This window comes from Pleurodeles waltl, chromosome 7 (assembly GCF_031143425.1).
Source record: "Pleurodeles waltl isolate 20211129_DDA chromosome 7, aPleWal1.hap1.20221129, whole genome shotgun sequence".
In the NCBI taxonomy this organism is placed as follows: domain Eukaryota; kingdom Metazoa; phylum Chordata; class Amphibia; order Caudata; family Salamandridae; genus Pleurodeles; species Pleurodeles waltl.
In genome coordinates, this window is record NC_090446.1 from 1,342,817,808 (window position 1) to 1,342,889,896 (window position 72,089).

At 46.4% G+C, this 72,089-nt stretch overlaps 1 protein-coding gene across 1 annotated transcript; it reads right to left on the reverse strand.

The window, feature by feature from the left end:
- Positions 1 to 3,872: 3,872 nt before the first annotated feature.
- On the reverse strand, positions 3,873 to 45,587 carry LOC138246280 (T-cell-interacting, activating receptor on myeloid cells protein 1-like). The gene is made up of 6 exons (XM_069200720.1): positions 45,530 to 45,587; positions 44,815 to 44,850; positions 37,279 to 37,569; positions 32,336 to 32,623; positions 19,541 to 19,855; positions 3,873 to 6,971 (listed from the first exon to the last, which is right to left on the reverse strand). Exons 1-6 carry the CDS (start codon positions 45,561 to 45,563, stop codon positions 6,856 to 6,858), a joined length of 1,080 nt encoding a protein of 359 aa, XP_069056821.1. The 5' UTR covers positions 45,564 to 45,587; the 3' UTR covers positions 3,873 to 6,855.
- Between the last annotated feature and the right edge of the window lie 26,502 nt (positions 45,588 to 72,089).

A 72,089-nucleotide genomic window follows, 5' to 3' on the forward strand; every position in this document is an offset into this window, starting at 1 on the left:
AGGCAAAAAGTCAGGGGGTAACCATGCCAAGGAGGCATTTCCTTACAGGGTGGCATGGGCGGTGGTGCCTGTTGGGGGAAATGGACAGGTCTGTTACAAATGCATGAGTGGATGGGGGGACAGGGCTGGGCTGTTTTGTGCTGGTGTAACTTTTTGGGACCATCCAGGGTGCCTTTGTGCGGTTTTCAGTGCATTTTGCTTAGGGTGTGGAGTTGGATTGTGGGTGGTGAAGTGACATTGTGAATCCTTGCAGGGGTAGGTGGCTGTGCACAGGGGGAGGGATGTGGGCCTGTTAGTGGGTTTGTGGTCATGCAGGGGGGGTGGATTCAGTGGCTGTGGCATGGGTGGGGTATTGGTCCTGGTGGGTGTGGGTGGGGTGGGGTGAGTAGCATGCATTCAAGGTATGATGTATATGGGGTAAATGTAGATGACTTACCCGAATCCACTCCTCGAATGAGTCCAGTAAGTCCCTCAGGGTGCAAGATGGCCAGTACCTTTTCCTCCCAGTCGGTGTATTTGGGTAGGGTTGGTGGGGGCCCTCCCCCAGTCTTCGGGACTGCAATGTGGTGCCTGGATTCCATGGCCCTGACCTTCCCCAGCAGGTCATTCCATCTCTTGTGGATGTCGTCCCTGGTGCGTGGATGGTGTCCCACTGCATTGACCCTGTTGACAATGGTCTGCCATAGCTCTATCTTCCTTGCAAGGGGTGTGTGCTGCACCTGAGCCCCAAATATTTGTGGCTCGACCTTCAGGATCTCGTCCACCATGGTCCTTAGCTCCCTTTCTATGAAGCGTGGATGTTTGGGGGGTGACATGGTGAATGGTGTCGGGGCTGGAAATGCGGTGAGGGTGCTCTTCTGTGGGTCGGTGTGTGTCTCGTGTATACTGGCGTTCAGGGTCTGCTTCTGGGGCTCTCCATCTTCTTTGGCCTAGTTTGGTTGCAAAGGATTGTGGGGGGTGTCTGTGAGTGTTTTATGGGGTTATGGATGTGTGGGTTTCAAGCTTATCCAATGTGTGCACTTCTTGCTGTTGAGTCCACTTGCCGCCCGTGGCGGTCGGCACCGCCAATGGTCATTCGGCTTCCACTGACCGCCAAGGTGATTTGTGCATCATTATTTGGAGAGTGGAATGTGGGTGAGCTCGGCGGTGGTGGGATGGAAGGTCCAGCATTTCCGCCAAGGTCCTGGCAGTGACTGGTGGTCTGGTGATATTTGGCGGGGTAGGGATTTTAGTTCATTACATGGCGGGTTTGTTTTCACCACCAACGGCGGTCTTCTGTTCACCGCCGCCACGGCCTTCGACAGAGTTTACCGCAGTGTTCATAATGACCGCCTTTGTCTCCAATACTCCATTCCTCAGAACATGATGTCCACCTGGTTCCATTTGATTTAGTCTTCTGGATGGTGCCTTTGGTCACACTGGTTGATGTGAGTGTTGGAAGTTTTCATTTATATATGGGAACACTTTTTCCATTTTAAATTTCTTTATATGCTTCTGTTATTTGTTTATCTTTTGTTGGGTTCGTTTGGTCTGGTATTCTGTCCGCTGGCAACCAAGCATTTACTCTCTCCTCTAACCAAAAAACTATGGGGGTCAGGTCGGCGGGAGCACCGCCGACAGGCCGGCGGTGCCCCGCAGGGCATTCTGACCGCGGCGGTTCGGCCGCGGTCAGAAGAGGCAAACCGGCGGTCTCCCGCCGGTTTACCGCTGCCCTTAGAATCCCCCATGGCGGCGCAGCTTGCTGCGCCGCCATGGGGGATTCTGACACCCCCTACCGCCATCCTGTTCCTGGCGGTTCGCCCGCCAGGAACAGGATGGCGGTAGGGGGTGCCGCGGGGCCCCTGGGGGCCCCTGCCGTGCCCATGCCAATGGCATGGGCACGGCAGGGGCCCCCGTAAGAGGGCCCCGAAAAGTATTTCAGTGTCTGCTAAGCAGACACTGAAATACGCGACGGGTGCAACTGCACCCGTCGCACCCCTGCAACTACGCCGGCTCAATTCTGAGCCGGCGTCCTCGTTGCAGGGGCATTTCCTCTGGGCCGGCGGGCGCTCTTTTGGAGAGCGCCCGCCGGCCCAGAGGAAATGTCTGAATGGCCGCCGCGGTCTTTTGACCGCGGTGCGGTCATTCAGCGGCGGTACCCTGGCAGACGGCCTCCGCCGTCCGCCAGGGTCAGAATGAGGCCCTATGTTTTCTCCTGCTTATTGGCTAGTTGCTAACGTGAGGGAAGCAGCTCCGAGGTACTCAGAGTGCCCCAATTTAAAGACACAATTGGTATATGCATGCCGTAATGAGCATTTTATTTATTATTTCACTATTGTTTTCTGTGATCAAGAGTGTTCATGCTGTTGGCTTCTATGACCTTTTATATGCAGTTTTGTCTTTTATATTCACAGGTCAGACAGAATCCTGATTGTGGAAATGGACTCTGGCTGATTTCTACTTTATTCCTGCCATCAAGGGCAATGGACGTGACTCCTGTGGAGTTGTGATTATCTTGAATTTTATTGTTACTGGGTTTTTGGCTCTGATTTCCTTATTTACATATTGTGTGTATGATAATTAGTGATGCTTGTTAGTGCTTATTTAAGTATTTATTTTGCACCGTGGTGCAATTTGGTTTGCAGCTGTAAGTTTGTCCTTATTTATACTGCTTTTGTGAAATAGAAGTTTTGTGATTTCTTCAAATTAGTTTCTTTTCATTCACTGGTTATATAGTGTATTCAGCTGGTAAAGGGTTTTTTGTTATATTCTGTTACCACTTTTGTTTGCATTTGTTTCAACATGTTACTTTTTGATGTACGATTACTGGCGTTTGTATATAAATCTTATATGTGTTATGTTTTTATTCTGTGTTGCTTGTTTTTGCGCTCTGGTGAAGCAATTCACTTTTTAAGATTTTTGCAGTTATTTTAATAGCGCTTCTGTGTGTTGTGAATCTGCTACGTGCCATCAGGACCATCCACCCACTTTCTGAACTTAACCCGACACCTAGCAACTCAGTTCATAATATGTGCTATAAAAGACACATTCATATGTTACATAAAAACAAAAGTGCAGAAATGCAAGATTTGGGAAAAGAAAAAACTTGTATGTAATAGGGACACACATCCCATGCAACATGAAGTGAAATGTAATACTGGATGCATAAGTGTTCTAGAACACATTGCTGATAAAGAAATCATAGTGCTTTATTGTAAAGGTGAGAACTTCAAAGTCTATTTTTCAAATACTGCAGGGGCTGAGCAATCATTCAAGATAAAAAGGACCCACTCACATTCAATCACACAAATGCTGTCTCTCTCTAACACACACACACACTTTCTATCTCTCTCTTCACAGACTCTTCACATTGTTTTTGTTTTTTGACCCCTTTCTAGGCGTTGTGTGTTTCATTTACAGTTATGGCTTCACGTATGATGATTGCTGTGATAGCACTGGAGCTGCTCAGAGAAGTCAAGTCACAAATGAACCAGAGCAGGATTCAGAATCTGACATGTCATCTGAGGCTGAAGGTGGAGAGGGTGCTGGCAGTATTTATCCTTTGTCTGGGGAATGTGAGGAACTGCTGTGATTTTACCGAAAGTTTGATGTTTGTATGGTCTTCAGTGTAAGAAAAGTGATAGGATCCATGCAATCCACATCAACTTGGATTCCCCCAGATGTTTTGTTTTCAGAATGTCTGAGGTTGGTAAGTTTATCATGCTGCCGGTTGATCCTGGGTCCAAATATGTCAGGTAGCCGCCAACACCAAAGTCTATCTTACCCATCTTTTATGGCACATGACCATGTTTTTGGTCCTTTCATATCTCTGCCATATACCCATCCACACATGTAGGGCATCATGTTTATCAGGAGAAATGTTGAAACACAGACTGGTAGGAAAACTGTTGATATATTTTGAATTTCATTTTAACTGTGGCTTCCAATTGTAACATCAACAATTTAGAGAGTGATCCTTTTACAAAGGCACAGGGGTTAGGGTTCAGCCAAAGCAATACAAATGTTTTTCCCTGAGACATTTTGTTAAAATCAAATCTTTTGCTTGATTATCAACAACAGGGATACATTCTATATCAAAAGAAACAATTGCGCTCCAATAACAATATTTAGAATCTCATAAATATTTAATAAAATACACATAAATTACTAATGACATTTGTTGATATAGTTCATTATCCATTGGAGTAGATACATCATTGAGCTAGCTTTCAAGGAAGAACAATCTCCAGGACTTCCACAGTTTCTAATCTTAAGGTCCTGGCTGCAGTAGCAGACTATCATGATTTCCTAGTTAGGACGCTGTGAAACAAAAAGACACTCTTGATCAATTAGTTCAAAATGTCCACCACCATTCTAACAGCATGAGAGTGCAGTGGACTCATGGGAAATGTAGTTTGTATTGGGGGTCGGGATGCACGGCCTTTCTCCAAGCAACGCGCTGCTCCGGGACCAATTCAAGCCTTTCATTTCCAGAACAAACGGCGCTTGTATGCTCCCCAAGCAGAGTAAGTCAGAGGTCATGACCCCACCATTTCATTTTTCAATAGAAATCAAGCCTGCAGATAAGGACTTTAACATCATGATTATGAGCAAAAAGGGTTAAATGTTGGAAATACAGTGGCAACTGAATGATGGTATATGCTATGAAAGAATGAAAACAACCCTACAAAGGTGATATAAAAGGGTGATATGAAAATAGAAACATAATGGAAAGATCAAGGTTGCAAATATTTAAAAGTTAGCCATCAAACTACACTTAAATTTGCTTTTTTCCCAAACATACACAGAAGAACCACTCAACCACTGGTATGACCCATAACACTGTCAACAGGATCGCTATATGAAAAGACATCAATATGTAAAATTTATTTTTTGATCTATTACTACATCTCAGTCATTTCCATTGCTACATCCTCGGTAACCAGAATAAGCACTGTAGTTATTGCTGGCGTTGGAGGTGCTTATCAGTTATCTTTCTTAAGATCTCTCACCTGGCTTTTAAAATTATCAATATAAATGATAATAAAGCTGATAAAAGTAAATGCACATATACCAGATAAAAATCCCTTTGGGGGACAAAAATTAACTGGAAAAACTGAAAACAGTTCCTACAGTGCTTATTCAAGATCCTACTACACTGAACGGTCCAAAGACATGCTATTAGCTGAATGTGCATTATGTAAGTGTCAAATAGCAATAACACTATATGAAATATTGGAAAAGATTAGGTACAGTAAATCGACAGCAACAGATCTCGTGACAGACAATGGTTCACTAACATCCTAAATAAATAGAAGAAAGAATGTCACAGTCTGTTGTTTGTTAGGTACAGAACACACATTCCTGTAACAGCACTCACATACTCACTTCAAATAACAAGAATGACATACCACAAAGCAACTTTCAAGTCTAAAAATGTATTCTTAAGAAAGGGTTCTAGAAACCAAATATAGCCCCATTAACTCTTCAAAGTGGTTCAAAGATTCAAAAAAGCCAAAATACCTCTGAAGCAATACTCAAAATATTGTAAAGTGGCTGAATCACTCAACCAGGGGTGTAGCTTCGGAAGAGTGTTCAGGGTATGACACCCCAAAAATAAATGCATTCTTGTCTTGGTAGCCTCCTAGTCTATTTTACGTCATCAATATACATTTTCAAAGCAGTCTATATAGAACAATGAATGGTGAATGATAACATTACAACATCCATTGCAAGTTTTCCACATGGCATTTCTGTAACTGCTTTAAAGAAAGAAGCAACGCCAATTCTAACATTCAGCTAGACTCATATTACTGGGAGCTGGTGGGCTGATCTGACCTGATCAAGTGCACTGATGATCTGATAGGCCATCACAGAACAGGATGTCTTGTCTCAGGTTCCTCCACATTACAACATCCAGTCTGGCTCTAAACATGAAGTCTGTCTTTGAATAGGAGATCATGCCTTATTCTTTGTATTTCCACCTCGTAACACAAAGTCCCACTTTTTTACAACAGTTTGTTCCTTATCGCAGGAAACCCCAGTTTGATGCAGGAATGCTTGCACTTCAGAAGAAAGTTGTGTCTTGTAGTAGGACAGCTTTCTTTATTTCAGGAATGAGTGTCTGGTAAAAGTTTAAACTTATAAAAGGAAGATCAGTCTTGTAGGATGTGGTTCTATCATGTAAAAAGAAAATCCAGACTGTGAAAACAAGGTTGGATTCATAACAGAAAGTCTTCAATTGTAGCTGGAAATCTTAGAAAATTATTGTACAAAGTGCCTGCGTTGATAAAGTGTGTCAATGTATACATATTCAAGAGTAAAAACTAAGTAGGGTTGTGGAGGCAGTTAAGATGAAAATTTAAATGACTTTATGGCAAATGTAGACTAAATAGGGATCTCTAAAAGTCACATATGTTTCATCAAAATATGCTTCCAGTAATTTGTATAACACAGTAAGAGCATACAAGACTAACCTTTCTCATCCATTGAAAATGGACTCTCATCAGCAAATGCCATGTTCTCACTTTCCTCTGAATACATTAGTGACCCAGCGACAAATATATAATTTATAGTGAAATAAATGTATCAATGTTTATGTGAATGCTGACATTTCAAGTAAAGGTATCTTTGATGGAACCAAAGACCTTCCTCTCGTTTAGAAAATAAGTCACTAAGTCATGTACCAGTGGTCGTTTCCAAACCTTCGTCCCATAGAGCAAAGTGTGCGGTGATGTATTATTTTATGAGATGAGGTGAAGACATCACTTACTACTAAACATTGTTATTTATCACATTTTTGACAGCTAGGTGTTTCCTTCGTTCAGGACGTCTTGTACATCAGAATTTGTAGGTCTACATTCCTACTCTCTTGACTCAATTTTCAAGGCAAGCTTGAATGACAAAGATCAACGCCACCAGCAGGATGAGAGCGGCCAGTCCAATACGTACTAAATTTTCTGTGCTGAGAGAGGTGTCCTCTGTTTTAGGGTCTTGGATAACAAAGGGGGGAAAACAAAAAGGATGAGTCAATGTTGATAGATCAAAATGTTATTAGCAGGACTTAATAATAATAAGCAGTTTGTGTTGCTAACATTGGAATAATCGATGTTGATGCACACAACGATACATTCATGCACACAAAGTTGCATCACCATTATTAGAATCCCCCGTCATGAACTTTCCATCAATCCTGACATGTAGTTATGTGGTCAAGCGGGTTCTGAGATCTAGGCCTGAGCTTACTGACTGACAGGTCACAGGTGGGGTGACACGTAGTCGGCAGACAAACGCGGAAACAGGAAACTTTGAGCAAATCCCACAGATTGGGGCAGTGACACCACAATGGTCCCAAGAGATTGGCTCCAGTAAAACATGGGCTAAAGGGTGCATGCATTCCCAAAAACACCATAAAGTTAGATGCGACATGTAGTTAGGAACACTTAGCCAATCAGAATACAGCACACACAGCACACGCAGTGACCACGGGCCCTCAGGCTGGACATCTGGACACATACTCTCTGGCCCACTTTGTATCCACACAAGGCCAGGGCTCACCTGCATTTGTTATCAGAACTTTTTTATGACTCCATGACAACTGTATGCATTCTTGACCAAGAAATGAATACTTTTAATTTCTTTATGGTACTCAGAGAAACGTATAAAGCCTCACTGCAAACGTATGTACATTGAGAGACAATTCCTGTTTTGCTAGATGCCTCTTATCTGGTTTTTTTTAAGATACATTCACATTCGAGCAACAGTGATAACCAGAGGTACATCAAGCTAAAGGGACTTCAGACTAGTGCTTTGGACAGCTCGGGAGGGCTGAAATTGAGCTGGTCACAGGTCACAGGTCACACACACATATATATATATATATATATATATATATATATATATATATATATGAAGGAGACAAGGATGTCACTTATTGGCTGCATGCTAGTTAGCACAGGAAAAAGCAACGATGATGGCAGCATTTTCTCTTATAGCAACCATGGAGTATATGTCGGATCCATGCAAAAGCACAGCCAGCTAAACTATCCTTCTAAAAAACATAGATCATTATTTAAAGTTTGGTGGAGAAGGTAACTCTGTAGCAATGGTGACAGGTTACCCTGTCTGGCAAACTGTTGGTCTGCATAACTTACTTAGAGGCTGCAGACTGAAAGTATGTCGGCAATGGAGCCTACTCCGTCTTTCTTGCTGACATACTCCTCTGAAAGCCCAACACAGTACAGGATGTTGCAGATTACCCCTATCAAACCACCCGTCATTTCTAGAGCCAGCAGTCGGATGGCTTTTTTGCTATCAGTCACTGCCAAAGGAACAGTAAAAAAAGAATAATGACCCTCACACCATGGGAAGAATCTCTCATAGTATGGGAGCTCTTAGTTTTACTCTTATAAATAACAAACTTTCACTTTAGGAGTTTGTTTTTAAAGAATGTAAAAAAGCAGTCCATCAAACTTTTATATCATGACATGAACTGTTGTGACAGTGGTTCTTGGCAGTGGTAAGAGATTTTCACAGTGGACTTTGGTGAGTGGCAACTGATCAGAGCGTTTAAGTATTTTCATCATTAAATCAGGCCTATGCACTCTAAAATGTAGGGTGTCAAAATCTTTACCTTTCATAAATATCTGCCTCAAAAAATAGAACAGGATTTAATTCATAAGAATATTCAATCTCACTTCCTCCATATATAAGCGATGGGTTTGGTTACTAGCTCAACTTAAACTCCATCCTTTACACGTCATCATTGAGCAACCATGCATTTATATATGACATTATTTTAATGTGTGCCTTAATAGTATTAACATGTGTTAAACATTTAAACGCATTCATAGAATGTAACTGCTGATAAACCGAAGATTTATAAACATGTGCACTAATGTTCATTTAAAATGCTTACATGTATTTATTATTCATGTTGTATATTTACACTTCAAGTTATACTTGCATATGTAAGTATGTATTATTTTACTCACATTTTGCATTTATTTGAAAAGTAAGACGTTTGCATGTATAATCATGTATAATCATGTATTCAAAATCCACATTAAATGCTTAGGTAAAGTTAGCTTGACTGGGGGACGTGGCCAAGCTGCTGGCCAACATGGCTGCGCATCTTTGAAACTCCTGCAGAGGCTCTCGAGAACCGAGCTGGAAAGCACACCAGGGACCCGGAGGCATCCCAATGCGGGTGACGGAGTGGTAAGGACTGTGGGGTGATCGCGGGAGAGTGGCTGCAGCTGCGGACATTGCGGTGCACGGGCGCTGCTGTTGCTGCGGCCCGCATCCAGAGGACCATGCGCCTCGGAGGCCCCAAGGTGGCAGGTGTCTAGGGTGAGCCTGAAAGGCTGGGCCACCTGGCGGTGCGGATCTGCCGGGGGCTGCCGTAACGGTTCTATTCCCCCTCCCCCCAAGTCTACAACGACGCTGGAGGAGTGTCCCCCATACTCCCCTTGGACACTTGCTGCAAAGGCCGCGTGGTGGTGAGGCCTAGATTGGCCCTCTCTGCCACCCCAGAGACACCCATGGGAACGGCCGGGGGCGTGTCCCACTGTGTAATGGCGCAGGCCTGGCTGGACCCGGGAAGATCCACAGCAAGGTGGGGGGTGGGCCCCACACCCCCCAACTCTCTATGATACTCAGTGAGGTAGCCGGCAGGGTCACACGCCGACCTATAAAGGGTCCCTAAGATACAAACTTCCTCCCTGGCAGAGTTCCCCGAGGGGGAGACTAACTCGGGGTCCCGCACTCCTGCAATGCATGCACTGGCCGCATGAGAGGCACAGCACAACGGACTAATCCCCATTAGTGTTGGTGCTTGGAGCTGCCTACCCGGTGGGTGGGATCTGTGGCGCCGTGGCAACTACTTGGATCCTACAGTACGTAGTGCAGGGTTTCCCCCGATGATTCCTGGTGCATTACTAGACCACCACTAGCTGGGGGTGTTTCTGGGGAGCCATGGGCTGCAGTGACCCAAGGCAGCGGAAACTTCCATTTGAGAGGAGGCCATAGGATGACATGGTTGCAGCTCCGGTGAGGGAGTCGGATGATGTCCGGAGTGAACAGATGCAAGATCAGATATTGGGTGAGGAGGAAATATTGACGGACCTGAGGCCAGAATTTGACGCTATTGATAATAGAATTGACTCAGTGACCGCCAGGCTTGACAACATGAGTAGCAGGTTGAACAAGCACCAATCGCACCTGGAGGGTCGAATCTCTACCATCGATGACGACACAGTGACGCTCAGAAAACACCTTAAGAAGGTCAGTTAAAGACTGAGGCCGTAAAGAATGAGGACTTGGAGGCCAAAGGGTTCTTTTTTCTCCAGAAAGCTCTTTTTCATACACCCCACTAATTTTGTGTCTGTTTCCTGTACATTACCACCCTGGAAATAGAGTTAGTCCTACTCTTCACAGACGTATGGGCCAGATGTACTAAGAATTGGTCACAAAATACTGGTTGAAATTGGGGCCCAGTATTTTTGTGACCAGTCTGGTAATTTGTGAACTGATCTATGTACTAATATATCAGTTGGAAAACTGCAGGTTCCTAATGGGTCGCTATTTGACCTAACTCATGAGTATAAATGTGGTACATAAAGCTTTTTTTTTTAAAAACGTAACCCGTTTTCCTTAAATGGAAATGGGATGCATAAAAAAAAAAATGAAAAGGGTACACTCATATTTTAAGGGTATGGATCACTGTCTACTCTTCATTAATGTTTTGGTCAACATTCATAAAGGGGAAGGGTCCCATGGTGACCCCTTCCTGTTTTCGAGTGGCTTACCACCTCCTTTGAGGAAGTAGTAAAAAATGAATGTTTTGTGAACGGACCTTGGTCACAGAACATGAATGCATACTATTGTGATTTGGTATTTGAAAGAGATGCCCTAAACACGCCCCTTCCAAATACCAAATCGGTACTGGGCCACAAACCCAAATTGTGATTTCAGTTTCAGTTTATTTTTTTATGATAAGGAACTCCCATGGAGTTCCACATAATACAAACATATAAAAAGAAAACATTTACATTGCACATAAAAGAAAGAATAGTTTATAAGATAAGTTAATACAAAGGTAAAAAACTGTTAAAAAAGTTAAAAATTCTATAACAAAATATTTCATTTGGGGGAGCAAAGAAGGCCTGTGATAGTTCTGAGACAGTGCATTGGGAGAGTTTGAGACAAATTGGGGGCAGACATCTACGGCAGTATAGCAACAAAGCCGGACAAATGAAAACAACATGATTCAGATCTTGAACTCCATTTTGACAAAGATTACAAATAGCTGAGGAACCATACCATCTAGCCCATGATATATTAAGAGGGAGCAGCCCCTGTCGCAACAGGAGCCAGAATCTTCTCACCCCATGAGGCAGGTTCCCACTAAGGTAGCGCTGCATTACCTTCAAGCATATAGTATCAGTAATAGATTGGAAACTCTGCCTGTGTGCACAAGCCTATTTATCCATGCGAAGGCTCGTGGGACCAAGTTACTTGCCTAATTACAGATTTAAACAGTGCAGGAATGTTCGTAGGATCGAACTGTAAGAAGTCTATAGCATATGTAAAATTCCTGCCAATAGTGTATTCCATTCTGTAGCCGGACAACATTTATTTTTTTAACAATGACCTCAGAGAGTCATCACCACACGTCATCAAACTAACCACCCAGCGTATAACCACGGCCAACCCTTGAACAAAAGCACTTCTCAAGCCCAACTCGAGCCTTAATGTTGCTGCTGAGAGGGCAGAGTTTACGGATATAAGGTTTCTCAAGACGCGGCCCTCAAGTTTATCAAGGAAACACCATTTAGCAACTTCAACATGTTCTAGGCCATAGAGCAAGGATGGGGGTATCTTTGCCCGATATATCTCTAAAAGATATTTGAAATGTCTCCTACCGGTTGCCCTATATAGGGTGTTCAAGCCATTACCTTGGGATAGCGCCATGCGTTGATTATATTCTATATGCTCCCTATTGCTGAGGTTCCCGCAGACAATTTTACTCAAAAAAGTATACGAATTTACTCTTTCAAGTTTCTGAGCTCCCAAAAGCCAACGGAAACTGTCATATTTAAACCTTTTTTTGCCATGAAAACACAAATATTACTTTTGGAGCATTTTATTTTTAAGAAATGAGCTTCTGTGAATCACCCAAGGGCTTTAAGGCGATTGTTTAGCCCTTTTGGGGTACAATCCAATATCAGCGTAGAGCAAGCATGATATCGGCCTTCCTCCCAATTTTGGAGCGAAACCCTCGTTCTGTGTTAAATAAGTGGGTAAGTCTGAGATTTACAAGGAAAACAGCAGCGGGGCCAGCATACAACCTTGTTTTAGGCCGTTCTGAGTTGTTATTACGTGGAACAAACCTCTTTCTCCCCCTAACAATACCCTACACCAGGTGGAGGAATGGAGAGCAACCAACAAATCTAAGAGAGTGCCAGGCATGCCTAATCTTAAAATCTTTTTCCACAGCATGGCATTATCAACTTTTTCAAATGCTGTGAAAAGGTCGATAAAGGCTGCATAAATCACCTCCCCGTTGAAGGAGACATATTTCTCATTTATTACTTGTGGAGCCAAGATGTTGTCAATTGTACCTTGTTTTTCTCTAAACCCTGGTTGCTCCAAAGGGATCATTTTGATCCTTTCGGCCCAATCACTAATCTGGGAAAGCAGATATTTGGCACAAATGTTACCAACCGCATTCAGATGAGCGATCTGGCGATAGTTCTCGGGACAGTTACGGTTCCCTTTCTTATGTAGGGGAACAATAATACTACCCTTCCAGGATGAAGGTGTATTCCTGGTTTCGTAGCAGCATTGAAAGACCTGGAATAGGATTTTACTCCAGGTAGAGATATCATGTTTTATAACCACTACAGGGATTTCATCAGAACCCATTGCAGCTGAACTTCGCCTGCCTCTGATTACTTCCTCAATTTCCTCTTATTTCATTAATGGTCATTGGAAGAGATCCGATTCTCGTGCCACACCAATTTGCTACCAACAACCAAAAGCACCTTGAATGGCCGTTAAAAGCTGCTTCCCTTACGGCAATCCAAAATCTGTCATGGTATCTTTTTTTAAACAAGCTCTTAAATGCCTCCTTCTTTGTTTAAAATAAATCTAACCGAATTTGCCTTTTTAGCATATATTCCCTATATTGCTTACGAGTAAGAGCATTGATTCCTCTGTTCACTTGCTCTGGGCCTTCTGGCAGGTGATCAAAATTAACTGCTGCAGAAACACAGAGAATCTCTCCAAAACATCTCCTACCCCATTTTCGAGGTCATCAGAGACAATCTCTAACATACCTTTAAGCCCCTCAAACCCGTTGGGAGACCAATCTGTTCTGCCAGTTTTGATGTTAAATTTTGATTTAGACCCTTCCAGACACCAGGGATCAGCAGGGAGCACTTTCAAATTGACAGAAGCGGCCAAAGTATTATGATCGCTAAGGACAGTTTCTATCACCTTTTAGTCCTGTACTAAGGGGAATGCCTGATAGCTAGTTACCACATATGCTAGAATGGCAGTGCCCCCCAGATGCTGGTGTGTATAGTTGGCTGGTGAATCAGAGGGAAGTCTACCATTGGCTACGATACAATCGCTTGCCCTCAGGCGCTCAAGGAGAAGCTTATCAGTTCTTATTTTAGAGGGAAAAACACAGGTAGGAATCCCAAATGCTTCCATTTTCTCCTCATCCCAGAAAGAAGATGGCTGAATTCGAAATTTTACAATTTAAATCACCAACCATGATAATCTGAATTGCTGGGTCCCTATAACAAAGGTCCGTAATAAAAATTAATATTTTAGCTAAGAGGTTAACATAGGGAGTGCCAGGAGGATATAGGAGTTTATTAACACCAATGGAGCTGCATCAGACCCTTTACTAGCAGCACTGTATAAAATTATAACCAAAAACAAATCGCTGGTGTCTCTATAACATTCATAATGCCAGTGCAACTTATTAGTCAGCAAGCAGGCTGTCCCGCCATTGGCACGGCCTCTCTTTGAGGGAGTAGCGTTACAGCAAAGCAAATAGTACTTATCATACAAGAGCTCCCTAGTGAACCGAGTCGCTTGAAGGTAGATTATATCAGCATTTAGAGTATTCAAAAACTCAATTCTTTTCACCCTTATTATTTATGCCAGCAACATTTCAGGATACAATAGTGAGCTCATTGCTACTGAGAAGGTGCTGTTGGACGAGATATTACAGAGGAGCTGCTTAACACAGCCGGTAGCCAATTCCAAGAATAAGTATTAATACTTGATTTGTGGAGTGGGCTCGTCGGAGGGTCCCTAAGTGACACTTCTCTACCATATTTCCCTACGGAGATTTTTAGACCTTGTTGACCATAATGGTAGTTGTCATAATTACTTTGGGGAATAGGAATAGACCTGTGTTTCCTAGCACCTTCATGGGAATACTGTGAGACCCTGCTGGCTAGCATACTCCCCATCTCACTTGAAACAGGGACCACGTCAATGCCTTTACATTGAAGTTGTTCAGAATTATTTAAAATTTTGTTAACAATCAATTTGGAATAAAAAAAATCATTCTTGTTTTAGGGCCAAAGCCCTGGTTCTCCAAAGTAACCAGATGGAAATCATTACTTTCAATTAGAATGAGCGACTCAATCTCCGAAAAACACTTTGGCAATTTAGATCTATTTAGAAAAAAGTCTGTGCCAAATAAGAGCATGGATCCTAAAATCAAAGCGTCCTCATGGTTTTAACTCCTTTCTCTTCTTAAACGTGGCGACCAAACCGGCCGAGGCATAGGCTGCGGATGAACTCCAAACAGTTGTGCTAAGGGATTTAAAGGTAACATACTTGATTGTGATGCAGACATATTTTGGATCAAGATAGAGCCATCCGTATCTTGCATGGAGGGAGGACATAATGGAGTGTCCGTTACTTTGGAATCCGTAATTCCAATATGATATTGTGTAGCAGGAACCTCTGGGGTTAAAACTTCTTGCGGCTCGGAAAAATCCTCAGAAAATCGCACTTTTCTCCAACCTTTTTTAGAAAACCTTTGATTTGGTTTTTTGACCCTCATAAGATTTTTCTTTTTGGGTGCTGGCTTTAGCATCAATAGACAGGGTTCCTTAATCACAAAATTTGCCTTTGGTTGAGCTTTGAAGATCGTAAATACTTCCTGGACAGAATTTAGAAAATCACAATTCAGACTTTTCCCCAGTGAAAAATCACTTAGTACAAATCTGATAGAGTCTACTAGGCTCTCGATAGAAGCAAAATTCCTGGGTAGTATCTGAATCTGAGGCATACCAGCCTAAGAACAAAAATCAATACCAGGAAGTTGGTCCGTGTTCTCTGCAGCATGGGGCCCTGCTAGAGGTTCTTCCTGTGGTAATGTCAGTAATTCAATGTTACCTCCTTTGCTAGCAATTATCTCTTTTAGCATGGCTGTAATAGTGTCAAAAATACAGTCAGATCCCCCAACATTTTTTTCTAAAAGATTTAAAATAGATGATAAGAGTTTCTCTAAACTAAAAATGGAGGAAGAGACCTGTACATTTATGATTAGGGGGATTACTTGGGGAGTTAACATTTAGGCTAAAATCAGGAGTCGCTAAAAGATGTGAACATAATGAATTATGATAAGAGGGCGTACTGCTAAAGAGCTGCAAACCCCTGGATAATGGCAGGGAGAAAGGCTGGGGAGTATTCTCTCCCTGATAAGGCTCTAATCTTTTATATAATTGTAGGTTTAAATCTGGAAGGGTAAAGTCGTCCTGAGGATTTTCCAAGCCAATACTTTGAAGAGGAGCTTCATTAACAATTCTAGTAGGTGAATCCTCCCTTGTAATAGCCGAACTCACAGGATTATAGGCTTTGGGGAGGATGGCACTGGGGAATGGCGAAGCAATTTTGCAGGAATCATGGCCCATAGTACGAGAGGAGGATCTTAGGGACACACGGAAATCCCGAATGGCTTCATCCGAGACATTAATACGTGCTAACTCCTTGGGACCAGGATGCTGAGGTTCTCCAGGTGGTAGTGTGACCCTGCTGCCAAAGGATCTAAACTTCGACAGTTTAGAGGAAGTCTTCTCTTTGTCCCAAAGAGAAAAGATTTGATTTCTACATTTTAAACCCGGGGCAACTGCGTCCTTGTTGCAAAGAGGGTTAGATTAGGTTTCAGAACAAGAGCTCCCCGGAAGTAGACGCCCGATCTTAATTTTTTTGCAGTCATTGTGCCTTTCAGATGCTTATACTAGATGTTTCCTTAGGCGACAATGAGATGTTTCAATGAGCAATGAGTGAGCAAAAGGTTCTACTAATAAGCTTATGGCGTAGGTGATAATCAAGCAGAAGTACAGTCAGGATGGCAGACAAGATTGGCAGACAGGATGGCAGACAAGATTGCCTTGTCTTGTAGACAAGGCAAAGGATAGGCAAAAGGGAAAGGGAAAAAGAGGCGACAAGCCACACTGCGAGGAATCCGCAGCCGCTTCCATTGCCTAAGCACTGTTGATCTCTCCTATAAAGAGGCCACCTTATGATGTCCTTTGCGGTCTTAGCGCTCACCGCAGCACAGTTCTTACGCAGTCCTTTCCAGCAATAGGAACGTTTGGGCACCAATTGGAGAACAGGAGGAGTAGCAACTGTCGAACCAGCAGCTCCTGAAACAGGAACATGAACAGGATGTTGATGGGCAGGGGGCCTCCCAGGCGACTCCCACCACTAATTCCAACTTTTCACCTTCACTGCAGTGTCCAACCCTCCACCTCTGAACCACCCAGAACCAACCATGGCTTCAGTTACTCCTCGCTCCTAACTCCTCACAGACGCGGCCAGCAGAGTTGCTGGTAATCTGCCTCTAATCAAACTCCCAGGATCCTGGAGACCTGGATTCTGTGCCCTATTCAGGCTCAGGTGAGCCGCTCGAGGAGACGAGTAGCAGAGCAGCTGGGAGGTGGCTCGTGGACTTCCAACGACGGGTCACGTCACGTCACAGCGTCCCAGCGTCTCAGCATTTAGTATCAACGTAGGCAAAGGCAGAAAGACTCAGCACAATCCTCGCACCACTGATATGCCCAAATCATGCCGCTCCCAGGGCCACAAGCACTGCACGGCAATACAGGAGCTGCGCAAGTACTCAAGTGATTTGGTAACTTGTCGCAAAAATGCTTCGCACATCTGACCCAAAGTCTCCGGCTATTGTCAGTGACAGAATAGATCGTAAACAAGTTTGTTAACACGTACAAGCTTTCTAGAGTATTTCTGCCCCTGTATGTCCACTACCTGTCCATTGGAGCAAATATGCTCCAGTGCGATAGTACACAGCCCTGGCGTTGTAATATGGGCGAATAAAATGATTTAGATGTATACATTTACATTTCATGAATAAAAATATGTATTGGTTAACCATTTCCAATCAGACCCTAGGTTTTCACATTACCGTATTGATTTTTGGGTCTATCCACCTACCTGGAGTGCACTACATCATGGAGAATTATAAAATCACTGCTACATCATTGTTTACATTGTTAAGAGTAAATAAAGTTAAGAATTCATTGTTAAATAAATAAAGATAATTTAGTCAAACAGTAGTACTATAAAGGAGGAGTTGAGACGCCCCTCCCAAGATGTAACTTGGTACGCTGTGGTGGTGGATTTGTAGTATCTGCATTGCTGGTGGCACTCCATACCATAGCATACACCTATTTCAGAGGCTTTAAAGGCATTAATATAACTACATATTAGACTGATGTAACACTGTGTTGCCAGGCCACTGGTCACAGAGTGAGTTCTGTGGAAATCTCCATGCTTCGGCAGAACTTTCTTTTGGGGAACATTAGTAATTTTCATTCATTTTCAAATTGGGTAGTTGTGGGGGCTAAAGCAGAACTATCCTCGAATGTACCCTCTTGGATGAAGACTTCTAACGTCCAGAGGTGGGCGGCCCGCTGTGCAGGCATGAAAATGTCTAACGGGTCAACATGTCTGAAAGACAAGCAGGGCTGGGGTAGGCTCAGTCACATCCCTTGCGTGTGGACTTTTTACTGGCTCTCTGTCAATCTGATGACTCTCCAGTGGGGTCTAAATCTGATACTTAGGAGGGAGAGGAGTTGAAGGTTATGGAGGTAAGCCAGTGTTGCTAGTAAAGTTTTTATAAGGCAATACCAGCATTGAAATCTAAGGAAGTATTTACTTTAGAGGGTGAATACGGTTTAAATGAACATGGCATCATCCAAGGGTGGGTCATTTCAGATGCTGCAGATAACTGAGGATGTAGCAAGTCCCTATAATGCCATCAAAGGCTAATAAACCACAATGCTGAGTTTGGACATGTCACCAGATCCCAGATAGGGCATTATTGGTCCATACTACAACCAAAGCCGTATGGACTTGTTTCAATTTTGCATATGAATCATGTCTTTTCGGCTTCTGATTGGCTGAGCATCTGTAATGAAAAGGGACTATGTCCATCTCTGGCAGTACTGGAAATAAATCAAAAATATTACGTCATTTCAGGTATTATGGATCGAGCAACCACACGTGTAAGCGCAATTCTACTGCCCTAAAAAGTGATATTAAAGAACACTAAGGCATATATACTACTTATCTTGCATTACTTTTGCATGTAGATTGCACAATGTAGCATTCATTTAATCTTTGGTGGGTAGTCACAACATCTTTCTCCGTGGCTGTGTCTGCCCTTGAACTCGCTTATAAAGAAGGTGTTATAACTGCTGTTTCTAAAGTCAATATCCATTTTCCAGACCCGGCATGCAGAGTTGCTACCGCAATCAAAAATGTTTGGGCGTAGGTATACATCAAAGGAGACAGGAGTTATCGTATGTGTTGCAATATTTATTTCCACGGATATTTGTCTGACATTATGTAGTAAGATGTGTGAGTCAGTGCTTCAACATGAGTTTGCTGCTATCAGTTCAGTCCCTGGTTCTCTGTGACAAACATAGAATCCTGAGGAACCCTCATGACATGGGACCCTCACAGGGCATGGCATGAGCACAATGAGACCCTCACGGGTGAGAAGTGTGCTTCACACATTCCTAATTGATTGATTGAGCACAAGGGACCACCTGACAGACACAAGATTAACCCTCACCCCAAGGATCTTTGTTATGACTGCTAATAAAAATCATGTGAGAAATCGGGGGGGGGGGGGGCGCGCCTCAGGCCCCTTCCAGAGGCGCGTGGATAGTATGACCAACTGCTTACGGAATGGAAGCTTTCTGTCACTTAAGACTTCCCCCCTAACAGTGACAGGAGGCTGAAATGACTCAGGTATTTGTAGACTTCGTAAATAAATCAGTAAATCCTCGGGGAGTTCAAAAAGAAACACCGTGTATTTTACAATATGTAATTTGGACTATGTATTACATTGTTAACTAAAACCTAATTATTGTAATATGTTCGTATGGTTTATTAGCACCTCGGACAAATGAGAAACTCTAGACGCTTAACATAGTTGTAAAAGGACGGGACGTTTTGTTGTAGTGCGCTGTTATCAGCGAGCGCTGCAAGAGCTCACCTGCTTTGCTGGTGGACACATGTCCCTGGCCCGTGTGCGCACCAAGCTCCGTGTCCTCGTCTGCCTTGTACACGCAGCCATACCTCTCCCTCAGGCCCAGCCTCAGCTGCGTGATGTCAAAGGTCACCTGGAACGTTCCGGTTCCCGCCTGCAGGGCAGGAGTCCTCTGCCTAGCCAGGGGTTCATGCTCTCCTTCTCTGTACAGATACAACCAACCCTCTCCAGACTCTCCCGCAGTGACCGAGCAGTACACCGACATCCCCTCCGCTGCATGGAAAAGTATCCCCTGTGGGTTGGAGGGCTCGTAGGGCACACCTATTCAAGCAGAAGAAACAAACAGGCATGCACAGTTCAGTGGGGTTAGTCTCTAAATCCGAAAAATTCGCACTAAAGGGGAATAAAATGTGACCACTCGTTCTGGCCATCGTGTTTGCCATAAATAAAGTGAACGAATGAAAATAGTTAAGGGTTACCACTTTCTACCCATTTTCCAGACTTACCCCGTTACCCTAGAGCGAAAGAGGCAGTTTTAGTGGATGACTCCAACCCCACAGGAAGCCATATTTAGTCTCACTCTTTTGTTTGTGCCAGTGTCGGAATTACAGTTTGGGTGCAAATCACATACGTGCTGGTGCTTGCAAGGTCAAAGCTCGTGGAAACTGTGAGGGCAAGTAGTGCACATTTTGAGGCTGTGTCACGCATAAGAACAAGGAGAAACAGGCAGTACTGGCACGCCACCCCATTTTAAGATCCAACACTGGAAATTATAGGTATTTAACCTCCAAGTAAACTACAGAACAATTCAGCAACAGTTAGAATGAGCTTCTTCATCATCAATTTGCCCCATGGATCGGTATATGACACTAACATCAAGGAGGGACCTATATTGAGCACTTTTTCCATGTGAGAACAATGTGTCAATCAATGTTGTCTAAAGAAAATTCGCCTGTTAATCATTTTCCTCAGTTTTTTTTAGGTTTGTTGCCGCTTTGCATTTGTTTTCTTGTGCACAGTAAGGGGAGATACACCCAGTAGCACTCTCTCCCCCTCGGCCCTTCCCTATGCTTTATCTGTGTCTTTCTATTTTGAATGATTGTTCTCACTCCACCCAAGGTGTCAGTGCCTTGCAGGATGTGCCCCTCACGTGCCCCTGTGCAGAATGTACAACATTATTGCTTCTTGTATAAAGTCATACGCCCACTGAGACGTGTGCATAGTTTAGGGCTGTCCCCTGTCTCTCGATGCCACTGGAATCTGGACTAACTTCTCCTCTATGTCCTCCCCTCATCTCTTGGTGGAACTTTATGTGTCTCCTCCATGTCCTCCCCTCATCTCTTGGTGGAATTTAATGAGTCTCCCCCATTTCTTCCCCTCATCTTTTCCCTGTGTTTAACGCTGCTCTACTCCCTTGGTCCTTCTACTCAATACAACTGATTTGTATAGCTTTGGTGGTTTCTGGGTCTGTGTGATAAAGGCCTAGGGCTTCTTATCAGGAAGTTTCCCTGCAACTTATTTTGCAACCTTTCCATAGACGTTTAAAATGTAGAAATAACCCAGTAATTTTCTTACCCCTGTCTGAATTTCCAGACAGGAAGAAAGTGTTTATTAATGCCATTAGGGAGGGAGGATATTCGGGAAGGAATAAAACAAATAAAGATTTCTTGAAGATTGCAGCTGCTGCAGTTAGCTTCTAAACATACATTTTGTGCTGCAGTATACCAAACGCTACAAATAAACCGTATGAAGGTGATATACTGCTTCTGTACCAGGGCTTGCTTGAATTCTGAGTGCTAATTTGGGTCAAATAGGTTGTATTAAGGCAGTTGTTGCTAGAGTTATTTAACTACCACTTTAACTAAATCCTTTGTCAAGACTGACAATTTTGCAGTTGTTGCAAAAAAGTCTATTAAAGCAGATGCAAGAAAAGACATTTTGAAGTCATGGGTTTTGGTTTCCCTGCAGAATGTATCTAGAACTGATTCGGGTCAATCTCACACATGTGACTCACTGTGTGTCACTGCGCTGGATTGATATTTAGGCAATAGCAGTTGATAACAGCGTGGTGTCTGGCACAAAATGTTAGTAGGATTCCCGACCCACTAATTGTTTGATGGTCACACATTTGACATTACAATTCCACACACAACTTTTAAGAGTACAAATAGAAGCTTTACTTTAATATTAATAAATAGGGAACTTCATTGTTTTTCTATTGTTAGCGAATCTCAAACAAATACAAAAATAAATACTAGTCCTGGGCATAATTCAAATTAGAGAGGCTGGGCTGGTAACGTGGCTCACTTAGTTGGCACACCCGTTCTCACCCTTGAGAATGAAACGTTACTGGTGACCTTTTTGCCCACACTCAGCTGACAGGCTAACTGTTGGGCATCTTGAAACAGGGCAAATGTTTGTGGGTGGTGCACCACCCTGCCCTGGGCAAGGCCAGAGGCTCTGCCTGCTGGCTGGCACCACTGGCCTGCGGGGACCAGACCTTCAAAAGGGCTATTAGGGGAGCTGCTCAGCCTGCAGGAGCACCAGACTCCTACAGGGTACAATGCCACCCTTGCCCGGGTAGGCAAAATGGTCCTGCCTGGTGCCTGGAGCCTTGGCCTAGAGGGACCGAGCCTTCCAAGCAAAAGCCATGGCTCTCATGGGGGGGAATCACGATAGCTGTTCTGCATGCAAGACCCCCAGATTCTTCTCCGGTCTGACTTTACCATGTCCGGGGATCAGCCTAGACCTTAATGTTGGGCCCCATCTCAGCTCTACACCACAGAGCGGCATGAGGTTCATCTCGAATCTACAGCCACCATGCCCTGGATAGGAACTGTCACCTCTGTCCATCAGGGAAAGTTGCTCTGGGTCGATACCTTCCTGTTGCCCAAGAGTAGAGAGCTAAGAAAGGTTAAGCCCTCAGCCAACCCCCTCCGACCTCCCCTTGGGTCTGCCTGGAAAGCCATTTTATCCTTGACTATTAATCCCCCACCTTGGAGATGACTCAAGTCAGAGTTAGCTGTACAGGCCGGTCCTTCAGTCATCTGATCGGCAGCCACCAACCGGTTATCTGTCCGGCAAGCCATGGGCGGGTCATCTGGACAGCGAGCCCGACGACCAGATGGGTCGATCTGACCTGGTGAACAGAGTGCCCAGTCCGCAGTGTGTGCGGCCAGCGCTCAGGAGGCTCCTTCCTCAAGCCACCGACCACTTTCTTGTCTCCAGGTGACTCTGCTGGTGCCTTCCCTGGCCATCTGGTCACCCTGCTAGCCAGCTATAGATTGTGCCCCCATCCCTACACTTGGTAGCACAGAGCAGGAGGAGAAGGCCCCCATGATGAACTGCAAGTGGTGAAGACAGCCTCCCATGGGCCTACATGCTATCCCTCCACTGGCCTGGTGGCAGAGGGACCCCGGGTTGCACGGGCCCTACAGACTGAAACAAAAGCTTGGCTCAGAGGATGACTTTCAGTAAATCACAGCACGGTGCGTGCTCTGCTACTGACAGAACCTTGGCCCATAATCAGGTCATTTACAAATGATTAAACATCAGGTGCCCATAAACATTTGGTGCACTAAGGGCCATGGAGGTGGCACCCTTCTGTCTGTGATCCAGTCCCCAAGCAAGTAACTCCATGCACAAGCCTAGAGGCCATCTATCTCAGGCCATCTGAGGCTCCATGGCACTGTAGTACTATTAAGGTTTAGGGGAGATTCTGAATTAGAGGCATTCAGTCATAAACTCACAGATGGTAGCTTCAGCCCATTGCTCCTCAGCCAAGCACATACAGCAAATGTCTGAACCTGTGGTTCCACTCATACTGAGCAGGATTACTATTGCAACAACACATCATCAGTAGGGTAAAACGAACCTATTTTACAATGGTCTAAACACAGCTGACTTTCCCTACTAGTGGGTGAACAACCCAAAGCTTGTGAATTCTGCTTCACAATGATGGGAAGAGTCGACATTGAAGGATCAATGCTTGGCTGCCTCAAGCCAGTTATCCCTGCGGTAACATTTCTGACACCTCCTGCATGAAAATCAAAAAGTCAGAAGTATTGTGAGGGCCCACTTTCAAGGTCTGTATTGAGACTGAAAACCTAGATCAAGCGAGCTACTGCCCTCCTGCTCTGTTGGAGGCTTCTGTCCGTCCTAAACTCACCTTAGGACACCTGCGTTATCGTTTGACAGATGTACCACCCCAGTCAATCTCCCTACCTGCCACCGTCCCTGGAGCGGGTCACACCTGGCAGGAGCCAGGTGCTTGGAGCCAGAAGCAAGAGTCCCACGGGGCTTGTCCTGCCTCACCAGGCCAGTTTAAAAATAGAGTAGTGGTATTTCACCAGCCGACGACCTCCCTCTTATCCTACATCTACACTTCTTCTGGCTCTTCACAGTGCTGGGCTACAGTTAAGCTCAACAGGATCTTCTTTTCCCACTAATTGTGCCAAGATTGTTCCCTTGGCTGTGGTTTTGCTAGAGAGTAGGTAGGGGCAGTAGGAATCTCATTCATCCATTCATGTGTTTCACTAATTAGATGGCAAGACATTTAGGTATTCTTGTACCAGCACACAGTGGCTCATCCTAGGTTATTATTGCTGCCCATCAACATCAAATTGGTCTTGCTTTCAACAACACAACAGTTGGTCCAGAGTAAAGCTATACTTAAATACAGAATTAAGTATATGTAGTGCAATACAGTGCACCTTTGAGGGTTTAGTTAAACAATTAGCTGTCCATGAATACTTGGCAGATTTTGAAAGTGTCCATTAAAGTACTCTGTCAGACATTGTTCTTAACCCCTTCGCTGCCAGGCCTTTTCCCCCTCAGGTGCCAAGCCTTTTTTTGGCTATTTGGGGCAGTTCACGCTTAGGCCCTCATAACTTTTTGTTCACATAAGCTACCCACGCCAAATGTGCGTCCTTTTATTCCAGCATCCTAGGGATTCTAGAGGTACCCAGACTTTGTGGGTTCCCCAGAAGGAGGCCAAGAAATTAGCCAAAATACAGTGAAAATTTTGTTTTTTTTAAAATAAATGGGAAAAAAGGGCTGCAGAAGAAGGCTTGTGGTTTATTCCCTGAAAATGGCATCAACAAAGGGTTTGTGGTGCTAAAATCACCTGCTTCCTAACTTTCAGGAACAGGCAGACTTGAATCAGAAAACCCAATTTTCCAACACAATTTTGGCATTTTACTGGGACATTCCCCATTTTTACGATTTTTTGTGCTTTCAGCCTCCTTCCAGTCAGTGACAGAAATGGGCATGAAACCAATGCTGGATCCCAAAAGCCGCAACAGTTCTGAAAAGTAGACAACATTCTGAATTCAGCAAGGGGTAATTTGTGTAGATCCTACAAGGGTTTCCTACAGAAAATAACAACGGAAAAAACAAAATATTGAAATTGAGGTGAAAAAATCTGCAATTTTTCTCTACGTTTTACTCTGTAACTTTTTCCTGTAATGTCAGATTTTTGAAAGCAATATACTGTTACGTCTGCTGGACTCTTCTGGTTGCTGTGATATATAGGGCTTGTAGGTTCTTCAAGAACCCTAGGTAGCCAGAGCCAATAAATGAGCTGCACCCTGCAGTGCGTTTTCATTCTATACTGGGTATACAGCAATTCATTTGCTGAAATATAAAGAGTGAAAAATAGCTATCAAGAAAACCTTTGTATTTCCAAAAAGGGCACAAGATAAGGTGTTGAGGAGTAGTGGTTATTTGCAGATCTCTGAATTCCGGGGTGACCATACTAGCATGTGAATTACAGGGCATTTCTCAAATAGATGTCTTTTTTACACACTCTCTTATATTTGGAAGGAAAAAATTTAGAGAAAGACAAGGGGCAATAACACTTGTTTTGCTAATCTATGTTCCCCCAAGTCTCCCGATAAAAATAATACCTCACTTGTGTGGGTAGGCCTAGCGCCCGTGACAGGAAATGCCCCAAAACGCAACGTGGACCCATCACATTTTTTGAAAGAAAACAGAGGTGTTTTTTGCAAAGTGCCTACCTGTAGATTTTGGCCTCTAGCTCAGCCGGCACCTAGGGAAACCTACCAAACCTGTGCATTTTTGAAAACTAGAGACCTAGGGGAATCCTAGATGGGGTGACTTGTGGGGCTCTGACGAGGTTCTGTTACCCAGAATCCTTTGCAAACCTCAAAATTTGGCTAAAAAAACACGTTTTCCTCACATTTTGGTGACAGAAAGTTCTGGATCAGAGAGGAGCCACAAATTTCCTTCCACCCAGCGTTCCCCCAAGTCTCCTGATAAAAATGATACCTCACTTGTGTGGGTAGGCCTAGCGCCCGCGACAGGAAATGCCTCAAAACGCAACGTGGACACATCACATTTTTTTAAAGAAAACAGAGGTGTTTTTTGCAAAGTGACTACCTGTAGATTTTGGCCTCTAACTCAGCCGGCACCTAGGGAAACCTACCAAACCTGTGCATTTTTGAAAACTAGAGACCTAGGGGAATCCAAGATGGGGTGACTTGTGGGGCTCTGACCAGGTTCTGTTACCCAGAATCCTTTGCAAACTTCAAACTTTGGCTAAAAAAACACATTTTCCTCAAATTGTGGTGACAGAAAGTTCTGGAATCAGAGGGGAGCCACAAATTTCCTTCTACCTAGCGTTCCCCCAAGTCTCCCGATAAAAATGATACCTCACTTGTGTGGGTAGGCCTAGCGCCCGCAACAGGAAATGCCCCAAAACGCAACGTGGACACATCAAATTTTTTGAAAGAAAACAAAGGTGTTTTTTGAAAAGTGCCTACCTGTAGATTTTGGCCTCTAGCTCAGCCGGCACCTAGGGAAACCTACCAAACCTGTGCATTCTTGAAAACTAGAGACCTAGGGGAATCCAAGATGGGGTGACTTGTGAGGCTCTGACCAGGTTCTGTTACCCAGAATCCTTTGCAAACCTCAAAATTTGGCTAAATAAACACGTTTTCCTCACATTTTGGTGACAGAAAGTTCTGGAATCAGAGAGGAGCCACAAATTTCCTGCCACCCAGCGTTCCCCCAAGTCTCCTGATAAAAATGATACCTCACTTGTGTGGGTAGGCCTAGCGCCCGTGACAGGAAATGCCCCAAAACACAACGTGGACACATCACATTTTTTGAAAGAAAACAGAGGTGTTTTTTGTAAAGTGCCTACCTGTGGATTTTGGCCTCTAGCTCAGCCGGCACCTGGGAAAACCTAGCAAACCAGTGCATTTTTGAAAACTAGAGACCTAGGGGAATCCAAGATGGGGTGACTTGTGGGGCTCTGACCAGGTTCTGTTACCCAGAATCCTTTGCAAACCTCGAAATTTGGCAAAAAAAACACATTTTCCTCACATTTCGGTGACAGAAAGTTCTGGAATCTGAGAAAAGCCACAAATTTCCTTCCACCCAGCGTTCCCCCAAGTCTCCCGATAAAAATGATACCTCACTTGTGTGGGTAGGCTTAGCGCCCGCGACAGAAAATGGCCCAAAACACAACGTGGACACATCACATTTTTTCATAGAAAACAGTGCCTACCTGTGGATTTTGGCCTCTAGCTCAGCCGGCCCCAGGGGGGCCAGAAATGGCCTAAAATAAATTTATCCCCCACCCCCCCCAAACCCCCCCCCCCCCCGGAGCGACCCTTGCCTACAGGGTCGCTCCCCCTGCGTGACATTGGCGCCCAAAAAATAATTCCCGGTGCCTAGTGGTTTCTGCCCCCTTGGGGGCAGATTGACCTAAAATCAGCCAATCTGCCCCCAAGAAGGGCAGAAATGGTCTAAATACAATTCGCCCCCCAGGGGAGCGACCCTTGTCTTATGGGTCGCTCCCTATCTCTAAAAAAACAAATATAAAAAAATAAAACCTGAAAAAAAAAAATGCCCTGGCGCCTAGAGGTTTCTGCCCCCCTTGGGGGCAGATCGGCTTAATAACAATAGGCCGATCTGCCCCTGGCGGGACAGAAATGGCCTGAAATAAATTTGCCTCCCCACCCCACCAACCCCCGCCCGGGAGCGACCCTTGCCTACGGGGTCGCTCCCCCTGCGTGACATTGGCACCCAAAAAAAAATCCCCGGTACCTAGTGGTTTCTGCCCCCTTGGGGGCAGATTGACCTAAAATTGGGCAATCTGCCCCCAAGGGGGGAAGAAATGGTCTAAATACAATTTGCCCCCCAGGGGAGCGACCCTTGCCTAATGGGTCGCTCCCCATCTCTAAAAAAACAAACAAACAAAAAAAAAACACACAAAATTTTCTTGCCCTGGCGCCTAATAACAATAGGCCGATCTGCCCCCAGGGGGGGCAGAAATGGCCTAAAATAAATCCCCCCCCTTGCCTACAAGGTCGCTCCCCTTGCGTAACATTGGCGCCAAAAAAAAAATCCCCGGTGCCTAGTGGTTTCTGCCCCCTTGGGGGCAGATTGACCTAAAATCAGCCAACCTGCCCCCAAGGGGGGGCAGAAATGGTCTAAATACAATTTGCCCCCCAGGGGAGCGACCCTTGCCTAATGGGTCGCTCCCCATCTCTAAAAAAAAAAAAACACAACAAAAAAATTTGCCCTGGCGCCTAATAACAATAGGTTGATCTGCCCCCAGTGGGGGCAGAAATGGCCTAAAATAAATTTGCCCCCCCACCCCGCCCCGGGGAGCGACCCTTGCCTACAAGGTCGCTCCCCTTGCTTGACGGCGCAAAAAAAGATCCCTGGTGCCTAGTGGTTGACCTATAATCGGCCGATCTGCCCCAAAAGCGGGCAGAAATGGCCTAAATACAATTTGCCCCTCCAGGGGAGCGACCCTTGCCTAAGGGGACGCTCCCCATCTGTAAAACAACAACAACAACAAAAATCCCCAGTGCCTAGTGGTTTCTGCCCCCCTTGGGGGCAGATCAGCCTAATTACAATAGGCTGATCTGCCCCCATGGGGGGCAGAAATGGCCTAAAATAAATTTGCCCCCCAGGAGTCCCTCCCCTTACGTAAAAAAAAAAAAAAATCCCTGGTGTCTAGTGGTTTGTACCCCCCTTGGGGGCAGATTGGCCTCATAAAAATAGGCCAATCTGCCCCCAAGGGGGGCAGAAATGGCCTAAATATAATTTGCCCCCTATGGGAGCGACCCTTGCCTAAGGGGTCGCTCCCCACACCTAAAACACAAAACAAAACAAAAAATAAACAAAAAAAACAAAAGTATCCCTGGTGTCTAGAGGTTTCTGCCCCTCCTGGGGGCAAATCGGCCTAATAATAGCAGGGGGCAGAAAAGGCCTTAAAAAAAATGCCCCCCTGGGAGCGACCCTTGCCCAAGGGGTCGCTCCCTTATGTCACTTTCCAAAAAAACAAAAAAACATCCCTGGTGTCTAGTGGGGTTTCAAAAGCCGGATTGCAAGCAATCCGGCTTTTGAAACCCTGGGAGAGACTTCAAAGGGAAGGAAATACATTTCCTTCCCTTTGAAGCCTCTCCTTGCCTCCCCCACTTGATCGCTCTGGAATCTCAGCTTCCAGCGCAATGGGAGAGGCTCTGTGATTGTCAGCGCGCGCTCGCGCGCTGACGTCACAGGGGGTGGGGGGGTCGGGGGTTGAAGGGGAAGGGATTCCCCTTTCAGCCCTGGCCTGGGAGGGCCGGTAGCAGGACGTAATGGTTACGTCCATGGCACCACACGGGCGCTGCCATGGACATAACCATTACGTCCATGGCGGGGAAGGGATTAAATAAGAAAAACATTTGTACTCCAAAATCAACTAGATCAACATCATTACATTGAGACTAAATACCCTGACATGTCGCAATAAAACCATGAAATTGCACCAGGAACAGTTTGAGAGTTTTTTGATTTCTGGCAATAAGTCCTGATAGTAGTTTACCTTACTTCTCAAATGCGTGTTTAAGTTTTCATACCTAATTAAAACATCAATCACCACAGCAGACCTATCTTTGGTGAATGCCACATCAGGTTTTCTAAATTCACCTTGATTATTTTTAATATAATGTTCCCTATATGTCATCCAACCACACCTTTTCGCTCTATTAATCAAAGGTTCTAGAATTTTGTTGTGCCTTTTGATCCTTATGTCCTTTGTTTTAGGACATGTATCTGACACATGAGAAATTGTTTCACATACATCTTTACAATATCTGCAAGCAGGAAATGTTGGATTTCTTCCTCTGGAGATGGCTTCCGTGCTGTACAAAAAAACACAGTTATGTATTGGTTTTCCTTCATTTACATGCACTTACTAACCCTGAAATTTGAGTTTGTGTGATTTTTAGATATTTAATACTATACCCTTGCATCAGAGATTTTTCCATTCCTCTTTTCTCTAGTTATATGACGCTAACAATTACAATTCGTAACATAGAAATCTATTGTCCAAGGTGTTTAGTTTGTGAGTTTTGATGATATTACCAATTTTATTGTTTATTATATCCCCTGCGTACATGTAAGAATGTACAAATCTGGAATTTCTCTGAGATGTAATAGATTGTTGATTTTGTTGAGTCCTATTGTTGTAAATAGTTAGGTCTCTATTTGATTTTTTTGGAGTAAAGGAGTCTATTGCAGGTGTATGCAGGTAGGTGGAGGAAGTGATTGCCATATTTCTTTGTTCTCTGGTCCAGCTTGATGAGGGGTTTTGCTTCTGTGGCTGCGATTTCCAGTTAAAACGACAGCTTAGGAACAAGGTATTGGCATGATAATTCAAGTTTTTGTGTGGGCTTGAGTGGTAAACTGTCAGGATTTTGAGCCCATCCTGTTAGTACTCATTTATGTTGCTATTTCATGTATAACCTGTGGGAGGATCAAATTTCAATAAAAGTTGAGAGCATTGTCACCTGGATATATATTCTTAATGTTTTGTTCCTCAAATTGTCATGGCTTGCAATTAATAACACAAAATGTATAGGGGATGTTCAGAACAGGCTATATTGGCCCGTTCCACTGGTTGGTAGTTCACCAGTTTGGTGGCCTACTTGTTGAAATGCAATGTAATAGTGGTAGTCAGTGTTCAATGAAAGGTTGGGGGATTCCCCTTATGGACTAGGTGGTCTCACACACATTATTGTGTCATGCTTCATCATATGACAACCTACCCCGACCCAGGTAGGATGCACTGAAGGCTATCACTGACCCTTCTGAATTACACTCGCCAAAACACTAGGACCGACTGACCCATGTTCAACTGCTGTTCACATGGAACACTTCTCCTCTTCGGCCTTCAAAGTTCTCATTTTAATAGTTGCTACTACCACCAGGATTTGCACCTGCAGCAGCTTCACCTAGGCCATTGTCCCAGGCTTCCGTGTGCACCACAGTGGCTCTCCTACTCGTCGCGCTTCGCTCCCACAGCTCCCAGCACTGGCGAAGGTGGGGAATATGACCCAACACTCTAGCCCCATCCATTGTCAGGGATAGTTGATTCGGCAGATGAGTTTTTACACCATTTTTAGCAGATTTTGACTTCTATGGCCACTGCCCTGCTGTTTATGTCAACCAACACCTTTTCAAGGGTCTGATGAAAATTGCATTGGGCACTTTAACCCAACATTCACTTCATTCCACAGCACCAGTTCTGCTTTCCAAAAATGGCCCACCCCGCACTTGCATTCAGTGCCTTGCTCCACACCAGCAAGTCCGGCTTCTTACCTATTTAAAGTTTTAGAATAGGCTGAGAAGGCCTCTAGTCATTTATTTTACCAGATAAAGCTAGGATTTTTGAGCCCCAGCTATCCTGAGGGAAATTTTGGAGGGAACCAGATAATAGATGGTTTGATAAGCCTTTTACACCTCCACCCAAGCACTGGCCTGGCAGTTTGGGTGGACTGTTCCCATCTATCACTTTTCTGTAAAATTTAGTGGACAAATTCCATTGGCACCAGAAGGGGTACCCTATTTCGCACAGGGGGGTCATGGCAGCACACTTTTTCCCAGATTAGAAGCTGAAGCCTGTGGGGTACCTAGAAACTGGCAACTCTGGAAGTCAGGGGACCCTCCCACCTGCAGAAGCGGGTGCCCAAGGTGGTGCTTGAGTGCAGCCATAGGAGACCACAGACACATGCAGCACAAAGCCAGGCAAATGTAGAGCCACCGGCATCTAAGGGCATCACACACCTTTTGTTGCCTGATCTCTAGTGGTTGAACACCACTTGTTCCTCTATGAAGTTGAACGACAACCACTGGGGCCACATAACTAACTAGCATGGAGGAGTCTCATTCATTATCGGAATTAACCAAATTGCTCCACCAACTAAAAATGGCCATACACCACCGCTCCTTAAAACATAAAGCTGTAGAGTTGAATTTCTTCAGCAAAGTACAACATGGAAGTTCTAATATTTCTGGAAAAAATATGTCACGATACCCATGGACACGTATCAAAAGAAGAAACTATGAAACTGTGATATTTAATTATAAGTCACATCTGCTCATCTTTAATTAACAAAATCAACTTGCTCCTGGTAATTGGGGCAGTATGTGAGCTAAGGAGGACTGACCATGGCTCCGTGGCAACTGGCATTCTGCTTTTTAAAGTGGTGGACTATATGTCTGGATGTCAATATTCATCTGCCCCACCCTAACTATGTGATCTTTACCACATCAGGAAGGTAGTAAAAGAGAGGCACAGAAACATAACACATTCGCTTAATAACAAATATTTTACTTTATTGTAAAGTATAACCTCAACCTGTCTTTATCATAACTGTAATAAAAATAAAGTCCTTATGTAATGTAACTGGTCTACAGTAAAGTGCAATGACACCAATTGGATCGAGGGCACACTATGTAGAACTATAAAATAAAGAAATAGTAAATGTTGCTGTGTACCTGTTACTCTCAATTGCAGAACGTCACTGGCTTCCGACCATAAGCCATTTCCATCCCTTCTGTAATAAAAGCAGTTGTAGAGTCCTCTGTGCAAAGGTCCCACATTCTGTAGAGGAAACTTGGCAATCGGTAGCTGGTCCTTGGGTTTCTGCTCCTCAATTAACATTTGGCCCTTATAGAGAGCAAACACCATGTTATGCCAAAGCCCCTGGCACCAGATGGTTGCAGATCCACCATTTGGAATAGGGTTGCTGGGAATCAAGGATATAGTGGGCTTGGGGTACCGCTCTGCGAGTCAACAGAAGGACAGAAAAAATAAGTATGAAGAATAACTGGTAAACTCACTAAATAAGACAAATTAGACCAGTGTCCTGGAGAAACGGTGCAAGTTCCAACACATCAGTTCCTCTGTAAGACCCTGCCTGACAAATGATTGACTCTGCCCTGCTGGCCTTTCATAGCAAGTAAAGTATTTTGCTGTCTCTCATCCATGCTTCCCCTGTTAGTTAGGTTTTTAATAGAAATAGAAAAGTAACTACTATCACCCTAAAATGTGACTTGCTCATTTTTAGGTCTGGCTTGACAGTGCATCTCTCTGCAAACTTAATATACAAAGTTTGAAAATGTACTTACAGAGGAGGCTTTGGCTCTGCCTAGAGGAGTATTTCCCTCTCATCACATCCTAATGGCTGTTAGGAGTATTATTAGTATTATTACAAACACTGTGGAGTACCTATTTTGAAATGTACGGGGGACTATTTTACTTCCCAAAAGAACAATGAATCATCACATTTAAAATGTTTATCGGAAATCAGTCATTTTTAAGTTGAGTCTGCCAGACAGCACAGCTGTATGGCTGCAAAATATCTATTGTAAGCTTACCAGTAGCCAGGGCCACTGGCATTATGAATCAGGAGAGGGCCAAATTATGTGGCTGGGTTGACTAAATTATGTGGCAAGAAAAGGCAAAGTATGTGGCGTAACACGGCACATTTTTAAAACGTATTACTTCATTATTTTGTCCTTTTTACACTTGTTAACAATGTCTGAGGTTTAGGGCACCTCATTAGTTCCAGTTTAGTAGACAAATATGGAAATAATCAACAGAATGGTAGCCAGTCAACCTTTGAAAAAGACCTTCCACTGCGCAGCAACACACGCCACTGCGTTTTTAGTAGTTTTTGAACTGTTTGAGCTCAATTTTTTTTTTTTTTTTTTTAAATCTACAGATTATGCAGCAGATGGTGGATTATGTAGCAAATGCAGTAAAACTATAATTATGCAAAAAACAGCGCAGCTGCACAATTGCATAATTCCAGTGGCCCTGCCAAAAGCCTAAAGTAGCATACAGTCCAATTATTCCTTACCATTGTATGGCTTTACTGTCACTCTCATTTGCTTGCCTCATATTCAATAGTTTTTCTTGTCCCATATCATCCATCTTGTGTTTGTCACTCCCCTGGAGCATAGCCACTTTCTTTCTCATTTCCCTGAGTGGCTGGCTTCTATTCTTCCAAGGGTCACTTCTAATGAACTACTTTTTTTGGCTTAGCACAGCCTGAGACTGCATGTGTTTTTCAGCTCTCTCCAGCTTGTGCTTCTTCCGCCCAAAATACCTCTTAGCCATGCTGCTGTCTCCCTTGTGTGCTGCAAATGCCTTCCCCTCGCCAAACTCCCTCATGCTCCATGTTGCTTTCTCCCTTGTGGGTTTCTCCCCTTACCCTTATGTTGATTCTCCCTCATGTGCTGTTTTTCTCCTCCCCCTAACCCACCACCCTACATTGCTTCCCACCCTCACATGTTCCATATTGCTTCTCACTCTCACTGTCCTTATGCTAATGGATAATTATTTTTTGGAGGGGCAGGGAACAAATTGCGGCCAGACCCTCTGCCTTTAAAAAGTGCTTTTGTTCTACTTCCATTTCATATTTTGTTCATTTACCAATCCATATCAGAATGGTAAATAAAAAATGGTACCTAGGCATGTATGCATGGTGATGCTTGCCTGCCCCTGCTTTATGAAGTGGTAGACTGTGTCTGTGCACTTATTCTTTATTTTTATTTTTTACGGTGGACCATACAGCACATCATCTTGCTGATACTGTTCAACTTCGCCAAATGACACTGGCAACGCCAGTAGGTCCATAAGACAAGATCCATTTGCTTTGACAATGCTTACTTTTTTTTGTTTTTCCAGAAGCAGATTTTTCTAAAATGTTAGTCACGAGTCATAATGCAAGCCAGACCTTTTCATGGACGTCATATAGGGGTCACCAGGGGTCGCAACTGCAACCCCCGGCTTGCCCCTTGCGACCACTGGCCCGGTTTTGTGACCTCTGGCCTCTGGGGTGGTAGAATCAGTGCCAAGAACTCATAGGCGCTCCACATTTCTTTTTTTCTGCCTTCATTATACTAATAGTGAAAAATATTTGACTATTCACTATTAGTGTAATACAAAATGGAGCACACTTAATACCTATTGTGGCAGCTGTGTATGTTGCACGGGAGCTTGTGGGTGAGAGCATGAGTGAGAGAGACCATGCATATGTGTGAGAAAATGTTTCTGTATGTGTAAGCGTGTGTGTGTGAGTAAAAGTGAATAAGAGTCAAGTGTCAGGTGGTCTGTGAGATTGATGCCCAGATTTACTATTCTTTGTGCTGCCTTGAATCAAAGGGTGAGAGAAAATATATGCCCTACCTAATAAGTTATGGCACATATTTTCTCTCTCAGTGTGCACTTTTGGCAGCCATGCGCCAACACACTTATCCTTGTACCAAGATGTGTGCATTCTCTGAAGCATAGGTTCTGCATGGGGTTCTATTCCAGTACAAAAACTATACTTTAAGGTGTTTCCCACTGTGTACGTATGCTGTACAACACAGCACACATACAAAGTTGGAAAAACTAGAAGAAATAAAAATAAAAAAATCTCACCTCATGCCTGTCCGGAGGCGGCATAAGATTTTGGGACAAATTGATGTCTGCCAATGTTTGTAGATAGGGATTTGCGTCAAAATCCATGGGTGATTGCACGGGAACCACCAATTACCATCCATGAAGCACCTCCTTGATACAAAATAATGCAAAGCAGTGCATAGCACAACTTTGTGTTACTCTGTGATACCATCCAATGCAACTTCTCAATTGTTGTGATGTTAGATCATGTGACATGCCTTCCTGGAAAACATTAGGGTCAGATGTCATATGTCATTGGCGTGAAAGGCTATGTGATGTCATTTCCGCTACCCCTTCAGTTTTGGTGAATCAACGCCCATGGAACATTTGGCGTGTTTTAATAATTGCTATTTTTCTTTTTCTTCTATAAATATAAATTTGATCTTTTTAGGTCTCGGCTAGACTGTCTCTTCAAGATATGTTGTTTACAATTAGTAGGCTTACAGCCTGCCCATAGCTTAACATTGGTAAGCTTCAGTGTCACTCTCATTTGCTTTGTTTCCATTCGTCATGGCATGCATGTGTCATACAATTTTCTTGCGTTTGACCTTCCCTTGAGCAAGGTCAAGTACTTGTGTCCTTCCCCTGCTCCTGTTTTTGGAGCTATTTTTAGGGTCGAACTTGCGAGTACATACGCTAGCGCATGCGTCTCGCATGTGAGATACTCTTGTATTCAGTAAAGGGCTTGGAGCCCGCCCGTCCCTCACCATTTGTTAGTTTGCGTGGCACTCTTCTTTGCAGCCTCGTAATTTGTCAAGGCACGTTTGGCATCATTTCCATTCCTCTGAGTAGAGCAGGGATCAAGCACTAATTAATTTCAACTTAATTAGTGCCGTCCGCTGCACCAGACGTGATCAAGGTACTATTTTGTTAATTTTAATTTCCAGTGCCCCGCAAACAGAAGGCTTGTGACTGGCAAAAACGCACCCAACAGGACATTAAAAACTGCAAAGTTTTATTTTTTAAAGCTAACTTTCTTATATTTTGTTAATTTGTCTTTTCTCAGTTTCAACTCATGTTTTCTTTTGTTTTTGCTTGTGGGCACTGTTGCAAGATGACAATTAACTTGTTCAAAATATGGGAGACCTGTTGCATTGCAAATGCTTGTTTTATTTGTCTTCAAGAAGTCCATGTGATTACTTGTGTTTTCAAGCTCACCTCCCATATCCCATGTCGCTTTTCTCACTCTCTTCGCTTATTTCCTACCCACCTGCCCCTATCCATGCTGATTTTTTCCCCCACCACATGCCCCCACCTATGTTGCTTTTCTCCCTCCATCCCTTCTGCCCCATCAGTTTCTTCTCTCTCACCCACCCGTATCCCTGTTTCATCTCCAAGGGTTGTGTTGTCTATTTTCTTGGTGATTCCAAAATGTGTACTTCAAAATACGGCCCATTGATATATGCAAGGCCCCTGGCCAAAGGCAGAACAGGTCTCTACTCTGTCGCAAGACATTCACCCGGGTAGCTACATAGGCAATCCTGTTGTAAAGGAGCTGAGGCAGGCTATCTCCTAAGCCATTCATAAAATATGGGCTACAGTTTCGTACGTACGTGTGATGTTGCCTGGCTACAGAGGCCTTGTGGTTAGCTGCTTCACGTTGATGTAACGTGACGCAGCTAACCACAAGGCCGGTAGAATTTATGCAGTACAGGGAAACTTTAGCACCTACTAAATGCCTTTTTTAATTTACCTTCTTTCCAACCACTGTCCTCCCTCTCCCGTGTTGTGTTGCTTGCCCTGCATCCGTTTTGTCTTGCTTGTCCTGTCCTTCTTGCAAGTCAAAAAAATCACTATGACATGGCCTGCGAAGGCCACGTCATTGAACTTTTTTCCATGACTTTCAGCCATGCTAAACAGCAACTGTGCTGCTATACAACATGCAAAAAGACATTGACAACGCCAATAGCTTGAACATTGCCAAGACCTATTGACTTTGCCACAACTTGTTTAGAAATGTATGGTACTCTCTGTGAGTTGAACTTACCCAGGGTGACATTGACAGCCTGGCTGATGGTGGAGTCTTTCAGTCTTTGAGATACCCATGTTGAGTACTGGCATCTGTACTGCTCTCCAGAGCCCAGGGTGACATTAGCAATGATGAAGACCACATTTGTATTATTGTATGGGGCCTTCTTGACCCCCACCGGTTTTATAGTGCCCTCTCGATACAGTGTGAACAGGGAGCCTCTGTACTCTCTGGGCGCTGTGCAGTCTATCTTGTATGCAGTCCCGGTACTGGGGTCAACCCGCCAAGAGATGGTGGGTGCAGGGAGATCTAGAAGGCAGAAATAAGAATGATGGTAACACATTGCAAGGTAAAAGCAGTTTCTTCTGTTCGAGTCGATAACAATCACCATAATTATCTGAAATCTAACTTTGAAGGAAAATACTTTCCATTGATTTCTCAACGAGTTTACATCCCAATAAAAATGTGTTTTTTGTTTCTTCACTAGGAAGTGACATTGAAGTGCAGAACATTTTTACAACTCCGAAATGAATAATTCAACCTTTTTCAAACTTTAAGATAACTTTCTTCATGTTTTTAAAATGATGGGCCTGTTCACTTAAAACGCCTAAAATAATTTAATACATGTTAATACAATTAGGATGTTTGCATAAACATTCTTCTAGTTTAAATAATTTTTCTTTTATGTAAATATAGAGCCAGTATGACTTGCTGAGCAGTGCCGTTTCAATTCATTTGGATCAATAAAATTAGTAAAAACGGTTCAGAGACCAGAAATGCAATTTAGAATGCACTTCACTCTATGGATGGGTGAGTGGAGCAGAGTTTCACTCACCCTTCTGAGCTAGTCCAAGTGAAGGTTATCAGATGCAGTAAAGTAACTGCTTATCTACTGAAAGCAGTGCGTGTGAAGTCAGACTGCACATCTGATGGTTGTGTGATAGTAGATTTATGAGACAATGATGGGTATTAAAAAAGTGAATGTAAAAGCTGTAGCATATAAACAGCACTGCTCCAGGTTACAGACAATGCGTCTGCATCATGGATTTAGGCAACTCCAGCTTCCTTATCCTTCTTGGCCTGTCTTCAGCATTCAGTACAGTAAATCGTTGGATTCTTATGAACACACTCAAGGATTGCTCAGGAATTGATGAAGTGGTCCTCAAAAGGCTCACTTCCTTACTAATGGACAGATCGTAGAGGTTGAAAAACATAGACACCAGTTTCCCTAAACTAGTTGCATGACCATAAGGGGTGCCACAGGGATCCAGACTCATCCCTTACTACTTCAAGTTTTACGTCGAACCTCTGGGAGTCATACTAAAGAACTCTGGGATCCTTTAACAGCAAAATGCAGATGATACACAGCTATATCTAAAGGTCTAGTTGCTGAATGACATCTCACACCTAACCCAGTCCATAAATTCTGCTCAAGTCTGTATGGCTGCTCATCATCTAAAACTTAATCGTTTTAAAACAGACTTTCTCCTCATCTCTTTATCTCATTCATCACTGCCTATAAATATGGAAGGGACTATGTAGCATCCGGAACCTACCATCGCTAACAGTAGCAAATCAGTATGAGTCATCCTTGACAAAAGAATCAATTTACACCCACATATGAACACCATGCCCAGGTGCACTGTGCATCTGCTCTTGGGGATTCAGCACTTCATCTCAAGACTCTTGTTCAATCACTGGTGCTTTCAAGGGTTAACTGTTGTCGATGAGGAAGTCTTCCAGGTTGATCAGCTCCCCCATCCCTCTGGGAGCCACCAATCATTACTGTACTTAAACCAAATAAGAATCCTGAAATCTGCAACTCTTACAGATCGCTCTCTATGATCAACGGGGCAATACAATACATCCCAGATTGATCACTAACTAGTTGGCCCCAAGATGGTGACTATTGTCCAGCCAGATTATTTGGGCTTTGTCCCCAGGCGCTCAACTCCCCACAACCTTTGGTACAACATTTGTGCTGCTACATACTCTAAACCCAGAGCTGCAGTCTGCTGCAGTTTTTTTTGGATGCCACTAAAGCGTTTGGTTCATTTCAATGGGAATATCTTTTTCAGCTCCTGGCCACACTTGGCATTAACCGCTAATTCCTGCAGTGGATATGGTTGCTCTGTATAGATCCCACCACGCACTTACGGGTGAATTCTGTGGTCATCCCCTGTTTCTGGTGAAGTGTGGCACCAGACAGGGGTGCCTGTTGTCCCAGTTGTTGTTCGCGATAGCTATGGAGCTTTTAGTGGCACATCTGCAACAGCATTGTTCACATTGCAGACTCACCTCAAGACACCTAATTGTCTCTGTATGCGGTTGATGTCAACCTTTACATGAAAAATCCCACCACCAGTTTATCTCCCATCATTTCAGAGTTTGTCCAATACGGGGCCTCTTATGGTAACAATCAATTGATTCAAGTCTGTTATTTCCCCCCCACCCCCGACGGGGGGGCACGGCTTGGGCCATCCTTGAGTATCCATTGTAGTGGGCTGACACAGCCATTAAATACTTGGGCATATGAATCAGTCAAAACTTGGACAAGGTTTGGCATGAAAATTATGGGAAAACGCTGACTTTGCTGGAGGACAGAGTGACATTTTGGAATAAGCTGCTGCTATCTATGAAGGGCAGAATCGCAATCGCCAAGATGGCTGTTCTGCCCAAACTTCTGTATCTCTATGTGAACATCCTCATTCTGCTCACTAAGGGGCATATTTATACTCTGTTTGCGCCGGAATTGCGTCGTTTTTTTTACGCAATTCCGACGCAAAACTAACTCCATATTTATACTTTGGCGTTAGACGCGTCTAGCGCCAAAGTCCATGGAGTTTGCGTCATTTTTTAGCGTGGACACCTACTTTGCGTTAATGATATGCAAGGTAGGCGTTCCCGTCTAAAAAATTGACTCCGAGGCATGTGCGCCGTATTTACACTCCCGGGCAAAACTCACGCCCGGGAGTGGGGGGGTCAAAAAAAATGACGTCCAGCCGCTTTTGCGTCGTTTTTTAGCGCCTGGTCAGGGCAGGCGTTAAGGGACCTGTGGGCTCGGAAGGAGCCCAGAGGTGCCCTCCCATGCCCCCAGGGACACCCCCTGCCACCCTTGCCCACCCCAGGAGGACACCCAAGGATGGAGGGACCCATCACAGGGACATTAAGGTAAGTTCAGGTAAGTATTTTTTTTTTTATTATTTTGTGGCATGGGGGGGCCTGATTTGTGTCCCCCTACATGCCACTATGCCCAATGACAATGCCCAGGGGACAGAAGTCCCCTGGGCATGGCCATTGGGCAAGGGGGCATGACTCCTGTCTTTGCTAAGACAGGAGTCATTTCAATGGGGGTTGGGAGTCGAAAAAAATGGCGCAAATCGGGTTGAGGTGAAAAATTTGCCTCAGCCTGATTTGCCCCATTTTTTGGCGCCCAAGCTCCATATTCCCCTACGCCGGCGCTGCCTGGTGTACGTCATTTTTTTTCACGCACACCAGGCAGCGCCGGCGGCTAACGCCGGGTAACGTCATTGAATAAATACGGCGCCCGCATGGCGCTTCAGAATGGCGTTAGCCGGCGCTAATTTTTTTGACGCAAAACTGCATTAGCGCAGTTTTGCGTCAAAAAGTATAAATATGGCCCTAAGTGCTTCTTTATCTGTCTCTGAACCGCCCTCACTGCTCTATCGTGGGCGGGCAGACAACCCAGAGTCACCTAGGAGCTTCTTCTGCTTCCGTTCGAACAGGGAGGGCTCTGTGTGACATGGAGCTGTACTATTATTGCGCTTATGGGAGTGCGGGTGGGTGGGGGCAGCAGGAGTCAGGAGCAGGAAGAGCCCCGAGGAGGAGGGAGGGGGGCGGGGCCTCCCGGGAGAGGAGAAGCCAAGAAGCCCAATAAAGCCCAGACAAGCCCAGACAACCCTAAACAATCCCAAAACAATGGCAGCGCTTACCGGAGCAGTGGTGAGGAGGAAGCAACCTGCCTGCAAGGATGCAGGGTCAGAGGTCGCATCTAACCTCGCGCTGCGGCCGGCATAAGAGGGGAGGTGGGAGGAAGTGGCAGCTGGGAGGAGGGAGGGAAACCTCCAATGGGAGTGCGGGGGTGGGCGCAGCAGGAGTCAGGAGCGGGAAGAGCTCCGAGGAGGAGGGAGGGGGACGGGGCCTTCCAGGAGAGGAGAAGCCAAGAAGCACAAACAAGCCCAAACAAGCCCAGACAAGCCCAAAAAAGCCCAAAACAATGGCAGCGCTTACCGGAGCAGTGGTGGGGAGGAAGCGACCTGCCTGCAAGGGTGCATGGTCAGAGGTCGCTTCTAACCTCGCGCTGCTGCCGGCATAAGAGGGGAGGTGGGAGGGAGTGGCAGCTGGGAGGAGGGAGGGAAACCTCCAATGGGAGTGCGGGGGCAGCAGGAGTCATGAGCGGGAAGAGCTCCGAGGAGGAGGGAGGGGGCGGGGCCTTCCGGGAGAGGAGCAGCCAAGAAGCCCAAACAAGCCCAGACAAGCCCAAACAAGCCCAAAACAATGGCAGCACTTATCGGACCAGTGGTGAGGAAGAAGCGACCTGCCTGCAAGGATGCAGGGTCAGAGGTCACTTCTAACCTCACTGCGGCCGGCATAAGAGGGAAGGTGGGAGGGAGTGACAGCTGGGAGGAGGGAGGGAAACCTCCAATGGGAGTGCTGGGGTGGGGGCAGCAGGAGTCAGGAGCGGGAAGAGCTCCGAGGAGGAGGGAGGGTGGCGGGGCCTTCCGGGAGAGGAGAAGCCAAGAAGCCCAGACAAGCCCAAAACAAGCCCAAAACAATGGCAGCACTTACCGGAGCAGTGGTGAGGAGGAAGCAACCTGCCTGCAAGGATGCAGGGTCAGAGGTAGCTAAGGTACCTTCATGTACGTTTCTAATGTGTTACTTCTGTTGTAGAGTGCTCTCCCATCTGATAATGCCTGCACTATATAGAACTGCATAGATAGACATTGTCAGTAGCCACGTTAGACTTATACTCTCAAATAGCTTTATTTACTAGTACAAAAGTACTTTTCTGATTCAGAAAAGTTGGTTTAGCGCTGGTAAATGGATTTATTCAATCTAAAGTTTTATAAGAGTAAATCTAAAATTAGGGGTTGGTCCACAAGCCTAATTCTTCAAAATGACTCCATGTCATCAGGGATATTGTTTTCCAAGTTTGGGTAGTAATTAAGAATCAATGCATTCTGGGAGTTGTAGGATTATCTCAAATATCCCAATCGGACAGAAGTTTTAGATTTTAAAGGTTTGTAGAGGGAAAGGCTGGATTGATATTATAGATTAGTGATGACATGGAGCTGTCATTTTCATAAACTTGCCTGGACTACTCATAACCTTGGCGATGGTCAGCAATTTACTTCTGTCAAGGGAAGAAACAAATTCCTTTCTAGAAAACAGCCCCAAGATTGACGAGGTTTTAGGGAAGGGACTTCACCACAGGTAAAATATTTTCCCTAGTGCAAGAGCATTCGTATTAGTGCTGCTCATTTCCTCATGTGAATAATACACTCATGTCAATTCGTGCATGCTAACGTGGAATGCACGAAACCTTTCAAAGACTACACCTGTCAACCTATGACTGTTGCAGATTTCTAGCTCAGACCTGTAACCAATCTCAGGAATAGCTGTCAGCTGCAAAATTCTGCTATTGCTCAATTACACTGCAGAAGTAGTCAGACAGATGTGTCATCCTAACACACCCAAAAACATCAGATCGAAGATTTTGTCTGGGGAAGCTGGCAATGCAGGCTCTTAAATAGCCTATAGTCTCTCTGGCTTTTTAATACAATCACATAGATTCGCTCTTTGCACTGTTCGTCAGCACGTGCTACTTCAATAATGAAGCCATGTTATATTTTCTGAATATCCACATGTCCTAAAGGCATGTATAATAGATCTAAATTTGAATCATTTACATCATCAGCAGTTATCCTGAAAGCCTGTGCTTCTTACGGCCGTAGAAGATCAAACTTGGACACCTAAATACATAAAGGACGACTCACAAAGGCACCAATGGGTATGTGAAATAGCATTAGAGGAGTACTGTTGTACATACTCTTAAAGGCCTTTGTGAATCGGCCTTGAAATGTCCTACTCTCTGTCAGTGGCGTAGCGTGGGGGGTGCAGGGGGGGCCGACCGCACCGGGCGCAACATCTGGGGGGGGGGGGGGGGGGCGCGCTCGCACTCGCGAGTGCTAAAATCCACGGGTTAGGGGGCGCAAATTACTTGCCTTGCCCCGGGTGCTGACAACCCACGCTACGCCACTGCTCTCTGTTACTAAAAGTGCAAAGAGGGTACAGTGCTTTCCCTTTGTACTAACTGTATATGAATATTCAACAAACATTCCAGTTTTATTCCATTTTGAGACGTTTTGTGGCCTATTCTCAGAGGCATGCAAGGGTACTTAAAGGAGAGCTAAGAGAGTGTTACTTTACATACTCTGAAATCATTTTGTAAATAGGTACCATGGTGTCCCGCTTAAATGGTAAAGATCACACCAGCATGTTCTTCTTAAATCGTAAACAAACTCACTTAAGGGAGAACCACTGGTTATTACTACTGCTCTGTGTACTATGTGCACTGTCTGACTGCATTATGATAGCATCTATATTACAGAAGTTGCACCGAACTGGCAGCTTTCACATGAGAATAAGATGCCAGGAAAAAAAAAGTCCTGCGTGCATAGAGATCAAGACAAAGTATGGGAGGACCTCAGGGTGAGAAAGAAAGTAAGAAGGAGGTGAGGAGGGATAGCAAAATAGAGAAGAAAAGGGTATGTAGAAAGGAAAGATAAACTATTGAAGAGTAATAAGCTGAAAGTAGAAAAAATTGAAGAATTAAATAAATAAGAAGAGAAAAAAAATGTCAAACTGCTGAGGAAAGAAAGAAAGTGACAAGGCAGCAAGCACGAGAGAGATGTAAAAAAACGAGGCAGACAAGCTGTTAAAAGTATGCTAGAATCGAAAGGGGAGAGAGTAAGAATGGTTGAAGAACAAGAAGAGGAAAGAAATGAAGAAAACAGGGAGTCAAAAGGCAAAATATAACTTTGGGAGAAGTAAAGCAGAGTGAGAACACGTGCTAGGGAAAGAGAAGTGTAAAAAAATATTGTATAGAATAAAGAGCGCGCGGCAAGAAAAATGAACGTGGAACAAGAAAATCAAGCGGGACACAAGGCAAACGTTCAGAGAAAACTGTCAGGAGACAGTGGTAAGCCGATAATAAATTCATGGAAGGAAGAAAGGACGGCTGTAGCGGTGCGTAGCCTGAGTGGAAAACGACAGAAAAGCAATTCAGCCTTCACATTAAGAGAAATCCCAAAGATTCGACGTGACAAATAAATCCATAAAACCAAAAACTTTACTGATTTATGGCATGGCTTGCAGCACTCATTAATGGCTGCCACAGGTCTAAAGTGCACAGAGAAGAAGTGCATCGAGACTTACTCAGAAAAAAACAGCCTTCTGTCCAAAATGCAGGCACTGAAATTAGTTAAGCAAAGTTTAAACAGCAGATAAGAAGTAGGAGGCTGGAGTACTTACTGTGGACAGCAGTGGACGGCAGTAGTGGGAAGCAAACTGTGAAAAAGGAAAACAGACCATTAACGCCTTGGGCACGCACATTAAAACCAAAACGTGGTGTTGATGAAGGTCACTTTGAGATCACGTGCTCGAACGAACACTGCCTGGTCTTTTTTTTTGCATCCTGCATCCGTATTGGTGCCCATTCGTAACCACAGGACAGCGGCGTGTACTGCAGTCAGCTGTTTACACCAAACGTCCCCACAATGCAAACACACATACAATCTCAATGAACAAGATAAACCTATTCAGACTAGGAAATGATTGGGTGGAATCAAGGAAGTATGTTAAGCAATAATCTTTCTGTACTAATGTCTTCCTGAAATCAATGTTCTTATCTCGAGGAATGCTTCACCGAGCTGCTAACATTTCTGCAAATAGGACAGGTCCCACTGCTCTCCATGCCTCCTGTGCTTGTGTGTGGCGAAGAGCCTTATTCTGGATCCTAAACCTGTTTTCCCCATGCAGTTTTCAGAAGCCAGACCGCACCCTGCTTCATTGTGGACAGTAAGGATGACCGGTTGCACGGCGCAGACCATGCATCAGGAGCACATTGGTGGTAAGTGCCACCGCAGCAGAGGTGACACCGAGCTCCATCGCCCACTCAGAGGAAGCCAGAGAAGGGGCAAGAAGAGACCACCAGAAGCGACTCAGAGCCCCTGAGCCGCATACTCACGAACTGCCAGGAGGACGGTGATTGTTCCCGACATTGTGACTTCTGAACACTCAGCTGACTGAGCCCGGCTTATGATATATATAGAAGCTTAGGAGGAACTAGGGAGAGGGGGAGTGACTGCGCGGAGAGACAAAAGCAGCACACCCTGAATGTGATCATAATGTCTGAGAAGTTCCTAAATCTCAATTGTTCTTCATATAGTAGGAAATTGTGGAGCTATGCAATTGTTATTTACACAGCACAAACCTATCTGGGAAGCAAAGCAGACCCGTGCAAAGCAAAGGGGACGACGGCAAGCCTGGAAGGAAGAATGATATAGGAGTACCTAAATAGCAAGAGAGGCGAGACAGAGGAACCCTGTTGCCGGGCTGGTGGCTATAGGAAATAGGTAGCATTACCACAGCTTTTGAGGCTCTCCTCGAAGAGATCACAGGCTGATGAGTTGCTCCTTGAACAGATGGATTACTTTACTTAGGTTTAATTTAACTGCAATTAGTTTTAACTTTAATCAACTTTATAATTTATAACTTTATTTATAACTTTATAAATGTATAACTTTATAACTTTTATACATTTTATAACTTGGAATAATTTGTACACTTATAGAACTAAACGTATGATAAATGACAAAATAAAACAAAAACTTATAAAAAAACGTACAACTTCTATAAGTGTTATAACTTATAAATGCATAACTACATATTTATAACTTTATAGTTATAATTTATAACTTTGATTAGCTTAATTTAACCTTAATTAACTTTAACCAAATTAACTTTAATTAATGTAACTTTAATTAGGTTACTTTCTGACTGCAGGAGTGGTGGTGCAAGCCTCATGTCAGTTAGGAAAGTTGTAGTTGTGTGAGGCTCTCAGTGCATAAAAACTGGACTTCTGGTCTGTCTCCTTTTTACACTCGATTTTAAGCATAGCAATCTTGTGGCTCCTACCTATACACTTACTAGCTGAATTGATTTGTTTAGCACTGAAATAAATGTACTAACTTAGCGTCAAATTTACCAAGCATGTAAAACACTTGTTACAGTTCATTCATTTCAGTGAAAGAGACTGGAAAATATGTCCAAAGGGATGGTACAGTATGGGTCTGGGCAGATGGTAGCTCGTCTCAGGAGTGCCAATAGCTCATACAAGATGTGAGACACTCCATCTGCCTTTGGTCATACCCCAAGGTGTTTTGCTTTTTAGACCACTGGATACGGACCTCTTTTTTGCTAGTCATTGTCTGGTGCTGACAGTCTGGTGCAGCCTGCTTTGATAATAGTTCAGAACTCTTTGGGGGCACTAAAAGTGAGAGCCCATGGTAACTTGTGTCAGTCTTTACAGACCTTACTTTCTTCCTCTGGTAGAGTCTCTAGACCCCTTCGCTTTGGCCTGAGCAGAAGGTCCTGCCAACCTGGCTGGTGGTTCAGGGAATTTTGGTTTGATAAAGATCTGCATATACAGGGTCAGGTGAATGTCTGCCCGCTTCCATCAAATAAGGATACGTAAGAAGATCCTCCCTTTCATCATCAACAAGCCCTGGCGTGAGAACAGGAATACTTTCAAGTATGGATTATTAATCATAACATCATCAATAAGCCTTTTAAACCCTATCTCTTTCAGTAAGATCATTCTGGCTGATTCTTTCTTATATTGTTGGTCATAGCGCCATGATGCCTGGTGGCATGTGTGCACTCATAAGTACCTTCACTCAATCACCCATTAGAGTCACAATGCACTCATCCTCTTATAGGCCTGATGACAGTCCAGAATGTCTGGGGAGGTGATGCTTTATGGCCCTACCTCGTGGAAGTTTAGGTGTAACTGAGCTTATTCCAGCACAGGTGTATCTCAAGAAAAAGGGGTCATTAGGAAAGAATTGTCAGAGGGTGGGGGTGAGTAAAAGGCACTAGAAATACATAAGAAAATTGCTCTCTGAAGAAAGGATGAAAAATGACTCAAACAGCCTTTCCGCACTGTCGATGGTAACACAATCATTAACAGAATTCAGAAAGGCCCACAGCAGACACAGTAAAATGATTGGTACTTTATGAACAAATACATACAATAATTGATAATTGGAGACTAAGAAGTGGCTACAGTGTTAAGTAGGAAGAGACACGAGTAAACTGGATCAGCCTAAGGGAATATCTTCCAATTAGTGTGAGGTTTTTTAACTCCCCATGTCACTGATTGACACATTTGCGGCAGACATGAATCCCTCTCTTTGACATTCAAAGGTTGAAAAGCCTATTGTACAGTTCAAATCGTAAAGGATAATCTTGCAGCAAGTTTAGATTACGAGCCAAAGTAAGATGTCTCAAATTCAAAAGGTATAGAACGGAATGCCAGAGAGAAGAAAAGGCTGGCTCAATTGATTCAGAAAGAAGAGTGAGTTAGGTGAAAATTGAACACTACAGAAAACCAGGGGTGAAAGAGAGTTTGCACCATCTAAAGAACTAGTTCAAGCACAGGTGCCACTCACAAGGTTTCCAGTAGAGTTCTTCATTCTTTAGACTCCGTCACACTGTGACAGAGGTTAGTCATGTTAGTACATTCTGTTATTGACTACACTACAAGTTGCATAGTGCTTCTATCGGGAAATACCCCCTTACTTCAAAGAGACTTTCTTGCTCGGAGCTATTGGGATTACGTTGAGGAGAATTGCGGAATTAGCACCAGCTGTCGGAGTCGAGAAAAAGAGACAGGTTGCTTCGGCCACTTTCCATTCCCCGTGGCATCACTGTTGGGCCATGACACAGTGCTGGATTATGATTGGGGAGCGGGGCGTTCAGACTCCTGCCCTGAAGGGGCAGTGAAAGGGCATCAATGCCTGAGCTTTGCATAGGAACAGAGGCACATTCAGTGAGGCCTTTGATGAAGCAGAAAATGAAGATTTTGATTTATTAACGCATAAACGTAGTGCTGACATAATCATGTGTGACATTAACCGAACTAATAAAGATTGTACGGGGACAAAATGTGCCCTCAGAGTAGTTTGCCATCATTTATACGCGTGCTTTATATAACGTGGTGTATTAGAATTGCACTAATCCGACATAATTATAAACGTGTGCTACGATTTGCTTGTTGGAAATGTTTTAGCTTAGCATTACTTTAGTGGAGGCTTTGGCCTAGTTGCCTGGTCTCACGGTTTAGATGTTCGTATTTTTCCACTGTGCTATTAAACGTGTATTTCTGCTTGAAGCTGTACTTTTCCACAGAAACTGTTCACATGCTTATCTTAAAAGTTAGTGCCAGCATGGCATATTTTTCTCTTTAATTCAAGGTCGGCTTGCAGGTGCGGACAATGGAGGCTCTGAGAGTAAGCTAATCGAGAGACAATGTTGCAAATTACGTACCCATCTCCAAGGATAATGTATGCTTAAGTAAAAGCTTGAGAACTGTCGTTTTTGATTGGTCAATTTGAAGCTAACCTATGAACCCTCCAATGGAGACCCTACTGGACTTGAACTGTTGTCTATAAAACCCAGGTGCACGAGAGGAAAGCTCTCTCTTCGGACATCCCGCCATTTTGACTTCGTAGCTGCTATGACCCATTTTGCTGCGACGCCATTTTGAGAGACTTTGATGCTTTCTCTAATCGAGAGAAAGAGACCTTAATGATTCTTGCCCTAGAGACTTTAACTTTGATTTGTCCTTTGCATGAAGTAGTAATCTTATCTTGCCGCCGTGAGGCAATTGCCCCGTTCACTTTTGCCCCTTTCGTCCCGGTCCTATGCTGATCAAGAAACGATACCTGTGAGACGAAGAATTAATTGATTGCTGATCGGAATTGGTAATTATGAAAGGAAATTGTAAAATTGCATTGTGGTCCTTTTAGGTAACCAACTGCTGATTTTGATAAGGACCCCAGCTAGGAGTTTTCTAAATTGATGGTGCCAAATTGTTTTTGCATGAAGTCCCACATGCTGATGCTAATTTGAGGTTAGACGAGGATTCCATATGTCGCACGATGCAATTTGAGATCTTGTTATGCTGACTAAATGTATGCAATTAGCCCATTGCAGATTATCGTATTAGTGCTTTGCATTGCCACTATCGAATGCCTTGTGATTCAAATGCTACATAGATTACACTTGTTCCGACGATATGGACAGCTATTAATGTTCATTTATGTTTATCATTTAGTGTTGAGACACATCTATATCGTGCTAGCTTTGTTAATATAGGGAAATAAACTCACTAACTTTGCAATAAACTGGTGTGGTTATTCCTGGCTGAAAGGTCAGGGTTCGCCGAAATGTATTCTGGATTAATTGTTAAGTGTTATGTTGTTCAAGGTGTTGCTTATGTTCGGTATTGATTATCGATTTAAGGTGATTGATCGATTAAGAGTACAGAGAGTTCCCACTTAGTCAAAAGATTCATCGACCTAAAGAGCGTCCGAACGCAGGTAAATTGTTACCACGTTCAGCTCTATCACCTTCTATTCATCTTCCCAACTCACATGTTAATTTGCTTCTGCTGCTATAGACAATTGCGGCGGTACATGGTGCTGAAACATAAGGCGCACACCCCATGCAGGATTACGTTCTGATGAGCAGTAAGAATTTTAGCAAGCCCTGTAGTTTAAGAAGAGTGTAAATATGTGGCTACATGAAATGCAATCTCCACCTCTTCACCACTTTTCACTGGTTAACCTTTGCTTTCAACAACTAAAGGCAGAAACTCATAAATTAAAACTGCAACTTGTAAACATTTTACACGGTCCATTACACTGTGAAACACTTAGAGGCTGATTATGAGTTTGGTGGATGGAAACATGCTTCCAACAAATTCCCGATGGGGAGGTCGCCACAGTTCTGGCGACCTCTTTGCCGGCCTCATTACGACTTTCCCACTGGGCTGACGGATGGAAACCAAGGTTTCCGTCGGCCAGAACAGTGGGAATGGTGCAGCAGCATTGTCACCAGCTCATAATGGAGGCGGCAGCAATGCTGCCACACGCAGGGGGCACCAGGGCCCCCAAAATGCGCACTGTCTGCGCATTTTAAGGGTGCTGGGCAGAGAGACCACTGCACTGCCGATGCCTATGGCAGTGCAGGGGTCCCCCTGTGCCCCCCTACACTTGTTTTCCGCCAGTCTTTTCAAGCAGGTTGGACCACCAGGAAAAGGCTGGCAGAGAACAAGGTTGTAATTAGCATGTCAGCGCTGAGTTCTGAGCTGCCCTGGCTGATTACAACCAGGACCGCCATGAGCCCGTTGGGAACAATGTTCCTGGCGAAGACGGCGGTCTTTTGGAGGTCCGACTGTCAAACTCTCAATTTGACAGCCAGTCCATCAAAGCTGCGGCGGTCATGACCGCCACCGCCAGTCTGGCATTCTGTTGACCGTCAGACTTGCAATAAGGCCCTTAATCCTGGCTCTTCAGGCGCCATAATGCTGCATTATATGACTTGTAGTTCTTTTAAACATTGTATGAGGAAGCAGAAAATGACATGTAGTGAGTTGCTGTCTAAAAAGCCAGGACTGCCTAAAGAAGTAACGCATGCTATAAGATCACTTAGACACTAAGGTGGTCATTACAACATTGGCGGTAAAAGCCGCTTACCGCCGTGCAGAAGACCGCCAACACACCGCCACGCCTGCGGAATTCCGCCACAGCTATTATGACCCACATCTCGAAATCCGACAAAAATCAGACACCCACACAAGTCCGCCACACCAAAGGTCAGTGATAAACTGGCGAAAAAAAAACCTCCACCAACAGAAATACGCCCACACTACCACACTATCACGACACACGAATCCACGCGGCGGTCTTTCAACCGCGGTATTCCATTGGCGGTACACACCGCCGCGCTCAAAATACACACACTTCTACAAAACACCACCATATTGGACAATTCGGAATACACACACCTGATACACATACACACACCACTCCCACACACCCAATACAATATAAAACACACACCCACATCACCCACAAACCCCTACGACCACTATTACAGAGAGAAGGCCAGAGAGAGACACCACCATCCACAAACTACACAACTACACAAACTAGCAGCCACAGGCACACAACACCATCACCCACACAACTTCCACGCACAAAACACCACACACCACTACATATCACCACACTTATCACCACACACACCACCTCACACATCACCTACACCACCCCATGGCACGGCAAAGACACCCCAGGTTCTCGGAGGAGGAGCTCAGGGTCATGGTGGAGGAAATCGTCCGGGTAGAGCCACAGCTATTTGGAGCACAGGTGCAGCACACCTCAATTGCAAGGAAGATGGAGCTATGGCGAAGAATAGTTGACAGGGTCAACGCAGTGGGACAACACCCAAGAAATCGGGACGACATCAGGAAGAGGTGAAACGACCTACGGGGGAAGGTGCGTTCCGTGGTCTCAAGACACCATCAGGCGGTTCATCGGACTGGCGGCGGACCCCCACCTCCTCACCCACAACTAACAACATGGGAGGAGCAGGTCATGGCGATTCTGCATCCTGAGGGCCTCGCAGGAGTCGGTGGAGGAATGGACTCTGGTAAGTCAAGGCTTTACTATTACATCCCCCACCCTACCTGCATGCTATCACATACCCCCACCCTCGCCCCCACCCCTATCACTCCAACTCCTCACAAATGTACCAATATCACAAACCACCCATCCCAACACCAAGCCCTGCATGCAACAACAAAGCATGGACACCCATCACTAAAGCATGCCCACTGCACATACCCATACACCCCCCTAAACCATTATCACACAAGCCCCCACACAGGAATGCCAGCACTGGGGTACACGGTCACCCACCCATTGCACACCATGACACACACTGATGCAATAATCATGCTTTTCCACCCCTGCAGGACCACTACCCAACGTCACCAGACAGGAGGGCCCAGACATCTCCACCCCACCCACAGAAGAGGCCCATAGCGATGACAGCAGCTCTGTCCAACTGGATCTAGATGACCAGCCCGGACCATCGTGGGCCTCGGGACAGTCGGTTCCCCTCACACAGGCACAGGCCACTACAGACCTTCCCCCCTCTGGTAACACCAGCACAGCACCCACCCAGCGGGCCCATAGCTCTGTCCCCAGGACACGTCAATCAGCTGTGTGTCCACCACTACAGGGAACCCAGGATAACCCACCACCCCAACAACAACAGGGTCCTGGGGGCAGTGGTAGTGGGCACACGGTCCAGGGGACGGAGGCCCAGGAACACAGGGGAACTGGGAGGGCTGCTGTGCGACCGGGGGCGGACAGGCCAAGGGAACCCACTCTCCACGAGGCCCTCTCCTCCATCATGGGAGCATACCACCACTCCCAGGAGACGACGGCAACGGTCCTGGCCAAGTTTCAGGAGACCCAGCGCATGCAGGGGGAACAGTATTTGGGGTTCAGGGAGGAACTCAGAACCATCATCTCAGCCCTGGGCACCATCGTAGGGGTGCTGAAGGAACTACTCAACACTAGGAGGGACACTGTGGCACTACAAGGGGCCCCTGACACTAGCATGGACGATGAACTGCCCACCACCTCCGCCGGCGCTAGTGGACAGGAGGCACCGCCACAGGACCACCACACCAGCACCCCACCCCCTGAAGACGGAGAACCACCCCGCAAATGGTCCCTGAGATCCAGGAACAAGACAGAGCACGATGCCAAGACCCCCGCCAAGAAATGAGACCACCCTGATTGTCAACCCACTGTCCCACTTTGTCACCCTGTCCATATTGAAACTGCCCCAGCTCCACTTCCGATGCCCATATGGGCAATGCACCTATGAGACAAATAGACTGGACTCTGCCATGGACACTCCTCCGCCATCACCCCTGACCATTTAACTTCCCCCTCCAATATTTTTTATGTAAATAAACACACCTAAAGCACCAAAAGATCTGGAGTCTGTCTGTGATTTTGAAATAGTGTATTTGCAATTACAGTGATAAAATGTTCAGGAAATAGTAATGTCAACATACCTATGTCACACAGCTCTAGTCCCTGAGGAATCTAAGCAGATGACACACGTTGGGACCCACACCTGTGAAACCATAATGGAAAGTGACAACTCAGTGACCATACACTGGGTGAAATCGACAGACAGGATAGAGGTAGAAGTGTAAAAGTACTTGTAGTAGGCAGGAATGTATTCTCACCTGTGTTTCATTGGAAATATTGCTGGATGACCGAGTCCCTGTTGTCAATGTCTTCTTCCTCTGCTTCCTCCTCATCACTGTCCACAGGCTCCACAGCTGCCACAACACCGCCATCTGGACCATCCTCCTGCAGAAAAGGCACCTGTCGTCGCAAAGCCAAGTTGTGAAGCATACAGCAGGCCACGATGATCTGGCACACCTTCTTTGGTGAGTAGAAAAGGGATCCACCTGTCATATGGAGGTACCGGAACCTGGCCTTCAGGAGGCCGAAGGTCCACTCGATCACCCTCCTAGTACGCCCATGGGCCTCATTGTAGCGTTCCTCTGCCCTGGGATTCCTCACTGGGGTCAGTAGCCATGACAGGTTAGGGTAACCAGAGTCACCTAATAGCCACACACGGTGCCTCTGGAGTTGATCCATCACATAAGGGATGCTGCTATTCCGCAGGATGTAGGCGTCATGCACTGAGCCAGGGAACATGGCATTCACATGGGAGATGTACTGGTCGGCCAAACATACAATCTGTACATTCATGGAATGATACCTCTTCCGGTTCCTGTACACCTGTTCACTCCTGTGGGGGGGGACCAAAGCCACATGGGTCCCATCAATGGCACCTATGATGTTGGGGATAGGTCCAAGGGCATAGAAATCACCTTTCACTGTAGGCAAGTCCTCCAACTGAGGGAAAACGATGTAGCTCCGCATGTGTTTCAGCAGGGCAGACAACACTCTGGACAATACGTTGGAAAACATAGGCTGGGACATCCCTGATGCCATGGCCACAGTTGTTTGAAAAGACCCACTTGCAAGGAAATGGAGCACTGATAGCACCTGCACTTGAGGGGGGATTCCTGTGGGATGGCGGATTGCTGACATCAGGTCTGGCTCCAACTGTGTACACAGTTCCTGGATTGTGGCACGGTCAAACCTGTAGGTGATTATCAGATTTCTTTCCTCCATTGTCGACAGGTCCACCAGCGGTCGGTACACCGGAGGATTCCGCCATCTCCTCACATGTCCCAGCGGACGGTGCCTATGAAGGACAACAGCAACCAGAGAGTCAAACAAGTCAGAGGTATGTACCCACTGTCTACACAGAACACGATTCATACCCAAAATCTGGCCTGTATGTGTGTTGAGAGTAGGCCTAGGTATGTGTGACGCAGTTGGTAATTAGGCCATGTGGGCCCCTGAAATGGCGGCTGCCTGACCTCTAAAGTGGGACAATGGGATGTGAGGTAACTACGCTGGCGTTGTACACCGTCGCGGTAGGCGGTCGAAGACCGCAGCGCAATGCTGCATTGGTTAACATTGGACCCTATGGGTCCCAGGAGCCAATGACGATGTACGCCGGCGGTGATGGTACACTCCGCCGCGGACGTGACCGCCATTTTCTAGCTGTTGAATCACTCGATACCTGATCTTCGACAGGAGAGGACCTACACTGCAAGTGCTGCTGTGACCTCGGTCTGGAAGAGACAATGGCTCTTGCGTCTGGGGAAAGGGCCCCTGCCTTCACATCAGAGGAGTTGGAGAAGCTCGTCGACGGGGTCCTCCCCCAGTACACGCTACTCTACGGTCCTCCAGACCAACAGGTAAGTACACAGGGGGCATGTTGTATGGGCTATGCGTGTGTGGAGAGGGCTGGTTGTAAGAAGGAAGGGGGCAGAGTTCTGAGTGCATGAAATACAGTGGGTGCATGTGCCACATGGCAAGGGTAGGGATGGGGGCCACTCACTTTGACGGCGCAGTTGGTAATGACTTCTCTTCTTCCCCTGTACATTTCATGTAGGTCAGCGCCCACCAGAAAAAGGATATTTGGCGTGCCATCGCCAAGGACGTCCGGACCCTGGGGGTCCACCACAGACGGAGCACCCACTGCCGGAAGAGATGGGAGGACATTCGCCGCTGGAGCAAGAAGACGGCGGAGGCTCAGCTGGGGATGGCCTCCCAATGTGGGAGGGGTGCCCGTCGAACCATGACTCCCCGATGTTCTGGATCCTGGCGGTGGCCTACCCGGAGTTGGATGGACGCTTGAGGGCATCACAGCAGACACAAGGGGGTGAGTACACTCTCATTCTGCTGACTTTGCGCGCAGTGGAAGGGTCTGGGTGGGGGAGGAGGGCTGTGGGTTTCCCTAGGCCACGGCGAGTTCCGTAGGCTAGGCCCCTTCGTAAGGCATGGCCCTGTGGCCCCCACCCCACCTCTGTAGAGTGCCAAGTACAGGTATTCATGCACCTGTGTCATCTATGTGCGCAGATGTCGTCCATAGCCTTGTAGGCCATGTCCCAGGAATTGCACTGTAGAGCCCAACAGCGCGACATAGTGCAGGGGGCTGCTGTGTCTGTCTTGTACGCCAACGGCAGCGGTAAGCCATGCACTCAACCTGTCTTTCTTCTGTTCCTCCCTCTTTTTTTCGGTCTCCCTGTTCTTGTGTGCATTAGCATCATCAGGCGGAAGAGCAGTGGCACCGGAGCACGAGGGAGCTGCGTCCCACATGGCCATGGAGGGCCACACTACGGACTCTGAATACACCAGTGGGACGGAGGGCGAGGGGAGCACCACGGCGGTGACAGGAGTTGAAACCAGCAACACGGATTCGTCCTCCGATGGGAGCTCCCTTGTGGTGGCGGCAACATCTATGCCCCCCACTACTACAGGTACAGCCGCCACCCCCCCTACCAGCACCGCCCTCCCAGCAGCCCCTCAGCGTGCGCCCCGTGCCCGCTCACCCAGGAGGGTGGGCATCACCTTCGCCCCAGGCACCTCAGCCCCTGCCCCTGTCACCTCTGCTGCCCTCAGTGAGGAGGCCATTGACCTCCTCGGGTCCCTCACTGTTGGGCAGTCTACCATTTTGAATGCCATCCAGGGTGTAGAAAGGGAGTTGCAACAAACCAATGCATTCCTGGAGGGCATTCATTCTGGTCAGGCTGCCCTTCATCGAACCTTTCAAACTCTGGCCTCAGCACTGATGGCAGCCATTGTCCCTGTGTCTAGCCTCCCCCCTCCAACTTCCTCCACCCAGACCCAATCCCCTGTACCTCTGCCTATCCCAAGCACACCATCAGACCAGCCTGCACACACCTCACCACACAAGGGAAGCTCAGGCAAACATAAGCACCACACATCCCACAGGCACTCATGCAAGCATCACACACATACAGACACACCAACATCCACTGCCTCCACTGTGTACCCCTCCTCCTCGTCTGCCTCCTCCCTCCCAGTCTCGTCTACACTCATACCTGCATGCACTACCACTACAGCCACTACGTCCCGCACCAGCACACCCACCACCACACCCCGCTCACGTGCAGTCACCACCCCCACTACCATTCACACGTCCCCTGTGTCCACTCCCAGTGTGTCTGACGCCCCCTCCCAAGATACACAAACGCAGGCACACACCCACCCAACATACATCCACCTCACAACAGCCTCCAGCGCATGCACCTGCACCCAAAGCCACAAAAGTTACACCTCCTACAACCACCACCTCTTCCTCCACTCCCAAACCCCCTCCAGCTACCCGTCCCAGTGTCTCCAAACAACTTTTCCTGTCCACCCTTAACCTATTTCCCACCCCCCCCGTCCAACTCATAGGTCCCGTGCTAGCACCTCAGCCACAAAATCTCCGGGACCAGTGGTGCCTGTTGTCACAGGTATGTGGAGTGCACCGGCCACCAGGCCAGCCAGTGTATCACGGAGCCAGAGCACAGCCAGTCCCCCCCCCTGTGAAGCACCAGAAGTTGGCCAGTGCCCGGTGGGAGAGGGGGAAGACTCCAGCCACCCAAGCTGCTCACAGGGGTCCCGGGAGGAGTATGGACTCAGCTGTGACTCCTCCCAAGGTGGGGAAGGGGCAGAAGAAACCCGCAAAGTCTGGGAGGAGCAGCACGGCGGAGAAGACCGCCATCATCCCCGCTTGCCAGGAGGCCACCGCCAGCCCCATCGTCGCTGCCCAGGAGGGTCCCGCCCTCATCGTCGCTGTCCAGGAGGACCCCGCCAGCCACAGCCCAGCTACCCAGGAGGGCCCCGCCAGCCACAGCCCAGCTGCCCAGGAGGACCCCGCCAGCCACAGCCCAGCTGCCCAGGAGGACCCCGCCAGCCACAGCCCAGCTGCCCAGGAGGACCCCGCCAGACACAGCCCAGCTGCCCAGGAGGGCCCGCCAGCCACAGCCTAGCTGCCCAGGAGGACCCCGCCAGCCACAGCCCAGCTGCCCAGGAGGACCCCGCCAGCCACAGCCCATCTGACCAATGAAGGACCGACAGCCCCAGCCCAGCTGGGCAATGAAGGACCGCCAAGTCAAGCACCGCTGAACAGGGCAAGCACCGCTGAACAGGGCAAGGACTGCCAAGTCAAGCACCGCTGAACAGGGCAATGACCGCCAAGTCAAGCACCGCTCAACAGGGCAAGCACCGCTCAACAGGGCAAGGACCGCCAAGTCAAGCACCGCTGAACAGGGCAAGCACCGCTGAACAGGGCAAGGACCGCCAAGTCAAGCACCGCTGAACAGGGCAAGGACTGCCAAGTTAAGCACCGCTGAACAGGGCAAGCACCGCTGAACCGGGCAAGGACCGCCAAGTCAAGCACCGCTGAACAGGGCAAGCACCGCTGAACAGGGCAAGGACCGTCAAGTCAAGCACCGCTGAACAGGGTAAGGACCGCCAAGTCAAGCACCGCTGAACAGGGCAAGGACCACCAACTCAAGAACCGCTAGCCCATGAGCGGCAGGGGCAGTGACGCAACTGGGACCGTCACGGGGTGAATGATGCACTCTGGGCACCAGTCCCCCTCCAGAACCAGTGGAGACTGTCATCCACTACCTCTGTCCTTAACAGGATGAAGCACTCTGGGCACCAGTCCCCCTCCAGAACCAGTGGAGACATGCATCCACTCCGTCTCTCCTGCACAGGATGAAGCACTCTGGGCACCAGTCCCCCTCCAGAACCACTCCGTCTGTCCTGCACAGGATGAAGCACTCTGGGCACCAGTCCCCCTCCAGAACCAGTGGAGACATGCATCCACTCCGTCTATCCTTCACAGGATGAAGCACGCTGGGCACCAGTCCCCCTCCAGAACCAGTGGAGACTGTTATCCACTCGAGAGACTGTGGCTTTGCACTCCCCAGGATGGTACAGTGGGCAAACCACCCACTGTAGAGACTTGAGAGACTGTGGCTTTGCACTCCCCAGGATGGTACAGTGGGCATACCACCCACTGGAGAGACTTGAGAGACTGTGGCTATGCACTCCCCAGGATGGTACAGTGGGCAAACCACCCACTGGAGAGACTTGAGAGACAGTGGCTTTGCACTCCCCAGGATACATCAACGGGCATGGAGCCCCCTCGTTGATCTGGCGTCGTGCACTCATCCGGCTGAGGTGCCCCCCTTCACTTCCCCCTGAGGTGCCTGTTGTATTTCAATCTGATGCCCCAGCAGTGTTCTCTCCGTCATGTTCGGGAATCTTGTGTGGGCCTCGCCCATGCATTTTGGGCCCAGTAGACCACGGACTATGAATGGTGCAATACCTGGACTACTAATCGTGGTGTATATTTTGTTCATAGTGTATATATGTATATATTTGCTAATTGAATTTTGATATATTACAATGGTTACACTCATTTCCTTTTGTCTTTGCATTCTTCCGGGGGGTAGAGGGGTGTTACTGTAATGTTTGGATATGCATTGGTGTGTGTGTTGTAGTGGGTGAGGGTGGGGGTGGGGGTTGGGGTGTTGCGTGTGTGTGTCCCTGTTTTTTGCCTCCTTCCTCCCCTATGTCGTAGGTGCAGTACTCACTGTGGTCTTCGCCGCCGGCGTTGGTGCTACTGGTACAGGAACAGGAAGACTAGCGCAGGAAGAATATGGAGTTCCGTCTCCATGGTGTCGTCGTTCCTCGTGGAGTGTGTAGAGGTGAGCGTTTTTCCTTCGAAATGCCTGTTTCCGCCGTGTTTTTATCCGTGGTGAATCCGCCCCTGAAAAGGTGGCGGATTGGCCTGTCATAATAGTGTGGGCGGTACATTGTACTCCGCCTGTCTGTTGGCGGTGACCGGCGGTCTGAGTGTTAAAGTGGCTGTCTTTGTTGGCGGTTTCCGCCACGGTCGTAATTGCAAAATGTTTACCGCCGGCCTGTTGGCGGTCTTACAGCCGCTTTAACACCGTCCGCCAGGGTTGTAATGACCCCCTATGTTTTTAAAAGTTATAAAGTGGTCTAATCCATTTCCAATAATGTTACTGCTTGCTTGATCTCATGTCAAATGAAACAAAATTCTCGAACAATTTTATGGAAGTGCACTATTTTATTCACATCATGCATGAAGACATTTAAAATGCAATTTGTTTTGACTTTGGAATAGTGCATATAGAAAACGTTTTGCCCAACAATTTCACTAACAGTCAAGAAAGGTACAGTTTGGGCAGCAGCACTGCTAGCTTTTCTAGAAACCCAAGCAGATCGATAAATGGGAGTTTGAGTGTGAGAAAGTTTAAGCAGCTTTGTGCAAATGTCTGTGTCTGAGTGGTTATGTAGGTGTGGGTGTGAAAGAATGAGATAGTTTGAGAGAATATGTGGAAGTGTGTATGAGAGAATGTGTGAATGTTTGAAAGTGTGTGTTAAAATGTTCGTGTGGCGTGTGTGTGTTACACTTGCAATTGTGATGCTTACCCCGGCATACTCGAGGTAATTCCAGGCTTATCAGGGTGGTCATTCGTGTCTTATTAGTGGGGGTGATACCTATGGCAAAAATGCAGGCCCTGGCATACTAGAGTTAAATCTTGGCATCTAGTGCTACCAATGGCAAAATGCTGGTACGAGCATATTGTAGCTAATATGCTACGAGAGGTCCCCTACGGTGTGGGGGCACACATAGCAGAAAGCTGGCCTTGGCATACTAGAGGTAACCTTCGATAGTGGGGCACCTGCAGTACAGTGGAAGCAATATTCTGGCACTGGCCTATTGCATGCAATCCAAGCCCCTTTCAAAAATATCCAGCCATCGCTTGGACCAAATGTGGCAGGAGGCAGTGTAAGAGCAGGGTAAAGGGGAGGCAGGGTGAGTGTGCAGAGATACCAGAAACAGAGAATTGGCAAAGAAATTAATAGCATTGACCAATCTTAAAATTTACAAAATGTATTGCATTTCACAACGGTTTTAAGTACACTGCAGTCACATCCTGCCGGCAATTGTTCCTCATATTGGATCAGGTGACCTGAGCCCCACTAATGATTTTGTGAACTTGGCTCCCTGTTGCAGAAAGCAGTGGATCTGCTGGTCGCAGCAATTAGGATCACTTCTCCTGTTCCTTAAGATGCTTCTGAACTGAACTGCAAGTTCAACTCGAAGAGAAGACTGACGTTTCTGCTTGTCTCACCTTTCTATAGATTCACTTTCACATTTGTGAGCCCCTCCTAACAAGTGTGAATCCCAGGCATCAGTCCATTTGTATTCAGCACAAACTGCTAAATCTGTGTAGGTCTTCAATAATACCAGACGTAGGCCCTGATTTAGACATGGATGCCATTTAGGGGGCACCAGGGGTCGCACCTGCAACCCCCAGCTTGCCCCTTATGACCCATAGCACTACTTTTGCGACCCCTGGTCTCAGAGTTGGCAAAATCAGTACCAGGAACACAGAGGCAGCTGGTCCTTATGGACGTTGCTAGGGGCTCCATTTCCTTGTTTTCATCAGTTTTCTATTACACTAATAGGTAATAATATTATATTACTCCCTATTAGTGTAATAAAAAATGATGTACAGCTAGCTGGAAAATCACCCTACTCTGTAGTTGAGGTACGTAAAAAGCACTTTTAATTATATGTTGTGTACATACTTGCGGGTGAGAGTGTGCTTATGTAAAAGAGATTGTGTGTATGAGCGAATGTGTGTGTATGTGTAAGCATGTGTGTGTGAATGAAAGTAAAGATGAATGGCATGTGATGTCACTTCCGCTACCCCTGGCATTTTGGTGAATTGACATCCATGGGGATACTCTGCCTGAAACATGATGGACATCCTATACCTATAGCACTTGTAATAATGCGGACAGGATATCAGTGAGGTTTGTGACAGAGTCAGCAGGCGTATGAAAGGCTGCACAGTCCTGAATCTACCTCAGACCTCTTTAATCCACTGCCTGACATTCCCTGTCCCCTTATCTCACTTCTGCAGGTCCCTGCTTTCTCCCTTTCTGACCACCTTTCTCTTCACCCTTCTTTCCACTTCGTTTGTTTTTTGTCTCTTGTCTGATATGGAAAAATAAGTGCTGGTCACCAAAAATGAGTGACAAGGGATGCTACAATGCGAAGAGTGGTGTGTTTGACTGTGCAGGGGTGAGCGGACTTTAAGCCCCGGGATTCCATCTGCCTCCTTTCAGCTTCATAATGTGCCATGGTCTCCCCCAGTGCAAGATGCTACACCCCCAAGGTGGTGTGTTTGACTGTGCAGGGGGAAGCGGGCTTCAACCCCCAGAATTCCGTCTGCCCTTTTCAGCCTCATAAGACAGTCTCCTGCAGTGCAGGACGTGCCCGGGCCACACCTGGGCCAAGGGCGGGCCCGTCTACCCCCTTCGGAGGCTGGAGGAGTCTGAGCTGGGCCACCCCTCTTGGCCCTGCCATTATAGGGCCCCACGGAGAGCTGGACGCAGTCCAGTCTTTCCGTGGGAGCTTTTGGGACGGAAGAATACGGCCTGGGTTAGGATAGGCGGGGTAGGGTCTTAGGGGTTAGTACTAAAGGGGGGTGGGACGATCAGCCTCTTTGGCGCTGGCTGTCATGCTGCGCGAAGGTTGGCGATCGTTAGGAGAGGGTAGGAGGGTTTTTCAACTAGCGGTGCAAATCATTAAAATCATGGCCGTGGGCCACAATTTGGAGGTAGTTAGGGCCGCGCTTCGCCTCCTAGGCGAAGCCGGTTGAGGAGACCTGATCAGGCTTGACATCCTTGACCAGGCTTGGGTAGGCATGACGCACGTGCGGCGTCACAGTGGGTGGCAGTGGCAACCGCTGCTTGCTTTTCCTCCGGTAAGGAAGGCAAAAAGAAGTTAAAAAAGGGGTGTTTCTGTAGATGGGGAGGCCACAGGGGGAGCCTTGAGGGCCTGAGGAGATGGAGGTGAGGCATTGGGGGGGGGCATCTGGGGGTGACATAGGCCCCCTGGCTTAGGATCCTGAGCAGGGGAACATCCCACACAAGACAGGCAGGGGGAAGAAGACCCCTGGGGGCTGTAGCAGCCCCTAAACCTTACACTGGCTGGGGCCCTAGCCAAGGTCCACAAAGGGGGCAAGGGACATGGGCTGGGGGGCCCAAAGGGAATGGGAAGGAGGGCCAGTGCTGGGGTGGGGGCACCTGGGGCGGCAGGGCCAGGCACGGGTGAGACAGCTGGTACAGGGGAGGGAGTACAGTCAGAGGAGGGCAGTGGGAGCGTTGGTGGCGCGGCACCCCCCTACCACGGAATGGGCGTCCGTTGATATAGAGGCCAGAATACAGGAGCAGCGCAAATTGGTGGCGTAGACGGAACTCAGGTGGGCCAAGCTGTGCAGGGAGAGGGGGGAAGCTGAGGGAAAGTCCAGGAAGGCAAAGAGAAAATCAGCTGGGGTTAGTGGGGGTCAGGAGGAAGTGCGTGGGGCAGAGAAGGGTAGTTGGGTGTGGATTCCACATGAGCAGGAGTCAGGGCAGGAAGCTAGTGCAGCTGGTTGGCTTAGCAGCGTGATGGCAGCAGCTGGCGCATACGGCCAGGTGCGGCACAGAGAGTCAATGCCAGCGTCAGAGGCTGCCAGGAAGGTTGCAAAGCCAACGGGAAGCAACAAGGCCTCAGGACGTTGGTCGGAAGCAATAGAGGGGTCTTCGGTGGCATTCTCTACTCCGTGGGACCGTGCGAAGTACACGTCTGGCTTGTGCCAGGGGAGTTTCAGGTTGGATGATGAATACAGTATGGTGGACATAGCTGGTGCTGATGACTGAATGGGTGTGGATGAGGATGAAATGATTGAGCTGGATTATGAGGAGGATCTTGACGAGTGGGAAGAAGGGGAACTTTGAGAGAAAGAGGTGAGCGTGGGACCAGGGAAGGGGCAGGGGCTCAGGAGCGGCGCAACACCCTCTTACGTTCATGTTTTGCAGGCTTTAGCGGCTACCGCTCGGGGCAAGAGGTCTCTCACAAGGATGGAGGCAGGCGTAGATCAAGGCTGGACGCCACAGTGACTGGTCGTGGGGTTCAAGGTAAGGGAGAATGGGGGGCACCATGGGGTGGACAGTGGGGTAAGGCTGGGGCGGCACAATACAAATCTATTGGTGTGGGGGACGATTCCATACATGTGCAGCCTGCTACAGGTGCGGTAGAGGCAGGCGTAAAGGATAAAAGGTGAGATGAGGGGACAGCGGCACAAAGCAGGGACGGAGATGCAGGGGTCAGTGGGGAGAAGGCGGAGGAGGATAAGGGAAGGTCGGGTCATAAGAAGAGACTCCCATACATGGGACTCGCCATGCCTTTGCGGGTCACATGTCGCAGACAAGACCAAGTCAAAGATATTGAAACATTAATACATGGATGTTTTTAAACTATTGCACAGGGGCATCCAGGCAAAAGAAGGGTCCAAGGAAGAGGAGTGGGAATTGGTGAGGAGGCCACGCGTTCCAATAACTATGGACAACTCAACTTCTGCCTTTTTGATTTACGCCAGTATATACTATGAGAAACATCTTGAAAGGGCCGTTGCCATGTTTATATGTATGGACATTATTCGGAAAGCCCAGCTACACTTCGGGTGGTTTGCATGGTTAAATTACGATGAGGAGTCCCGGGCCCGAGTTAGCATAAACCCTGAGAAACCCTGGGCGGATGTGGATTCGGAGTTGTGGATGCAATGGATGGCATCCTCGCATTATGCGGCCTCCACACACACAGCTAGTGGTCTCCCGGTAGTCTACAAGCCGTTTCAGCAGTGTCCCACTCCGGGAGGGGCGGGTATGCCTCAGAGGCTACAGGTATCCACCTCAGGAGCGTGTTGGAATTTCAACAAGGGGTTTTGCTCCAGGCACCCCTGTAAGTTTAAACACAAGTATTCCAAATGCGGGGGTAAACACCCGGTCATGCAATGTTTTTCACTCGCCAGCCCGGTAGAGCAGTGGAGGTCTTCCAAGGGCAGGGGGGGACAAGGACCTACTGGGCCAAAGGGCGCCTACTCCAATTAGGTTGGATAGGTTACTTTCTTGGTTGCGGGTGTACCCGGATATGGACACTGCGCTGAAATTGGAATGGGGTTTTAAAGATGGTTTCTGGGTGGGATACTAAGGACCAAGACAAAGGAGATGGGCGGAAAATTTACAGTCAGGTAAGGCCATGCCAGAGGTGGTGGTGTTGAAATTGAGTAAGGAAGTGGCAGAATGTAGAATTTTGGGCCCCTTTCATGAGTGGCCAATGGAGAATTTGAAGATCTCACAATTTGGGGGTAGTACCGAAAAAGAACAAAGGAGATTATAGGCTGATACATCATTTGTCATGGCCTGAAGGGGCATCGGTGAATGACTTCATTGCACCGGGAGATACAAAAGTGGTATACGCCACAGTGGATGATGCTATCCGGCTCATAAGAGGTTGTGGGAAAGGTGCAGAGCTGGCCAAGTGCGACATTAAGCCAGCTTTTCGGCTGCTCCCCATTCACCCAGATGATTTTTCTTTGCTGGGGATGCAGTTGGGAGGGGGCTATTTATGTGGACAGGGTACTTCCCATGGGATGTGCACTGTTTGAGGCTTTTAGCACCTTTTTGCAGTGGGCTTTTGTTCGAGTCAGTGGACACCAGATGATTTCCTGTTTGTAGGATTTGTGTGGCAGGGCTCTGCGGCATTTTGAGCGGCTGGTTCAGGATTTTGGAGTGCCAATGGCCCCTGAGAAGACAAAGTGCCTGAGTTGTGTTATGACCTTTTTGTGCATTGAACTGGACACAAGAGAGCTCATAGCGCCTGCCGGCGGCAAAGGTGGAGGAGATTCTGCTATTCTTGAGGGGAATCAGGATGAAGGTTAAAATTGAACTGCGAGTGGCACAGCAACTGCTAGGTCTTCTGAATTTTGCATGCAGAGTGGTCAGGGGCGGCAGGACTTTTTGTAGGCATATGGGATTGGCAATGTCAGGTGCATCTCTACCACATCACAGGATTAGGCTGACCATTGGTCTGCGTGAAGACATTGATGTAAGGGACCTGTTTTTGACGCAGTTTAATGGAGTCTCCATGTCTTTTCGGTAAGAGGACACTGTTTGGCAGGTGCAGATTTTTTTGGACACGGCGGGAGCAGCTGGTTTTGGACTATTTTGGGATGGTCGGTGCGCGGAGGCATGGCCGGCACAATGGTTAAGGCAAGTGATGAGCATTGCATTTTTTAAATTCTTTCCTCTGCTGGTGGCATTGTCAGTGTGGGGGAATGAGCTTGCAAACAGGTCAGTGATGTTTCACGTGGATAACTTGACAGTAGTTGAGTTGGTGAACAGACAGAGAGCTAAGGATCTGAGGGTGCTGTGGTTGCTCAGGAGGTTTATGTTGCGTTGCTTAACTTTAAATATCATATTTAAGGCTGCGCACATTCCTGGGGTAAACAATGCAGATATTTGGGAGTGGGGCACGTGATGGTTATGTGACTGGTGGAGAGGACACTAGCAGAATCAACCCTCAGCAGTTACCGCCTGGCATGGCTGGAATTTCTGGATTTTTAATTTTACAAGCGGAAGTTTTGGAAACAGAATCAGGGAATGCTAGAGGCCAGGGTGATGCATTTTGTGGTGTTTGTGATTCGGAAGGGGTTATCGCCCGCCACGATCGAGGGCAAGTTGGCAGGAGTGTCTTTTTATGGAAAGTTGTTTTTTGGATGGGATCAGGCGAGGAATGATATCCTGGGCAAAAAGTTGAAGGAGTGGGGGAGAATCCGCACAGAAACAGTTTATATTCGTGAATCTGTAACATTTGAGTTACTCTTGGAGATCTTCCACATGTTACCAGTTTGCTGTTTTAATGCCAATGAAGTGGCATTGTTTCGTTTATGTGTGATATGGATGTTTTTTGGTGCATTCCGTGTGTCTGAATTGTTGGGGGTGGGGCGCTCGAAGACGGATCAATTGGGTAAGAGTAAGTGGATATAGTTAAAGCAAGGGGGAGTGACAGAAGCATGCCCAGTACGGGAATGGGACAAGTTCAGGGAAAAAAGGTTTAATCCAAGGGATAGTGTGTTTATCCATGAAAATTGCACAAAGGTTACATCTTTCCAGCTGTTGTCCGTGATGAGAATGGGTTTGAGACAACTGGGTAGATAGGCAGGTAATTTCAGTACTCATTCTTTTAGGATTGGCGCAGCAATGGAAGCTGCCAGGTTGGGGTGGGATTGGGATAGGATCAGGCGCATTGGTTGTTGGCGTTCAAAATGCTGTGAGAGATATGTAAGGTCCTGAAAGGTTGAGGGGACAGGTATAGAAACTTTGGGGGCAGAAAGCGATTATTGAGGGTGACGTTGTACGATGGGGGGGGTTGTGTTTTTCTTCCCGACATTTGTTTCTTTTTCCAGGTTGCGTGTGTGGCCCAGAGACGCATAAGGCAACCAAGTGGTTGGTCGGACATTCTTTCATTCACGGGGCGGCGAAATTCGCGGAGAGACATGTCTATGGACAATCTTTGGGACTCCTGAGTAGCAGGCATGAAGTGCTATGGTGGGGAAAGAGCGGTATGAGGTGGGGTAATTTGCTTCCTTTTATCACATCAATTTTGCCGACATGGGGATGTCCTGATGTACTGGTTTTACATCTGGGAGAGAATGACCTGGTGCATCTCTCTGGGCTCACCCTACTGCAACACATGCAACGTGATTTGGTGCTGACGAAGCGCAACATGCATGGGACTTGCTTAGTATGGACAGAAATTGTGCCACGAAGGAAATGGCGTGGAGAACAGAAACATAGGGCGATCGAGACGGCCCAGAGGAAGGTCAATAGGGCTATGAGGGTGTTCTGCTGTGGCCAGGATATTAAGGTACTGACACATGAAGGGATAAAAGAAGAGGAGCAGGTGCTTTTCAGGGACGACGATGTGCATCTCTCGGAAATGGGGAATGCACATTACATGATGGAATTGCGTTTCATGCTGACTAACTTGTGGGGAGAGAGATTTTGGCATTGTGAAAATGATGAAAAGGCATGTTGAGTTGCAGTGGGTTCACTGGTGGGCAGCAAAACGCCAATTGGGTTTGTGCTGGGTGGCAGTAGGTGGTGGAGGGTGGAGAGTCAGATGCAGGCTTGTCCACCCTTCCAAGGGGGAAAAAGAAGCAGGTAAAGGATGACAGACTGGGGGGAGGCCCGAGTCAGGCAGGGGATACGAAGAAAGGGGGTTGTGTGGGAATGAAAGGGAAAATTGGGTGAGTGAAGGATACGTGGTGGATTGAAGTGAGGATGTAAGAAGGGGAATTACATGTTTAAGATAAAGTTATCATTCAAGTTACGGTTATACTCTTGTGTATCATGATAAGCAAGTCTGTCCTAATAAATGGCCTTTTACACTACAACAAGGGTGTCAGAGTCTATGTCATGAAGGTACCTTGAGGCTGTTTTGTCTGTCTCGTTCTGATTTTCAAATGCCTACTTTGCTTTTAATAACAATCTTAGCTGATCACTTTGCTTTGGCCTGTTTTTGTTGTTTACCCACTTGTAACAATGGGAAAGAAAAAAACTATTAGGGGCCAATTAGTATCCACCCCTAAAAGTGAAAAGTACCTCACTTGACCATATGTTGGAAAGAGCCACAGGGGTCATTAGCACTAAGATGAATATGGTTATGGCGTCATCTGTTAGCACCAATGAGGCAATCTCAGGACATTCTCCCAGGCCTGGCAAAAAGCTCACCCCTAAATGCTACCAATGACATTTTTGATACTGAGAGTACCTTTGATTCATCCACTATACTACCCTGTCAAATGGTTAGATTCCCTCTCTCATTTACTATGAAAACAAAGCAAGGAACTCACAGAAAACAAAAAGTCACACTTAATAAGATAGCTCAGGCAAGTCAAACGTTGATCATAGGGTCAGCTTCCTTTGGTAATTTGGCGCCTCCTTCTTCTCCACCTTTGAACTAACTGTGTTGGCCATTTTATGGAAATTTTCTTTGATAAAACTAAAGAGCTCTTTTATGCTGAATTTTTCCCTCTCATTGAGCAGCTCAAAACCAGTGAATTGCATCAACATCTAGGCAATGCAGTTAATTAGATGCCGACATACCGGGCGCAAACTCTCAAAAACTTGCTACCTTGCCTCTGCTGTGCAGCTCTATAACATTGTTCACTTTAAGGATGCCTGAAAGGTCGCATTCTAGCCGGCCCAATGCTAGTTTTCCCGTCCCAGTGCTTGAGGGAAATATCACTTCTTGGCAGCACCCTCTTCCATCTGATCCAAATAGTCCAAATTCGACCGGAAGTGGATTTCCTATAAACTTGCTCAGAAAGGGGCAGCCCTGAAGCAAGTTACACTTACATTCAAATCAGCCTAAAATAAGCCTTCCTCCAGCCCCATGTCCCTACATGGCTATTATCAGAGTTCTCCCTTTGCGCAGAGGGTAGGTAGACACTAATGAGGAGATAAGCAACAAAGTCTTAGACTAGCTTGTACGCTACAGAGGATTCTCTTTTCCTTTGCTAATGACATTTTGTTGACACACAAAGTTGGATGGATTTGGCCTGGCCCTGTTGCTTCTGGGGGTGGGGGAGGGGATTGTGTTATTGTTTATTTTAGATCACCACTTTTAGTGCAAAGTCTTTTGTTTGGGCCTTTGAGCAGCACGGTGGAGGGGGGGAATATAGCTCTGGTCCCACTAGGTTTTTTTAATAGACCGTGTATTCTGTCTCAGCAACCAACATAGTCTCATTCGGCAAACATACCCACAAAAAAATATGTGAGCACTCAGGTTGGTCCCTATACAAACCCCTAATGTCTCACAGTCATCTGGGCTGGTGTTTGACCCTCGTCCTAGTATGAGGGACTAGGTTCCCATACTTCTCTTGAATCGTTCTGATGTTCTTTCCAATGTGGACTGACTTTCAGATGGTATTCAAGATGGTAACCAAGTTCTCTCCCCTACATTTTATAGTACTGCCAATCTCATGGATGATAAGATGTTTTCAAAGAATCCGAAGATAAGGACGGTTCCTTTACATTTCTGTGCTGGAATAGTGCTGGTTTAAAAGACAAGGTTATCAACCCAGCCTTGCTAAACTTAATTGCAAAATATTATTTTGTATTATTACAGACAATCTGAGATACTATTCATCCCTCCTGCACTGGCTTTGTATGTTTTTCTTGTCCTGCTACCTCTTCAAAACTTGGTAGACTTTAGGGTGGTCTTTCTGTATGGGTTAATCTGAATTTGAAAGTGGAAGTTGAAGTTTCAGTTTTAGACACAGGTTCAGCCCATTCGCCGTTATGGCCTTGCTCATCAAGAATGAATCAAGTGCTTTTTATTTTTATTTAGTCAATTTTTGTAATAACGTTTTTTCAATCCCATTATCTATTAACTTTAAAAGTGTATTGGCCTTCCTTGCTGACTTGAAGCCCATATGAACAAGACATATGTTACAGCCTAATTACCTCCTCTGTGGAGATTTTAATGCAAAGCTAGGGACTAATTATAAGACAAATGGCACAGAACATCTTGCACTCCCTTGGGTGAAACCTGACAGTAGAGGAGAGGAGTTGGGTAGGTGTCTTGCTGAACATGACCTGGTTAAATTGTTTAGAACAGACGGGGCATTACTGGCCTCTTTTAGAGGGCTCGTTGGTTCTTGTGATAGATTATATATTTGCAACAAGACATTTTTCATCAAGGTTTTGAATGGTGCCATTTTAGCAAGAGAATGTTAGGACCATAATGCTCTGTATGCAGTAGGACAATCCCCAGTGCACAAAACGTTTTCCCCTGAGGCATCAATGCCAATGACTCAGCACTCCAGCGATGGACTAAGGCTTGTATGGTATTTGAAAGACTGGGGGCTACATTTGCCACGTTGCTAAATTCTCACCTTATGATATTCTTGCATTGTCTGTCCGATGAGCAGGGGGACGAAATTATAGCCCACTTAGACACCCTAAGTCTGAGAATCAGGCAGTTATTGCTACAGATGAATAGAAATGTGCAGGCAAACCCCGTTGGTTCAATAGCCTCTGCTCTTTAGCTAATCGTAGGCTAAAGAAAGCCATCTCTGCAACTCCAAAAGGCTCCATTGCCCTGTGTGAAGCCTGTAAGAGCTATAAAAACATCGTGAAGTCAAGAAAAATGTTTTGAATAGTAGGTATTGGGAGATCCTGGAAAGGGCATTGCTCACTAAGAATAGTAAGATATTTTGGAAAAAGGTAAATAAGATCATCAAAGGGAAGCTCCACCTAATCCCCTTTAGAACTGTAATTTCCCAGGTTCAGGTTGGGGTACACAATTACTGCTGTTTACCACTTGGTGGAAGATGGGTGTTTGAGGGAACAGTTGAGGGACAAACTATCCTATTCACCATTAATGTTTATTACCTTGCAGGAAGTTACCCTTGCTATTAGGCAAAGTCTGACTGGGAAAGCTCCGGGACTGGTTAAGGTCCCAGTTAAGTGCAATACAGACCTATGAGGGCCCCTGTTAACAAACGTTTTCAATAATCCCCTATACTGTAAGATGCCAGGTTCCTGGCCCTTTCTACAATAGTGCCTATCTTTGAAAAAGGGGACCGTAAGTCACCCAAATGTTACCGTCCTATGGGGGTCATTCTGACCCTGGCGGTCATGGACCGCCAGGGCCAACGACCGTGGAAGCACCGCCAACAGGCTGGCGGTGCTTCCATGGGCATTCTGACCGCGGCGGTACAGCCGCGGTCAGAAACGGGAAACCGGCGGTGTCCCGCCGGTTTCCCGCTGCCCCTGGGAATCCTCCACGGCGGCGCTGCAAGCAGCGCCGCCATGGGGATTCCGACCCTCTTCCCGCCAGCCTGGTTCTGGCGGTTTCCACCGCCAGAACCTGGCTGGCGGGAACGGGTGTCGTGGGGCCCCTGGGGGCCCATGCCATTGGCATGGGCACTGCAGGGGCCCCCTAACAGGGCCCCACATCGATTTTCAGTGTCTGCGTGGCAGACACTGAAAATCGCGACGGGTGCAACTGCACCCGTCGCACCCCTTCCACTCCGCCGGCTCCATTCGGAGCCGGCATCCTCGTGGAAGGGGGTTTCCCGCTGGGCGGGCAGGCGGCCTTCTGGTGGTCGCCCGCCAGCCCAGCGGGAAACTCAGAATGACCGCCGCGGTCTTTCGACCGCGGTAAGGTCTTCTGGCGGGTCCCTTTCAATTCGGATTAGGCCAGGGCTTGGATACAGTGGAACAGTGCTTAAACTTGAATTTGATTATTGGCAAGTACAT

Excerpts from the sequence above, each read along its gene's own strand:
- LOC138246280 (XM_069200720.1), bottom strand. The coding sequence starts at position 45,563 with ATGTCGGGAACAATCACCGTCCTCCTGGCAGTTC. Across the intron at positions 19,856-32,335 it reads TCTGCAATTGAGAGTAACAG|GTGTGCCCTACGAGCCCTCC; the intron begins GTACACAGCAAC and ends CTGCTTGAATAG. Across the intron at positions 6,972-19,540 it reads TGTGTCCACCAGCAAAGCAG|ACCCTAAAACAGAGGACACC; the intron begins GTGAGCTCTTGC and ends TTGTTATCCAAG.